Consider the following 72,089-nt stretch of genomic DNA (forward strand, 5'->3'; position numbering starts at 1 on the left):
TTTGCTAGAGCTTTTCCAAATGTCAAGTATCATTTCCTTAGACCATGAGATTGTGCAACTCCCGAATACCATAGGAGTGCTTTGGGTGTGCCAAACGTCACAACGTAACTGGGTGGCTATAAAGGTGCACTACGGGTATCTCCGAAAGTGTCTACTGGGTTGGCACGAATCGAGACTGGGATTTGTCACTCCGTATGACGGAGAGGTATCTCTGGGCCCACTCAGTAATGCTTCATCATAATGAGCTCAATGTGACCAAGTGTTTGGTCACGGGATCATGCATTACGGTACGAGTAAAGTGACTTGCCGGTAACGAGATTGAACAAGGTATTGGGATACCGACGATCGAATCTCGGGCAAGTAACGTATCGATTGACAAAGGGAATTGTATATGGGATTTATTGAATCCTCGACATCGTGGTTCATCCGATGAGATCATCGTGGAACATGTGGGAGCCAACATGGGTATCCAGATCCCGCTGTTGGTTATTGACCGCTCGGTCATGTCTGCATGTCTCCCGAACCCGTAGGGTCTACACACTTAAGGTTCGGTGACGCTAGAGTTGTAGAGATATTAGTATGCGGTTAACCGAAAGTTGTTCGGAGTCCCGGGTGAGATCCCGGACGTCACGAGGAGTTCCGGAATGGTCCGGAGGTAAAGATTTATATATGGGAAGTCCTATTTTGGCCACCGGAAAATGTTCGGGATTTTTCGGTATTGTACCGGGATGGTTCTAGAAGGTTCTGAAGTGGGGCCCACCTGCATGGGGGGACCCACATGAACGTGGGTAGTGGGGGCAAGGCCCCACACCCCTGGTCAAGGTGCACCGAGATCCCACCTTAGAAGGAATAAGATCATATCCCGAAGGGATAAGATCAAGATCCCTAAAAAAGGGGGATAACAATCGGTGGGGAAGGGAAATGATGGGATTTCTTTTCCCCACCTTTGCCAACGCCCCAATGGACTTGGAGGGCAAGAAACCCGACCCCTCCACCCCTATATATAGTGGGGAGGCGCATGGGAGCAGCACCCCATGCCCCTGGCGCCTCCCTCTCCCTCCCGTGACACCTCTCCCTCTCGCTGAGCTTGGCGAAGCCCTGCCGAGATCCCCGCTGCTTCCACCACCACGCCGTCGTGCTGCTGGATCTCCATCAACCTCTCCCTCCCCATCAACCCCGTTCACTTGAACGCTTCCGCTCGCGATCTACAAGGGTATGTAGATGCACTCTTTTCCCTCTCGTTGCTAGAAGACTCCATAGATTGTTCTTGGTGATGCGTAGAATTTTTTTAATTTCTGCAACGATCTCCAACAGTGGCATCATGAGCCAGGTTTATGCGTAGATTCTATGCACGAGTAGAACACAAAGTAGTTGTGGGCGACGATTTGTTCAATTTGCTTACCGTTACTAGTCTTATCTTGATTCGACGGTATTGTGGGATGAAGCGGCCCAGACCGACCTTACACGTACTCTTACGTGAGACAGGTTCCACAGACTGACATGCACTTGATGCATAAGGTGGCTAGCGGGTGTCTGTCTCTCCCACTTTAGTCGGATCGAATTCCATGAAAAGGGTCCTTATGAAGGGTAAATAGAAATTGGCATATCACGTTGTGGTTTTATGTAGGTAAGAAACGTTCTTGCTAGAAACCTATAGAAGCCACGTAAAAACATGCAACAACAATTAGAGGACGTCTAACTTGTTTTTGCAGCATATGCCTTGTGATGTGATATGGCCAAAAGGATGTGATGAACGAAATATATGTGGTGTATGAGATTGATCATGTTCTTGTAATAGGAATCACGACTTGCATGTCGATGAGTATGACAACCGGCAGGAGCCATAGGAGTTGTCTTTATTTTTGTATGACCCGCGTGTCATTGAATAACGCCATGTAAATTACTTTACTTTATTGCTAAACATGTTAGCCATAGAAGTAGAAGTAATCGTTGGCGTGACAACTTCATGAAGACACGATGATGGAGATCATGATGATGGAGATCATGTTGTCATGCCGGTGACGAAGATGATCATGGCGCCCCGAAGATGGAGATCAAAGGAGCAATATGATACTGGCCATATCATGTCACTATTTGATTGCATGTGATGTTTATCATATTTTGCTTCTTATTTGCTTAGTACGATGGTAGTAAGTAAGATGATCCCTTATAATAATTTCAAGAAAGTGTTCCCCCTAACTGTGCGCCGTTGCGAAAGTCCGTTGTTTCGAAGCACCACGTGATGATCGGGTGTGATAGATTCTAACGTTCACATACAACGGGTGTAAGACAGATTTACACATGCAAAACACTTAGGTTGACTTGACGAGCCTAGCATGTACAGACATGGCGTCGGAACACAAGAGACCGAAAGGTCGAACATGAGTCGTATAGAAGATACGATCAACATGAAGATGTTCACCGATGTTGACTAGTCCGTCTCACGTGATGATCGGACACGGCCTAGTTGACTCGGATCATGTTTCACTTAGATGACTAGAGGGATGTCTATCTGAGTGGGAGTTCATTGAATAATTTGATTAGATGAACTTAATTATCATGAACTTAGTCTAAAATCTTTACAATATGTCTTGTAGATCAAATGGCCCACGCTAATGTTGCCCTCAACTTCAACGCGTTCCTAGAGAAAACCAAACTGAAAGATGATGGCAGCAACTATACGGACTGGGTCCGGAACCTGAGGATCATCCTCATTGCTGCCAAGAAAGATTATGTCCTAGAAGCACCGCTAGGTGACGCACCCATCCCAGAGAACCAAGACGTTATGAACGCTTGGCAGCAACGTGCTGATGATTACTCCCTCGTTCAGTGCGGCATGCTTTACAGCTTAGAACCGGGGCTCCAAAAGCGTTTTGAGCAACACGGAGCATATGAGATGTTCGAAGAGCTGAAAATGGTTTTCCAAGCTCATGCCCGGGTCGAGAGATATGAAGTCTCCGACAAGTTCTTCAGTTGTAAGATGGAGGAAAATAGTTCTGTCAGTGAGCACATACTCAAAATGTCTGGGTTACACAACCGCTTGACTCAGCTAGGAGTTAATATCCCGGATGACGCGGTCATTGACAGAATCCTTCAGTCACTTCCACCGAGCTACAAGAGCTTTGTGATGAACTTCAATATGCAGGGGATGGAAAAGACCATTCCTGAGGTATATTCAATGCTGCAATCAGCGTAGGTGGAGATCAAAAAGGAACATCAAGTGTTGATGGTGAATAAAACCACTAAGTTCAAGAAAGGCAAGGGTAAGAAGAACTTCAAGAAGGACGACAAGGGAGTTGCCGCACCCGGTAAGCCAGTTGCCGGGAAGAAGCCAAAGAATGGACCCAAGCCTGAGACTGAGTGCTTTTATTGCAAGGGAAGTGGTCACTGGAAGCGGAACTGCCCCAAGTACTTGGCGGACAAGAAGGCCGGCAACACCAAAGGTATATGTGATATACACGGTTGCTCATATTTGTAACTCAAAGCAGGAGCTGCGGAATAAACGGAGACTGGCAAAGGACGAGGTGACGATGCGCGTCGGGAATGGTTCCAAGGTCGATGTGATCGCCGTCGGCACGCTACCTCTACATTTACATACGGGATTAGTTTTAAACCTCAATAATTGTTATTTAGTGCCAGCTTTGAGCATGAACATTGTATCAGGATCTCGTTTAATTCGAGATGGCTACTCATTTAAATCCGAGAATAATGGTTGTTCTATTTATATGAGAGATATGTTTTATGGTAATGCCCCGCTGGTTAATGGTTTATTCTTAATGAATCTCGAACATAGTGTTACACATATTCATAGTGTGAATACCAAAAGATGTAAGGTTGATAATGATAGTCCCACATACTTGTGGCACTGCCGTCTTGGTCACATTGGTGTCAAACGCATGAAGAAGCTCCATGCAGATGGACTTTTGGAGTCTCTTGATTACGAATCATTTGACACGTGCGAACCATGCCTCATGGGTAACATGACCAAGACTCCGTTCTCCGGAACAATGGAGCGAGCAACCAACTTATTGGAAATCATACATACTGATGTGTGCGGTCCAATGAGTGTTGAGGCTCGCGGTGGCTATCGTTATGTTCTCACTCTCACTGATGACTTGAGTAGATATGGGTATGTCTACCTAATGAAACACAAGTCTGAGACCTTTGAAAAGTTCAAGGAATTTCAGAGTGAGGTTGAGAATCAACGTGACTGAAAAATAAAGTTCTTACGATCAGATCGTGGAGGGGAATATTTGAGTCACGAATTTGGCACACACTTAAGGAAATGTGGAATAGTTTCACAACTCACGCCGCCTGGAACACCTCAGCGAAATGGTGTGTCCGAACGTCGTAATCGCACTCTATTGGATATGGTGCGATCTATGATGTCTCTTACCGATCTACCGCTCCCATTTTGGGGCTATGCTTTAGAGACTACCGCATTCACTTTAAATAGGGCTCCGTCGAAATCCGTTGAGACGACACCGTATGAATTATGGTTTGGGAAGAAACCTAAGCTGTCGTTTCTAAAAGTTTGGGGATGTGATGCTTATGTCAAGAAACTTCAACCTGAAAAGCTCGAACCCAAGTCGGAAAAATGCGTCTTCATAGGATACCCTAAGGAAACCATTGGGTATACCTTCTACCTCAGATCCGAAGGCAAGATCTTTGTTGCCAAGAACGGGTCCTTTCTGGAGAAAGAGTTTCTCTCGAAAGAAGTAAGTGGGAGGAAAGTGGAACTTGATGAAGTACTACCTCTTGAACCGGAAAGTAGCGCAGCTCAGGAAGATGTTCCTGTGGTGCCTGCACCGACTAGAGAGGAAGTTAATGATGATGATGATCAAGGTACTTCGGATCAAGCTCCTACTGAACTTTGTAGGTCCACAAGGACACGTTCCGCGCCAGAGTGGTACGGCAACCCTGTCTTGGAAATCATGTTGTTAGACAACGGTGAACCTTCGAACTATGAAGAAGCAATGGCGGGCCTAGATTCCGACAAATGGCTTGAAGCCATGCAATCCGAGATAGGATCCATGTATGAAAACAAAGTGTTGACTTTGACAGACTTGCCCGATGATCGGCGAGCGATAGAAAACAAATGGATCTTTAAGAAGAAGATAGACACGGATGGTAATGTTACCATCTATAAAGCTCGACTTGTCGCTAAGGGTTATCGACAAGTTCAAGGGGTTGACTACGATGAGACTTTCTCACCCGTAGCGAAGCTGAAGTCCGTCCGAATCATGTTAGCAATTGCCGCATACTATGATTATGAGATATGGCAAATGGACGTCAAAACGGCATTCCTTAACGGCTTTCTTAAGGAAGAATTGTATATGATGCAACCAGAAAGTTTTGTCGATCCTAAGGATGCTAAAAGGTATGCAAGCTCCAGCTATCCCTCTATGGACTGGAGCAAGCATCTCGGAGTTGGAACATACGCTTTGATGAGGTGATCAAAGTTTTTGGGTTTATACAAAGTTTGCAAGAAACTTGTATTTACAAGAAAGTGAGTGGGAGCACTACAACATTTCTGATAAGTATATGTGGATGTCATATTGTTGATCGGAAATGATGTAGAATTTCTGGAAAACAAAAGGGGTTGTTTGAATGGAGTTTTTCAAAGGAAGATCTTGGTAAAACTGCTTACATATTGGCTATCAAGATCTATAGAGATAGATCAAGACGCCTGATAAGACTTTCACAGAACACATACCTTGACATGATCTTGAAGGAGTTCAAGATGGATCAGTCAAACAAGGAGTTCTTGCCTGAGTTGTAAGGTGTGAAGTTAAGACTTAAAGCTCGACCACGGCAGAAGAAAGAGAAAGGACGAAGGTCGTCCCCTATGCCTTAGCCATAGGCTCTATACGATATGCCATGCTGTGTACCGTGATGTGCCTTGCCACGTGTCTGGCAAGGGGGTATAAGAATGATCTAGGAGTGGATCATTGGACAGCGGTCAAAATTGTCCTTGGGAATAAGGAAATGTTTTCTCGATTGTGGAGGTGATGAAGAATTCGGCGTAAAGGGTTACGTCGATGCAAGCTTTAACACCAAGCCGGATGACTCTGAGTAGCAAACCGGATACGTATAATGGAGCAACCATTTGGAATAGCTCCAAGTGGAGCATAGTAGCAACATCTACAATAAGAAATAGAGATTTGCGAAGTACACACGGATCTGAATGTTGCAGACCCGTTGACTAAAACCTCTCCCTAGAGAAAAACATGATCAACACCAGAACTCTATGGGTGTTCGATTCATCACAATGTAACTAGATTATTGACTCTAGTGCAAGTGGGAGACTGTTGGAATTATGCCCTAGAGGCAATAATAAAATGGTTATTATTATATTTCCTTGTTCATGATAATTGTCTATTGTTCATGCTATAATTGTGTTATCCGGAAATCGTAATACATGTGTGAATACATAGACCACAACATGTCCCTAGTGAGCCTCTAGTTGACTAGCTCGTTGGTCAACAGATAGTCATGGTTTCCTAACTATGGACATTGGATGTCATTGATAACGGGATCACATCATTAGGAGAATGATGTGATGGACAAGACCCAATCCGAAGCATAGCACAAGATCGTGTAGTTCGTTTGCTAGAGCTTTTCCAAATGTCAAGTATGATTTCCTTAGACCATGAGATTGTGTAACTCCCGGATACCATATGTAACACCCACGATGCGGCTATATCTCCCACGTGTCGAGGCTCGACTTAGAGGCATAACCGCATAGTGGTTTTGTCGCAAGAAGGGTCATCTTCACACAATCCCATGTAATGAACAAGAATGGGATAAAGAGTTGGCTTACAATCGCCACTTCACACAATACATGAATATAATTCAAACAGCATCCAGAATACAAACATATAGACCGACTACGGTCAAAATCCAGATGAAAATAAGATAACCCCAAATGCTAGATCCCCGATCGTCCCAACTGGGCTCCACTACTGATCATCAGGAAAAGACACATCGTAACGACCACGTTCCTCGTCGAACTCCCACTTGAGATCGACCCCATCATCTGCACTGGCATCGTCGGCACCTGCAACTGTTTTGGTAGAATCTGTGAGTCAAGAGGACTCAGCAATCTCACACCCGCGAGATCAAGACTATTTAAGCTTATAGGAAAGGAAGGTGTAATGAGGTGGAGCTGCAGCGGCAATAAGCATATATGGTGGCTAACTTGCGCAAATGAGAGCGAGAAGAGAAGCAACGGAACGGTCGTCATCTAGCAATGACCAAGAAGTGATCCTGAACTCCTACTTACGTCATACATAACACAGACTGTTGAGGATATGGACCTTAGAGTCACCCGCCAGGAGGGGCCGGGTTACTCATATGGTCATTGCCAGAAGCCCGGTGCCAAGCTTGAAGACGGTGGGCCAAGGATGGGCTTAAGACCCGGATATGGCTTAAGGCCCGTAGTCACAATCATCATTATGGTAGAACTTGTAGTGCAAGGCAAGAATAGTTGAGAGTCCGAGCCGGACACTCTTATGAGCCGGCCGGGACTCTGAGAGCCGCTGGGCATTAGCCTCTCTATATAAAGGGACGACCCGACGGCGGTTCAGGACAAGTAAGATCTCATCGAGAGCCAGGCATAGCAGTTAAGCTCCCTGGTCATCGAAACCCTAATCAATACCACCTCAAGCTGGACGTAGGATTTTACCTTCACCGTAAGGGGCCGAACCAGTATAAACCCTCGTGTTCCTTGTCCCACTCAACCCCTTCAAGCTTCCTAGCTGCGATGGCTCCGCGACTAAGTCCTAGCTCGAGGACATCTGCCGTGACAATTCCACGACACAGACCGTGTTCACTTCCCGGACTCCGCCGAGAAGAGACCATCACGGCTACACACGCAATTGATGTATTTTAACTGGGTCAAGTGACAAGTTCTCTACAACCGGATATTAACAAATTCTCATCTGCCTCATAACCGCGGGCACGGCTTTCGAAATATAATACCTTGCAGGGGTGTCCCAACTTAGCCCATCATAAGCTCTCACGGTCAACGAAGGATAAACCTTCTCCCGGAAAAATCCGATCAGTCTCGGAATCCCGGTTTACAAGACATTTCGACAATGGTAAAACAAGACCAGCAAAGCCACCCGAATGTGCCGACAAATCCCGATAGAAGCTGCACATATCTCGTTCTCAGGGCACACCGGATAAGTCAAGCTACGAGTAAAACCAGACCTCGAGTTTCCCCGAGGTGGCCCCGCAGGCTGCTCGGTTCGGACCAACACTCGAAGGAGCACTGGCCCGGGGGGTTAAAATAAGATGAACCTCAGGCTCACGAAAACCTGGGGGAAAAGGCTTAGGTAGCAAATGGTAAAACCAAGGTTGGGCCTTGCTGGAGGAGTTTTATTCAAGGCGAACTGTCAAGGGGGTCCCATAAATCACCCGACCGCGTAAGGAACGCAAACTCAAGGAACATAATACCGGTATAACAGTAACTAGGGCGGCAAGAGTGGAACAAAACACCAGGCATAAGGCCGAGCCATCCACCCTTTACCAAGTATATATAGATGCATTAATTAAATAAGAGATATTGTGATATCCCAAATATCCATGTTCCAACATGGAACAAACTTCAACTTCACCTGCATCTAGCAACGCTATAAGAAGGGCTGAGCAAAAGCGGTAACTTAGCCAAACAACGGTTTGCTAGAAAAGGATGGTTAGGGGCTGACATGGCAAAATGGGAGACATGATATAGCAAGTGATAGGTAGCGCAGCATGGCAATAGAGCGAACAACTAGCAAAGCAAAGATAGAAGTGATTTCGAGGGGTGGTCATCTTGCCTGCAAGGTTCTCAGAGTTGTCGAAAAATTGATCCTCATAAGCGTACTCAACAGGTTCCTCATTCACGAACTCGTCTCCCAGCTCTACCCAAGACAAGAACACAAGCGACGGAACCACAATCAATCACGAGAAATGCACAAGCAACATGATGCAAAACATGTATGATATGCGAGCTCCGGAAGGAAAATGATGAACAAGGCAGTAACTTGGCAAACCAAGCATGCCACTGGAAAGATGAGATGATTTCGTTCAAAATCGATATAAAGATCACCGGAAATGGATGCACGGTTTGCAAAAGGCAAGCAAAACAAGAATGACACGAATCTGCGATTAACAGCATGATAGCACTTAAAATGCAACAAGTAACAATGCTACAGCACTCCAACATAGAAACAAAGCATATGGCAGTAATCTACAGGAGATTTTTGACAAAAGATGAACACTGAGCTACTGCTAGTTCACAACATATCAAGCTCAAACAAGCATGGCAAAAGTGCAAAAGATAACAGGTTCACAGACTTGGTGAAAAACTGGACATGGCAGAATACAGCATCAGGTAGCAATGTTCAGAGCACGAAATCAACATGGTACAGGAACTTAACATAGCAACACAAGACATGGAAGTGTTCTACTAAATGCATATGACAAAAGTTCCTTACTGACCATAAGCCAAAAAAGACCAGAAGATATGATGGCAAGCATGTAAACATAGAACGTTTCGTTATCAGGTTTCAGACAGCAGAAAACAGAGCATGGCAGAAACAATAATATGTAGGCCTCTTTGTGAGCTTGATGCACTCACTACACAGAAATGCATGACAAAACAAGCATACCTACAGCAAGATGGCATGTTTATGAAGCTAGCCAAGGCAAGAACAAAAGCATAGAATGTATGGATCAACTACAATAAGCTTGGCAAAAATGAATATCATGTTAAGAATCTGCCAGAAATATTTTATAGCAAAAGTAGAGCAAGATTGAGTCATGCTATGGTACTCCATAATTGCAAACAAGGGCAGGAATGGATCAATTACAACCATATCTACAAAACATCCTTACTGAACATATCCAAAATATGCATGATCTCTCTGTAGCATCATGTTTACATGGCAACAAAATAAAAGCAGGCAAGGACTTGGAGAAATCACTAAGTTCCTGAAATCAGAAACATTATGGAGCCTACTTTGCATGCTTGTGCTAGTCACCACAGAGATCACAAAAATACATGGCATACACCCTTGGGTGGCATGGCATACAACAAAACACATGTAGAGCTCATGCCCATAAGATGCACAGATTAATTGATACAAACATGACAAATCTCCAAGTTCTGCTAAGAACCAGAAGATAACAGCAACTAGCCCTCTTGCAACAGAGATTTGGGCATCAAGATGCCCTCTAATGAACATGGTGCAACTGAACAAAATGTATAGCATCACGAGATGAACAATTTGACATATTACACGCGCGAATCGGAGCTATGCACAGTGAGTTATGCAATGTTGAACAGGGCAATATGCTGGAAAAATGCAAGGACTTGGAAAAAAACGGGGGAAGGAAAGTCAACGCGAGCTACAGTACCAGATCGAGATCTGGCCCGATGGAGCTCGGGCTCAGCTCGTCGCCGGCGATGGAGGGAAGAGAGGAGGCCGGAGGGCGTTGGGGAGGCGGAGGACGGGGGGACCGGCGCCGGAGGAGGAGGCCGGAGGGGGCGGCGGCGCCAGCGCGGGTGGTGGCGCGCGGCGGCGGCGGTTGCAGCCGCGACGGCGGCGGCGGGCGGCCACGCCGGCGAGCAGGCCGCGGCGGCGCGGGCGCGGAGGCGGACGACGGCTCGGGCCCGGGAGGGCACCGAACGGGCCGGCGGGCCGCGGCGTACGGGCGCGGGGACGGCGACACGCGGCGGCGCGGGAATGGCTGCGGTGGGCGGCGCGGTTGTGTCCGGCCGGCGGCGGACGTGTCCGGCGCGGCGCGAGGAGCTGGTTAGGGTTCGTCTGCGTTTCGTTCCGGGAGGAGATGCTCTTTTATAGCTAGAGGGAGCTAGGAGGCTCCAAATGAGGTGCGGTTTTCGCCCACACGATCGTGATCGAACTACCTAGGACATGGAAGAGGGTTTGGTGGGTTTTGGGCTGGGTTTTGAGGGGATTTTTGCTGGACACTCAAATGGACTTTACGGATGCCCGGTTAACCGTTGGAGTACCAAACGACCTCCAAATGGAACGAAACTTGACCGGTGGTCTCCGGGTGTTATACTAAGGCCACTTGACAAGCCTCGGTCCATTCCGAGAATGTTTGACACGCGCACACGAAAGAAAACAAGAGGGGTGCACCGGAGGAGATAGGAGCGCCGGATTGCAAAACGGACAACGGGGAAAATGCTCGGATGCATGAGACGAACACGTATGCAAATGCAATGCACATGATGACATGATATGAAATGCATGACATGAACAAAATACAAAACGAAAAACAAAACCTGACCACGGAGGGAATAACATAACACAAAGCCGAAAATGGCAAGAGTCGGAGTTACAAATATGGAATGTTACATCCGGGGTGTTACAACACTCGACCACTACGAGAGGATCTCGTCCCGAGATCTAGGACTGAAAGAACTCCGGATATTCGGAACGGAGATGGTCCTCGCGTTCCCAGGTGGCTTCCCGGTCGGAATGGTGCGACCACTTCACTTTCAGGAATTTGATTGACTTGTTGCGAGTCTTGCGCTCAGTTTCTTCAAGAATAGCCACGGGGTGCTCATGATAAGACAAATCTTCTTGGAGGTCAATCTCGTTGAAGTCGATAGTGCGCTCAGGCGTCTTGAAGCACTTGCGGAGCTGAGACATGTGGAACACATCGTGCACGTTCGCGAAGTTGGAAGGAAGCTCAAGTTGATAGGCGAGGTCGCCTCTTTTGCCAATGATCTTGAAAGGACCCACGTATCTAGGGGCAAGCTTCCCTTTGATACCAAAGCGACGAATGCCTTTCATTGGAGAGACGCGGAGGTAGACATGGTCTCCGATCTCGAAAGCCAAAACACGATGCTTACTATCATAGTAACTCTTCTGGCGCGATTGCGCGGCTTTGAGATTATCACGGATGACTTTACACATTTCTTTGGCTTCTGTGATTAAGTCATTGCCAAGAAGTTGGCGTTCCCCAGTCTCTGACCAATTGAGAGGAGTACGGCACTTTCTGCCATAGAGAATCTCGAATGGGGTCTTGCCCGAACTTGCTTGGAAGCTGTTGTTGCAGGAGAATTCAGCATATGGAAGACAATCTTCCCATTTCATGCCAGAGGAAATGACACAAGCCTTGAGCATATCTTCAAGAATTTGATTGACTCGCTCGACTTGGCCACTAGTTTGAGGATGGAAAGCTGTGCTGAAGCGAATGTTTGTGCCCATGGCCTTCTGGATGGAGTCCCAGAACTTAGAGGTGAAGATGCTTCCACGATCTGAAGAAATCAATTGTGGAATTCCGTGCAAGGAGACAATTCTGGAGGTGTAAAGCTCTGCCAGCTGAGTTGTTGTGATGGATTCTTTGATTGGAAGGAAATGAGCCACTTTAGAAAGCTTGTTGATGACAACGAAGATAGCATCATTTCCGCGCTTGGACTTTGGAAAACCATTCACGAAGTCCATTTCGATATGATCAAACTTCCACTCTGGGATAGCAAGAGGTTGGAGGAGACCAGCTGGTCGTTGGTGTTCTGCTTTCACTCTTCGACAGACATCACATTCATTCACGAACTGAGCAATTTCTCGCTTCATTCGAGTCCACCAATACGACTGCTTGAGGTCATGATACATCTTCGTACTTCCAGGGTGAATGGAAAGGAGAGAATTGTGCGCCTCGTTCATAATGACTTTCCTTAGATCACCTTTAGGAACCACAATCCGGTCCTCGAAAAATAAAGTGTCTCTGTCATCAATGCGATAGCACTTGTATTTGGAAAGACCCTTGTCGATACCACGTTTCACCTTCTTCACCATGGCATCAAGGAGTTGTGCCTCACGAATTTGATCTTCCAAAGTAGGAGAGACTATGAGGTTGGCAAGAAAGCCTTGAGGAACAACTTGGAGATTCAGCTTGCGGAAAGCTTCACAAAGATCCGGTTGAAAAGGCTTGAGAATTAAGCTGTTGCATTAAGCCTTCCTGCTCAAAGCATCTGCAATGACATTTGCTTTGCCTGGAGTATATTCGATACTCGGATTGTACTCTTGAATCATTTCGACCCATCGAGTCTGCCTGAGGTTGAGGTTGGGTTGAGTGAAGATATACTTGAGACTCTTGTGATCGGTGAAAATGTCCACTTGTCTTCCCAACAAGAGATGTCTCCACGTTATTAATGCATGGACAACTGCCGCCAACTCAAGATCGTGAGTGGGGTAGTTCTTCTCATTAGGCTTCAACTGACGAGAGGTATAGGCCACAACTTTCTTCTCTTGCATTAACACAGCACCGAGACCTTGGAGAGAAGCATCACAGAAAACTTCAAACGGCTTGGATTCACCAGGAGGAGTCAAGACAGGAGCTGTGACTAGTTTCTCTTTGAGAGTGTTGAAAGCAACGTCACACTCAGGAGACCAGACATACTTCACATGCTTCTGGAGGAGGTTGGAAAGAGGCTTTGCGATCTTGGAGAAATTTTCAACGAATCTTCGGCAATAGCTTGCAAGAACAAGAAAACTACGGAGCTGCTTGACATTCTGAGGAGGTTCCCAATTCACAATTGCGGACACCTTCTCGGGGTTAACAGCGATGCCCTTGGCAGAGATGATGTGACCAAGGAAAAGAACTTCATCGAGCCAAAACTCACATTTTGAGAACTTCGCATAGAATTGATACTCTCTGAGCTTGTCGAGCACCAATCGCAAATGTTTGGCATGATCCTGCTTATTCATGGAGAAGACCAAGATATCATCGAGATACACGAGAACGAATTCATTGGTATAGGGGTTGAAGATGAAATTCATCATCCGAGAGAAAACTGGAGGAGCATTGACAAGACCGAAAGACACGACAGTATATTCATAAGAACCAAAGATTGTTCTGAATGCTGTCTTGGGAATATCTTCTTCACGAATGCGAATCTGATGATAACCCATACGGAGGTCAAGCTTCGAGAAAACTTTAGCCCCTTTGAGTTGCTCAAATAGCTCATTGATGTTGGGAAGTGGATACTTGTTCTTGATTGTCTTCTTGTTCAATGGACGGTAGTCGACACAAAGTCGGTCCGTGCCATCCTTCTTCTTGACAAAAAGAACACCACAACCCCATGGAGAAGAACTCGGTCTGATCAAACCCAGACGCTCTTGTTCATCAAGCTGTTTCTTCAATACCTTCAGCTCGCTAGGTCCAAGCTTGTATGGACGCTTGCAAACGGGTTCAGTGCCAGGCTCTAGTTCGATAACGAACACAACTAGCCGATGAGGAGGCATACCCGGAAACTCTTCTGGAAAGACATCTTGATACTCACAAACGACTGGAATCTGAGAGATGGCATTCAATTCGCCCTTCTCATTGAGAGAAAAGAACCGAATGGTTTCATCACGAGCGCCATAAATAATCACATCCTCAGAAGAGTGTGTCAATTGAATTTCCCTGGCAGCACAATCAAGTTGAGCCTTGTGCTTAGAAAGCTAGTCCATCCCGAGAATAAGATCAATATCCGAGTCACCAAGAAAACAATTGGAGAAGACTGAAAATCATAGTCGCCCATCTTGATGGAAACATCCGGAACCATCATACTAGAACTCAAACGTTTACCCGGAGAAACGACATCCATGGGTTTACCCAGATGTGAACAAGTGAATTCATGCTTGGCAAAAAACGGTCTTGACATGAAACAAAGCGATGCACCAGTATCAAAAAGAACTTTTGCAGGAATATCTTTAACAGGAAGATTACCCATTATCACATCAGTAGATTCCTCCGCTTGAGCTGCATTCATCATGTTCACCTTTGCAGACTTTGGATTATGCTTGACCACTGTATTGCTGGAAGATCTGACAGGAGGAGGAGGAGGAGGCAGACGCCTTTGGTTGAAGCACTTGTTAGCATAGTGACCTTTCTGCTGACACTTGTTGCAAGTCACCTCTGAGAGTGCACGGTGATAAGGAGCATTGGACTTTGGAGCTTGATTCTGGGACTTGTTCTGATAGCCAGAATTGGAAGAGTTGGAAGAACCATGGCCACCTTTGTTCTTCTGCTGGTAAGGCTGACGAAACGGAGGAGGAGGCAACCAGAACTTTTTTTGCTTAGCAATCACAAGTGAGGAAGAAGAAGACTGAACTGCGTCTCTGACCCTCTTCTTAGAAGCCTCACACTTGAGCTGAGCAGCCTCTTGCTTCAGTGCCATGTTATAGAATTTATCAAACTGAGTAGGCTCAACAAGAACGAGAGCTAACTGCAGATCCTCTTTAAGGCCACCTCTGAAGTGATAGATCATGCTCTTTTCATCAGGAACGTCTTGTTTAGTGAAGCGAGCAAGTTTCTGAAACTGGATGTTGTATTGATACACGGACATGCTGCCTTGCTTGAGATTGCGGAACTCCTCACGCTTGCTCTCAACAACACTTTGTGGAATGTGGTGCGCTTTGAAGTCCCGACAGAAGTCAGTCCAAGTGATCACACGACCTCCTCTGGAATCTTTGTATTGCTGAAACCAATCAGCAGCTTGGTCCTTGAGCTGGAAAGAAGCGAACTTGACATAGTCCTCAGGCCTGACATTGCTACATTCGAAATGCTTGTTGATGTCCACGAGCCAATCATCGGCATCCGTGGCCTCGGCACAGTAGCTGAAAGACTTGGGCTGATTTGCGAGAAACTGGTTGAGAGTGGCAAAGTTAGGCTGATTGTTGCCTTGACCTTGATTGCCTTGCCCTTGAGTACGTTCTTGCAAGAGTTGCAGAATCATCTGAGCATTGGCGTTGGTGGCTGCCATGATAGCTTGCCATGCCTCCGGAGGTGGAGGTGGTGGCGGAGGGTTCGCTTGACTCCCTTCATTGCGATCCGGATTCTGACGCGTTGGCGGAGCCATCCTGAAGAGGGTGACATCCGTTAGCATCTTGATAGATAAGTAGACAAGTAAAATCAACGGATAGAAATTGCAACATATAGTCTTCACAATAAACATTCGAACGAAGATGAACGAATGAATTCCGTAGTAATTCATCACACTTCCATAAGTTGAGAAGCCACTTAGAAAAAGATATGGAATCAACATATGACTTCGAAGCAACTCGCATACCACAATTCAAAACAAAACAATGTATTGGCTTGCAGAATAAGCCGGAACAAATATATGATAGAGATTTCGTCCGAAGTTTTCGTGGTGGGGCCCACACGGGCTCAATCGTACAGCACCATCATGTACAAGGCTGTGCACATGACATACGAAGCGTCCCCGAGTCGGCATAGCCAAGGACTCTTTAAGACACTACGAGACCACTGTAAAATCAACCGTGTATAGGCGGACCACTAGACGTCGAACCCCAATCTCATATCATGCGTCTGTCGGAAAGATATCCTAAGGCTACTTGACTTCCCGCTTATAAACTCCCGAAACTTTCTGGTTATGCAATCTGGTGTTGGGGATACGGGGGACACAAAATATATCACCCAAACTAGCAATCCCTAGATCCAGCTGTATCCATCCGTCAACACATAACCAAGAAACCTTCAGAAATCGTTTACCTCAACCTTCGAAAAACATCCGTTATACAAGTTATGGAAATACTCCCGAACTCCCGCCCCAGTACTGGGTGGCGTCGAGGTGATCTCACCAACAACTGCATAAAAGAGATTTCGATGTCGACGAAACTCAGGTATTCCAGAACTGCAACGATAAAATTGTGACGACAACACCTCGGAGCTCAACTCCCCGGGACACTGCCACAATCCCTAAATGTTAGGAGGCACCAAGAACAATGTTCTCGTCACAAAACCATCGGAACGATTCCAAGATACCCGCGTGATCCTAAAATTTTTTTTTGTGAAATTTGAGGAGAGAAAAGTCAAAACTTCTACGTCAGGAGACCTCACCAGAGCGACGAAGGGACTGAGGAGTAAAAAGAATCCTACTCTCCGATATATATAATCCTAAGACTCAAAACATTTTTGTTCTAGACTCAACAACGCCAGCGATTCGATCAAGCAGGGGGCTCCTAAGTCGGGGAAGGCTCTGATTACCAACTTGTAACACCCACGATGCGGCTATATCTCCCACGTGTCGAGGCACGACTTAGAGGCATAACCGCATAGTGGTTTTGTCGCAAGAAGGGTCATCTTCACACAATCCCATGTAATGAACAAGAATGGGATAAAGAGTTGGCTTACAATCGCCACTTCACACAATACATGAATATAATTCAAACAACATCCAGAATACAAACATATAGACCGACTACGGTCAAAATCCAGATGAAAATAAGATAACCCCAAATGCTAGATCCCCGATCGTCCCAACTGGGCTCCACTACTGATCATCAGGAAAAGACACATAGTAACGACCACGTTCCTCGTCGAACTCCCACTTGAGATCGACCCCATCATCTGCACTGGCATCGTCGGCACCTGCAACTGTTTTGGTAGAATCTGTGAGTCACGAGGACTCAGCAATCTCACACCCACGAGATCAAGACTATTTAAGCTTATAGGAAAGGAAGGTGTAATGAGGTGGAGCTGCAGCGGCAATAAGCATATATGGTGGCTAACTTGCGCAAATGAGAGCGAGAAGAGAAGCAACGGAACGGTCGTCATCTAGCAATGACCAAGAAGTGATCCTGAACTCCTACTTACGTCATACATAACACAGACCGTGTTCACTTCCCGGACTCCGCCGAGAAGAGACCATCACGGCTACACACGCAATTGATGTATTTTAACTGGGTCAAGTGACAAGTTCTCTACAACCGGACATTAACAAATTCCCATCTGCCTCATAACCGCGGGCACGGCTTTCGAAAGATAATACCCTGCAGGGGTGTCCCAACTTAGCCCATCATAAGCTCTCACGGTCAACGAAGGATAAACCTTCTCCCGGAAAAACCCGATCAGTCTCGGAATCCCGGTTTACAAGACATTTCGCCAATGGTAAAACAAGACCAACAAAGCCACCTGAATGTGCCGACAAATCCCGATAGGAGCTGCACATATCTCGTTCTCAGGGCACACCGGATAAGTCAAGCTACGAGTAAAACCAGACCTCGAGTTTCCCCGAGGTGGCCCCGCAGGCTGCTCGATTCGGACCAACACTCGAAGGAGCACTGGCCCGGGGGGTTAAAATAAGATGACCCTCGGGCTCGCAAAAACCCGGGGGAAAAGGCTTAGGTAGCAAATGGTAAAACCAAGGTTGGGCCTTGCTGGAGGAGTTTTATTCAAGGCGAACTGTTAAGGGGGTCCCATAAATCACCCGACCGCGTAAGGAACGCAAACTCAAGGAACATAATACCGGTATAACAGTAACTAGGGCGCCAAGAGTGGAACAAAACACCAGGCATAAGGCCGAGCCTTCCACCCTTTACCAAGTATATATAGATGCATTAATTAAATAAGAGATATTGTGATATCCCAAATATCCATGTTGCAACATGGAACAAACTTCAACTTCACCTGCATCTAGCAACGCTATAAGAAGGGCTGAGCAAAAGCGGTAACTTAGCCAAACAACGGTTTGCCAGGAAAGGATGATTAGGGGCTGACATGGCAAAATGGGAGACATGATATAGCAAGTGATAGGTAGCGCAGCATGGCAATAGAGTGAACAACTAGCAAAGCAAAGATAGAAGTGATTTCGAGGGGTGGTCATCTTGCCTGCAAGGTTCTCAGAGTTGTCGAAAGCTTGATCCTCGTAAGCGTACTCAACATGTTCCTCGTTCACGAACTCGGCTCCTGGCTCTACCCAAGACAAGAACACAAGCAACGGAACCACAATCAATCACGAGAAATGCACAAGCAACATGATGCAAAACATGTATGATATGCGAGATATCATATGCGATGCATATGCGTGCTCCGGAAGGAAAATGATGAACAAGGCAGTAACTTGGCAAACCAAGCATGCCACTGGAAAGATGAGATGATTTCGGTCGAAATCGATATAAAGATCACCGGAAACGGATGCACGGTTTGCAAAAGGCAGGCAAAACAAGAATACACGAATCTGCGATTAACAGCATCATAGCACTTAAAATGCAACAAGTAACAACGCTACAGAACTCCAACATAGCAACAAAGCATATGGCAGTAATCTACAGGAGATGCTTGACAAAAGATGAACACTGTGCTACTGCTAATTCACAAAATATCAAGCTCAAACAAGCATGGCAAAAGTGCAAAAGATAACAGGTTCACAGACATGGACATGGCAGAAAAGAGCATCAGGTAGCAATATTCAGAGCACGAAATCAACATGCTACAGGAATTTAACATAGCAAAACAAGACATGGCAGTGTTCTACTAAATGCATATGACAGAAGTCCCTTACCGACCATAAACCAAAAAAGAGCAGAAGATATGCTGGCAAGCATGTAAACATAGCAAGTTTCGTTATCTGGTTTCAGACTTAGCAGAAAACAGAGCATGGCAGAAACAATAATATGTAGGCCTCTTTGTGAGCTTGATGCACTCACTACAGAGCAATGCATGACAAAACAAGCATACCTACAGAAATATGGCATGTTTATGAAGCTAAACAAGGCAAGAACAAAAGCATAGCATGTATGGATCAACTACAATAAGCTTGGCAAAAATGAATATCATGTTAAGAATCTGCCAGAAATATTTTATAGCAAAAGTAGAGCAAGATTGAGTCATGCTATGGTACTCCATAATTGCAAACAAGGGCAGGAATGGCTCAATTACAACTATATCTACAAAACATCCTTACTGAATATCTCCAAAATATGCATGGATCTCTCTGTAGCATCAAGTTTACATGGCAACAAAATAACAGCAGGCAAGGACTTAGAGAAATCAGTCCCTGAAATCACAAACATTACGGAGCCTACTTTGCATGCTTGTGCTAGTCACCACAGAGATCACAAAAATACATGGCATACACCCTTAGAAAGATGGCATGGCATACAACAAAACACATGTAGAGCTCATGCCCATAAGATGCACAGATTAAATGATACGAAAATGACAAATCTCCAAGTTCTGCTAGGAACCAGAAGATAACAGCAACTAGCCCTCTTGCAACAAAGATTTGGGCATCAAGATGCCCTCTAATGAACATGGTGCAATTTAACAAAATGTATAGCATCACGAGACGAACAATTTGACATATTACACGCGCGAATCGGAGCTATGCACAGTGAGTTATGCAATGTTGAACAGGGCAATATGCTGGAAAAATGCAAGGACTTGGAAAAAAACGGGGGAAGGAAAGTCAACGCGAGCTACAGTACCAGATCGAGATCTGGCCCGATGGAGCTCGGGCTCAGCTCGTCGCCGGCGATGGAGGGAAGAGAGGAGGCCGGAGGGCGTTGGGGAGGCGGAGGACGGCGGGACCGGCGCCGGAGGAGGAGGCCGGAGGGGGCGGCGGCGGCGGCGCGGGTGGTGGCGCGCGGCGGCGGCGGTTGGAGCCGCGACGGCGGCGGCGCGGGCGCGGGCGCGGAGGCGGGCGGCGGCTCGGGCCCGGGAGGGCCCCGAACGGGCCGGCGGGCCGCGGCGTACGGCGTACGGGCGCGGGGACAGCGACACGTGGCGGCGCGGGAATGGCTGCAGTGGGCGGCGCGGTTGTGTCCGGCCGGCGGCGGACGTGTCCGGCGCGGCGCGAGGAGCGGGTTAGGGTTCGTCTGCGTTTCGTTCCGGGAGGAGATGCTTTTTTATAGCTAGAGGGAGCTAGGAGGCTCCAAATGAGGTGCGGTTTTCGCCCACACGATCGTGATCGAACGACCTAGGACATGAAAGAGGGTTTGGTGGGTTTTGGGCTGGGTTTTGAGGGGATTTTTGCTGGACACTCAAATGGACTTTACGGATGCCCGGTTAACCGTTGGAGTACCAAACGACCTCCAAATGGAACGAAACTTGACCGGTGGTCTCCGGGTGGTATACTAAGGCCACTTCACAAGCCTTGGTCCATTCCGAGAATGTTTGACACCTGCACACGAAAGAAAACAAGAGGGGTGCACCGGAGGAGATAGGAGCGCCGGATTGCAAAACGGACAACGGGGGAAATGCTCGGATGCATGAGACGAACACGTATGCAAATGCAATGCACATGATGACATGATATGAAATGCATGACATGAACAAAATACAAAACAAAAAACAAAACCCGACCACGGAGGGAATAACATAACACAGAGCCGAAAATGGCAAGAGTCGGAGTTACAAATATGGAAAGTTACATCCGGGGTGTTACACCATAGGAGTGCTTTGGGTGTGCCAAACGTCACAACGTAACTGGGTGGCTATAAAGGTGCACTACGGGTATCTCCGAAAGTGTCTGTTGGGTTGGCACGAATCGAGACTGGGATTTGTCACTCCGTATGACGGAGAGGTATCTCTGGGCCCACTCGGTAATGCATCATCATAATGAGCTCAATGTGACCAAGTGTTTGGTCACGGGATCATGCATTACGGTACGAGTAAAGTGACTTGCCGGTAATGAGATTGAACAAGGTATTGGGACACCGACGATCGAATCTCGGGCAAGTAACGTACCGATTGGCAAAGGGAATTGTATACGGGATTGATTGAATCCTCGACATCGTGGTTCATCCGATGAGATCATTGTGGAACATGTGGGAGACAACATGGGTATCCAGATCCCCCTGTTGGTTATTGACCGGAGAGTCGTCTCGGTCATGTCTGCATGTCTCCCGAACCCGTAGGGTCTACACACTTAAGGTTCGGTGACGCTAGAGTTGTAGAGATATTAGTATGCGGTTAACCGAAAGTTGTTCGGAGTCCCGGATGAGATCCCGGACGTCACGAGGAGTTCCGGAATGGTCCGGAGGTAAAGATTTATATATGGGAAGTCCTATTTTGGCCACCGGAAAAGGTTCGGGATTTTTCGGTATTGTACCGGGAAGGTTCTAGAAGGTTCCGAAGTGGGGCCCACCTGCATGGGGGGACCCACATGAACGTGGGTAGTGGGGGCAAGGCCCCACACCCCTGGTCAAGGCGCACCAAGATCCCACCTTAGAAGGAATAAGATCATATCCCGAAGGGATAAGATCAAGATCCCTAAAAAAGGGGGATAACAATCAGTGGGGAAGGGAAATGATGGGATTTCTTTTCGCCGCCTTTGCCAACGCCCCAATGGACTTGGAGGGCAAGAAACCAGCCCCCTCCACCCCTATATATAGTGGGGAGGCGCATGGGAGCAGCACCCCAAGCCCCTGGCGCCTCCCTCTCCCTCCCGTGACACCTCTCCCTCTCGCTGAGCTTGGCGAAGCCCTGCCGAGATCCCCGCTGCTTCCACCACCACGCCGTCGTGCTGCTGGATCTCCATCAACCTCTCCCTCCCCGTCAACCCCGTTCACTTGAACGCTTCCGCTCGCGATCTACAAGGGTATGTAGATGCACTCTTTTCCCTCTCGTTGCTAGAAGACTCCATAGATATGCCAGCAATCCCGCGCGAGTTGCCCGAGCACAGCCTCAACATACTGAAGGGGTACAAACCGGTCAAACAAACACTGCTGCGCTTTTCCGAACCCAAATGACAAGCTATGGGGGAAGAGCTGGCCAAACTCATCGAGACCTGATTCATTAGAGATATTAAACATCCGGACTGGCTGGCAAACTTTGTAATGGTACCAAACAAGGATAAATCCTGGCGCCTATGCGTCGATTTCAAAGACCTTAATAAGGCTTGCCCGAAGGATCCCTTCCCCCTCCCACGCATTGATCAAATCATTGACGCCACCGCAGGACACGACTCGCTGTGCTTCCTTGATGCATATTCCGGATACCACCAAATCAAAATGAAGGAGTCAGATCAAGCCGCAATAGCATTCATTACACCATACGGGCCGTTTTGCTTAAACACCATGCCTTTCGGGCTCTAGAACGCTGGCGCCACGTACCAGCGCATGATCCAAACGTGCCTCGAGAAACAGATCGGCAAGACAGTGGAGGCCTATGTGGACAACGTCGTCATCAAAACTAGACACGTCGAAACACTAATAGACGATTTGCATCTCACATCGACAACCTCCGCACATATGACATCAAGCTTAACCCGGAAAAGTGCGTCTTCGGCGTCCCCGCCGGAAAACTACTGGGCTTGATCGTTTCCAACAGAGGAATTGAAGCAAATCCAGCCAAATTCCGAGCTCTGTCACAATTGGCCACGCCAACCAAACTCAAACAGGTCCAAAAACTCGCTGGGTGCGTGGCAGCTTTAAGCCGCTTTATCTCCAGCTAGGGGGAAAAGGCGCTGCCACTTTATCACCTTCTATGGCGCAGCGATAATTTCGAGTGGACAGATGCGGCGACGGCCGGACTGGAAGAAACAAAAGCCCTTCTGGCGAGCAAACCAATCCTGGCCACGCCAAACGTCGGCGAACCAATGCTCCTATATATATCGGCAACACACCAGGTGGCGAGCGTCGTACTTGTCGTCGAGCGAGAACAGGACGGACACAAATTTCCGCTCCAAAAGCCGGTATACTACGTATCCACCGTCCTCACACCATGCAAATCTCGGTACCCTCACTATCAAAAGATAGCATATGTAGTCTTCATGGCATCTCGAAAATTATGACACTACTTTCAGGAGTGTTCGATCACGGTGGCTTCTGAAGTGCCCCTCAATGATATAATAAACAACCGGGACGCCACGGGCCGGATTGCCAAATGGGCCATTGAGCTCCTCCCATTCGACATCACGTACAAACCACGTCGAGCCATTAAATCCCAAGTACTGGCTGACTTCGTCACCGAACGGACAGAGGCCAAACTCCCTAAAGAGTACGGCGCATATTCTAACTGGGTTATGCATTTTGGTGGCTCCAAAATGTTGGCGGGGCTAGGAGCGGGCGTCGTATTAACGTCCCCCACGGGAGATATCGTCCATTACGTACTCCAAATATTATACACAGACTCCAACAACGCAGTCGAATACGAGGCTTTGCTACATGGCCTTCGGATGGCCGTATCAATGAGCATACATTGACTGGAGGTGCGCGGGGACTCAAACCTCGCAATATCCCAAATTAATGGAGACTTTGATGCCAAAGATCCTAAGATGGCAGCTTATCGCAACGCCCGCAAACAAACGGTCAAGTCGAACGAGCCAATTGTCTTATTATGAGCAGCATCAAACCCAGGCTAGTGCGGTCTTTGAAAGAATCAGACAAGCACTCGGTCGAGGAGCTTGACTCCATACTCTGGGGGCTGCGGACCACGCCCAACCGTACTACCTTATACACACCTTTCTTCATGGTGTATGGCACAGAGGCTGTATTGCCCTGCGATATTATACATGACTCACCTCGAGTGCGTATGTACAAAGAGAAAGAGGCCGAGTTGGATCGGCAAGATAGCCTAGATGCCCTGGAGGAGGAGCGCGACGTCGCCAAAGCCCGTTCAGCATTTTATCAATAGCAGGCTCGAAGATATCAAAGCAGAGAAGTACGGGCCAAGACTTACAATGTTGGCGAACTCGTTCTACGCTTGCCGGAGAAGAAAAAGGACAAACTCAAGCCCAAATGGGAGGGTACCTTCATAATTGACAGAGTTCTTACCGGAGGAGCGTATTGTCTTCGTGATGCATCAGACAATCGCCTAGAGCCGAACCCCTGGAACACGGCCAGACTCTGGAGGTTCTATGCCTAGCGCCAAATTCTTTGTTCGTCTCCTTCTCCCTGTAGTTTCCATTACTTTTTCTCTCTTTTACACCTTTTTTCACTTTAAAGCTCTCATACGGCTTGACCGAACACTGCTGACGTACACATCTTTACATATGTACGCCCATTATGCCTGAGGGCTTCTTGAACAGAAGCTTTTCATTACTCACTAAGCATCAAGCTCTTCACATATGAGTCTTTCCATATGTACCTTTTCTTCGCCACTATATGCATCGATATGACTGAAGTTTTGGCCAAGCTGGGTTGCCTGGCTCCTGTGCTTATGCACTACGTTCCCGTTAGTTCGGCTAGGGCATAAAGGGAGCACCTCTGCGATTGTTACTGCCGGGTCATCCAGATGTGTACCTCGGACTGGGTGAAGCCAAAAGCTAGCATTCTTAAGGGAATATTCGGTCGGCGAATTAAAGATGTTTTTGTAGTCACTCCATTGTGAACCCCCAGAAGTTATACACACTGTGATTTTCACATCACAATTCGGACATGTATACTAATGCATGCACACCCAGGGAAAGGAATCCTTAACAGAACTATTCTCTCTGAAAGATGTTTCTTACTATTTCAATGTAATATAACATAACTAGCAGAATACAACTTGTCTGTTCAAGCAACTATGACCCCTACGCCTAGTTTTCCGTGCATACCCCGGTCTATTCGGCCGCGAGGGTATTCAGAAACACTCCGCACCATCGAGTCCGGAGGTTGAAGTGAAAAGGTCTGCCATGACAAACGCTATACAATTCAGCTAGAATTACATAGGGTAAGAAAGTACATAGTCCCTTGGACTCAAACACTTCCTCCTCTATACCGTCCAACATGCGGTCTAACTTACAATCCTGTTGGGTATATTTGGCGGCCACCTCTACTTGGTCATATACTCAACTAACGGGAATTTCTTCCCCATCCGACCCTAGAGGTCCGACCCGAGCCATGTGATTAGGATCAAGATTGGTATACCGAGTTTTCACCATGGCCCAAGCCTCTCGCGCACCCTCTCGGCAGGCCGATATCTTCCATAGACGGATACGCCGCCGTGCTCCTTTGAACAGCTCTACAAGCTCCTCCATACTTCCTGGAGGGGAGGCGGATGGCCATAGAGCCTTGGCAACAGTCCGCATCGCCAGCCGAGCCTGTTCATGCACTCGCGATAGCCCTTGCAGTAGATCACCTTATGATCTGGACACCTCCTCTTCAGGATGGCCCGTCAGTATAGCTGCAATCATAACTATATCAGTTCCATCTATCTCGGTACTACTTTAAAAATAGTTCAGCCACATACTGAATAAGCCGCCCTGCAGCTTCTTGTTCACCTTCACGGAATCAGCTAGCTGGGCTCGCACATCCTTCAGCTCCTTGCCTAGCTGGGTCTTGCAATCCTGGAGCTGGTTTATCTCAATAATGGCCTACTTCAGCACACGATCGCCCGTAGCTTGTAGCCTTTTGGCTTCTTGCTCATTCTCTTGCGTGACTTCCGACGCCTCTTTGAGCTCTTCCGACAATTATGTCATGATATAGGCAAGACTATTAGCATTAATGGCATATAATTATATTTTCTCGATAGAGGGTAATATTACCAGGTGACGCCTTCTTGGACTTTTTCAGTTCGGCGGTCGCAACATTTAGCTACGCCCGACATTGCTCCAGCTCTTGGGTTAGCAGATTGTTCTTCTCTGTAAGAACCTGGTCATATAATGGTCCTTAAATCAGTTGTACCAACTGCTTTCAGTCCCGGGGCCTACTGGCATATGGCTATCCTATTCGGACAAAGAAAACTTACCCGCACATCTGTTAAATGCTGCTTTGTGGCTCTACTAAGCCCGTTTCGAGCAGCTCGGATGTATGCATTAGCCGAGCTGAAGGCATTGAATGCCTCTTCCGAGAACTCAGGGTCTCGTAAAATAGCCCTACAGCACCGATGATTCCTGGTGCTCTCCACTTCCGAGTTGGTAACAGACATATTCTCCGAACCCTCGACCGAAGGACAGTCCGGCATTGTTCCTATATCGGCTCCCGCCTCTCCAACGGGGTCTAAATCCCGGGCGCTGGGAGTACGGCTGGCCGGACCCTCGGACATAGTCCAGTGAACCTTTTTCCTGGTACCAGCCAAACGTACAAGTTACAGTTGGATGTAACTACTAAAGTATACCTTCAAATCCTTACCTCTTTAGCGAGGGACCTGTCGTTTCTTCGACCTTCCTTTTAGAGGCCTTGCTCGACGCTTGAGCCTCTCTCTTTGGAGCCGCCCCCGGAGTAGCGTGACGCACCGAACGCCTCCCCTGCGGGGCACGAGACAGTGCGAGGAAGCTCTTTCGAGTGAGATTTTTTCTTGATGACTTACGTGGGAAGCAGGAAGAAGACGAGGGTAATCGGCGATAATGGCCACTTCCGTGCCATCTTAGCTCGCCTGGTAAAACACCCCTTCCGCAAGTACCACGAATATATGCGGGTCATCTTCAAACCCAGGATCCAGCTCCCGGTTGTGGTTCTCAGGCTGTGGGGCGGGGCTGTAAAACCCCTCGGTGATTTTTCGCCAATGTTGTTATAAGCGGATTAGAAATTTATCAAAGGTAATACGGGAAGTGGAATGAGTAAAGCAGAACGATTGGGGCTTACCCAACTGGGAGGATCATACATAGAATATCCATTTCTACGATTAATGCGAAGAAATTCCTCTACCTCCCCTTTGAACAGCTCGGCCAGTATCTTGGCTAGAGCGGCGGGGGTGTCCGGACCTTTCCGGCCGCAGCAGGAGGCATCGTCCTCCCCGTTGTAGTGCCTATATATTGAAGCGGCTGAACCCCTCACACTATGGAGGTCGCCATTACCTCAACCATTGTTAATCCGGACTGGGCGCGCGTCTTTATCTTGCCCATGAGCTGGCGAACCTCCGCACTGTCGTCCTCCTCAAGGCTCTGGGGATGCCAACTATGGCGTTTCTTTAGCGGAACGCTTGCAAATTCAGGGAGACCCTTTCGAACTGGGTCCGGAAGTGCGACGTCCTCGATGTAGAACCATTCTGAAGTCCATTCTTTAGACGCCCTCCTTGGCGTGCCGGACAGGTATCCGGTATCGGCGATGCGCCACGCTTCGGCTCCGCCAACTTCAAATATTGACCCCTCATGGTTACGCGGGGCAAGATATAACAATGTTCTCCATAGTTCAAAATGGGCTTCAACACCAAGAAATAATTCGCATAAAGCGACATAACCTGCGATGTGCAGGATAGAGGCAGGAGTGAAGTTGTGCAGCTGGAGACCATAATATTCCAGAAGCCCTCGGAGGAACGGATGGATTGGAAACCCGACGCCTCTTAGTAGATAGGGGACGAAGCACACTCGCTCCCGCCCAGATGGATAGGGGAAGTCCTCCGCCTGAGTCACGCTATTGAAGGAGGCCAACCCTGCTCGAACAGGGACCAGATCCGCGGGAGGAAGAAATCCCCGTGTTTGCAACTTTGCTAACTGACTGTGAGACACAGAGCACTTCTCCCACTCGCTTTTCTTTGGGCTGGAACGGGAGGAGGAGCTGGCAACGCTAGCCATGTTGGAATGGTTTCTCCTAGCAGTCTCCGGGGATCTTCTCGGCATAGTGTCGCATGGATCTAAGATCCAATATCTTTAAATAGGCGCTCTCCCTTGGATGGACGGGGTGTTATTCGCAAAAATACACTGACTTTCCGCATTGACACATGGAAGACGAAGTTATTAGCGCGCAGAAGCCGAGGGGAATAATATTGAATCAACGGCCGAACACATTACTTGGAGAAAGGAACCCGCCTTGCAATGCCGAAGACAATTCGAACACCGAACACCTCGTCATTGAAGCCTGGTTCGGGGGCTACTGATGGAGTCCTAGACTAAGGTGTCCTCGGGCGTCCGGCCTGTTAGCCATGGGCCGGTCTGATGGGTTGTGAAGATACGAAGACCGAAGACTGCACCCGTGTCCGGATAGGTCTCTCGTTGGTGTGGAAAGCAAGCTTGGCGATCAATCATGTAGATTCCCTTTTATGTAACCGACTCCATGTAACCCTAGATCTCTCCGTTGTCTATATAAACCGGAGAGCGTAGTCCGGATGGATATATACACATTACCATAGTCATACAGGCTAGACTTCTAGGGTTTAGCCATTACGATCTCGTGGTAGATCAACTCTTGTAACACTCATATTCATCAAGATCAATCAAGCAGGAAGTAGGGTATTACCTCCATAGAGAGGGCCCGAACCTGGGTAAACATCATGTCCCCCGTCTCCTATTACCATTGATCCTAGACACATAGTTCGGGACACCCTACCTGAGATCCACCGGTTTTTGACACCGACAACAGGTCCATTGCAGCCTTCATCCAGGATTTAAACCAGCACATTCATCGACAGGAGAACCAGATGTGTGCAAGCATGATAGACCTGAAGAAGGTGATGACCAGGAACATGGAGCTAGAAGAGGAACTCAAGTCTACACGCGACAAATACGAGGAGGAAATCACAATACTAGTGGAGAAGAAGGATTACCTGACAAGGAAGCTAAGAGTATTCATGGGAGACCCCGTGCTAGGAGGAGATGACGACCATCCCGAGGACTACATCATCATCGACGACACCGACTCTGACCTCGACGATAGTGATGATGATTATGAAGACGAAGCTGGAGCGGATATCATGGAGTCTTCCACCGATCAAAATTTCTAGATCACCACCATACGATTAGTAGTATTTCCCCATGTATATAGTAGTAGTCCGAGCACTTTTATAACGATAGTTCTAGGCCGATTGTATGCCCTTGCTTGAATTGATTTGGTGTGATATGAATGTGTTTGTCTCATGTGCTTATGGGTAGTGCTTTTTCATTAGACCTCACTCTATTCTAATCTCTCCCCTCTAAACCCATCACATGCCTCCGAGACGTGACACCGGATTTGTTTTCCCACCGGAGATCACCCAGTTGATCCAATAGCAGAATGCCCTGATACAACAACTAGTCCAGAAGCAAGGCAACAACAACAACAACCCACCGCCACCACCTCCAGTTGACAACTTAGCCCGTTTTCTGAGGTTGTAGCCGCCGGTGTTTTCCAGTAGCACCGAGCCAATAGTTGCTGATGACTGGCTACGCAGGATTGGAAGGGAGTTGACCACCGTAGGTTGCACAGATGCTGAGAAGGTGTGTTTTGCCGCACATCAATTGGATGGACCCGCAGCGTCATGGTGGGAGAATTACACTGCCACTCTCCCTATAGCAAATGTCACTTGGGAGCAGTTTCAGCAAGCATTCCGCACTGCTCATGTCTCAACTGGAGCTATGAACATGAAGAAGCGTGAGTTTCGCAACTTGCGCCAGGGAAACTGTACTGTGGGGCAGTACGTAGATGAGTCTAGTAAGTTAGCTTGCTATGCGCCGGATGATGTGGCCACAGATGCCGCGAAGGAGGAGGAGTTTATGCAAGGGTTGAATGATGAGATGAGCATGCAGTTGATGGTAGCGACATTCGCTAACTCCCAGGAGTTGGTAGACCGGGCTCTTATGATTGAAGGGAAGCAGCAGGAGATTGAGAGTCGCAAAAGGAAGTATGGACAAGGGAAGTACAATTCAGGAGCTCAGCAGAAGCCTCGTCTAACCCCGAACTCGGGAGGTTATACCCATAACCCTGGAGGCCATACCCACAATGGAGGAAGCTCGCATAACCACAGTAGCCCCAAGAATGGAAATGGGAATGGAGCAGGCAGTAATCAGAACCGCTCTAACCCAGCCACACCTGCCAAGAAGGACCAAAGTCACATTACTTGTTTCAAGTGCGGGAAGACTGGACACTATGCCTATGAGTGCTCCGACCCAAAGAATGGTAATGGCAATGGAAGCTCTGGGAAGAAGCCCAACCCTTTCAACAGGGGACAAGTGAACCACGTGAACGTGGAGGAGGTTGAAGAGCAGCCAGATGTAGTTATAGGTATGTTTTTGTTTAAGTCATTTACCGCTCTCGTTCTTTTTGATATTGGTGCATCACATTCATACATTTCAAGGGGATTTTTGGACAAGTTTAGGTTACCCACCTTAGCCCTTAGGTCCCCCATGCTAGTAAGCTCACCAGGAGCAGAGTATATGGCCCGCCGATGGTGCGACCGGATACCCTTAACCATTGGTAGCCATGTTTTCCCCTCAGACCTAATAATTTTGGATTCACAAGGATTGGATGTGATACTAGGTATTGATTGGCTATCGAAGTATGGAGGAAACATTGACTATGCTAGTAGGTCAGTTCTGCTCACGACACCAGAGGGAAAAAAGATCAAGTATGTATCCAGGCATGCGCCGAGGAGGACCCAAGTAAATTCCCTCTCAGGAGTTGTTCAGGAGGAAGTGCCTGTAGTGAAGGATTACTCGGATGTATTTCCAAAGAGTTACTAGGCATGCCGCCGGATCGAGACATTGAGTTTTTGATAGAGCTGTTGCCTGGCACAGGACCAATATCCAAGAGGCCATACCGGATGCCTGCAAATGATCCGGTGGAGATTAAGAAGCAGATTAAGGAGTTATTGGAGAAAGGTTACATTCGACGAAGTTCGTCACCATGGGGAGCCCCAGTGCTATTAGTTGAGAAGAAGGATGGATCCTTGAGAATAGTTGTTGATTACCGGGCATTGAATGAAGTGACGATCAAGAACACGTACCCACTGTCGGTGTCAAAACCGGCGGATCTCGGGTAGGGGTTCCCGAACTGTGCGTCTAGGATCGATGGTAATAGGAGACGGGGGACACGATGTTTACCCAAGTTCCGGCCCTCTCTATGGAGGTCATACCCTACTTCCTGCTTGATTGATCTTGATGAATATGAGTATTACAAGAGTTGATCTACCACGAGATCTTAATGGCTAAACCATAGAAGTCTAGCCTATGTGAATATGGTAATGTCTATTCGCCTATCCGGACTACGCTCTCCGGTTTATATAGACATCGGAGAGATCTATGGTTACATGGGTCGGTTACATAAGAGGGAATCATCATAGTTAGTCGCCAAGCTTGCCTTCCACGCCAAGGAGGGCCCAATCCGGACACGGGTATAGTCTTCGGCCTTCATATCTTCACAGCCCAACAGTCCGGCCCAGTGGATAACAGGACGGACGCCCGAGGACCCCTTAGTCCAGGACTCCCTCAGTAGCCCCTGAACCTGGCTTCAATGACGAGGAGTCCGGCGCGCAGATTATCTTCGGCATTGCAAGGCGGGTTCCCTTTTTCCGAACTCCAAGATAGTCTTCAGATGCGATGATTGTATCCGGACCTGTCACACACCATGTACAACCACAGAGAGAATATATATATATATATATATATATATATTACACGAGTTCCATCTGTCGACAACTTTTTGCAACACGATATTGCATCTGATCGGTCATAATTCCAAACCCTTTTTGTGTTCGACGCCCCACGCCTCAAGACGCGGTTGCCATTGGCACGTCTTGTCAAAGCAGAGATCGTGTCCCCTTACTGCGGGATTCTCATCAATGTGGGTATGGGTAACCTAACTGTGCCGTTTATACGGTACTTGGGAATAGGCGAATCTTAAGGCGAATGAAGAGGCGCTCAATATTTACTGCCTTTATAAATAAGGACTCCACCTTCCTTTCCCACGCCTTCTCTATCTCCGCCTTTCCAATCTCGAGCTCCAGCGCCCAAGTTTCCATCTCCTTTCCATTCGATCTAGCACTCAACGATGTCCGGCGGTCAGGGTAAGTGGATGGTCTCCTCCGTCGAGGAAGAAGACATTACCGAGCTTCAGGCGGCTGGATATTTGGCGAAGGAGATCGCCCAGTGTCTGCCGACCGAGGGACAAGTCGTCCCCACGCCGAAGCCCACCGAGAGGGTAGTATTCATCCCCCATTTCTTCCGCGGGCTAGGGTTTCGACTCCACCCTTTCGTCCGCGGGCTGATGTATTATTACGGGATAGATTTGCATGATGTGTCCCCAAATTCCTTCCTCAGCATCTCGGCATTTATCGTCGTGCGCGAGGCCTTCCTCCGCATCCATCCCCACTTCGGGTTGTGGCTCAAAGTCTTCAACGTGAAGCCGAAGGTGGTGGACGGCCAGCACGCGGAATGCGGAGGAGCCATGGTGAGTAAGCTGCCCAACGTCTCCTGGCCAAAAGGCACTTTTGTGGAGACAGTGAAGGAGTGGCAGCATCAGTGGTTCTACATCACAGAACCCCGCGACACCACCTGGGCCGCCGTTGACGGGTTCCGCTCCGGTCCTCCCATGTGACCCACCTCCTGGGCCGAGAAGAGTCCGGACTGGTGTTCGCCTGATGAGCTGATAGCGCTGCAGACACGTGTTCAAAGCATGGCAACCAAGAACGTCAGTCTCGTTGATGTAATCCAGGTGATGTTAGTGCGCCCGATTCTCCCGTGCCAGCACCGAAGCCGCCCCCTGTGGGAGTACAATCCGAAGAAGCATCAGACCTTGGTGAGGCTCTTCGAGACTACTCACGAAGGCGCAAGGAAGTTGCTCTTTAAGGGTGATGAGAAACCGCCGGCCGCGGATTCAGATCACAGGCACGACGCTAAGCATCTCGCCAGCGAGGTATGTCTTTTTGAATGTATTCCCTGCTTGTTTGTTTCAGGGACGATGCCTGAGCTTTTATTATTGCTTTTTCAGGGCTTGATGGAGAGGGCGAAGCGGATCCAGTGTCCGGCTCTGCTGCCTGAAGAACCAGTCATCCCGCGTCTAGCGAAGATGCTGGTGCCGGCGCCATACAAGGTGCTGGAGAAGAAGGCCAAGAAGAAGACCAAGGGGGCCAAGAGTGGCCCCCGCCGCAAGGGTACTTCGTACGTGACGTCCGAAGACGACGAAGCTCATTCCTTTGTCCCGGAGGACTAGGACAGGGAAGAGGAGGAGGAGGAGGAAAACAACCCTCCTCCTGAGGATAAGAAGAAGAGGAAGAAGAGGGCGGCTCTGGGGCATCTGGAGGCGGAAACGCCCAAGAAGGGGAAAGGCGTCCCAGCGGTCAACACTGCATGGGATGTCGACAATAGTCCGGAGCGACGCCCCCGCACTAAGCCCCAGGCCGCGTCGTAAGTGACATCGCTTGCTCATGCGCACATCCGGCCCCTTCTCTCCATTATCTTGACATAGTTAACTGTACTATTGCAGTCCGGCCCGCGACCTTATCCAACGATCCTCGTCTGGAAGTTCGTTGGCTTCGTCGGAGATGGCGAGCATGTCGGCACCGCCTACTTATTCCCCCGGGGCCAGGGATGACACCGAAGTGTTGACCCGGAGGGCCGCTCCGAACCGGGGAGGAGCCCAGGACGCTGTCTGGGAGGCGCCACGAGGCGAGACCTCCACTGCCGGACACATGGGGGAGCCGATCCCCATGGAAACTGGCGAAGAGGGCCGCATCCAGTTCGGCCCTCAGCCGAATACAATTCCGGAGACCCATATGGCTTCGGAGTCAGGCGATCAGCCCCCTTTGAAGGAGGGGGTGCGCCGCTTCCACCGGTGGCCCCTGTCCATCCAGGGGCGCCGGATAACCTGATGGAGGCGCTACGAAGCGCCTCCATCATGGAAGAGCACCATATCCTTATGGGCATAGTGATCGAAAAGGTTTAGTCCGCGAAGAGTGGACTGAATGAAGCCTGCAGCAACCTTTTAACAGGTTTTGAGGTAAGTGACATAGAAAGAGAAAAACCCCATGTAGTCAGTAGCCCCTGAGACACTATCCATTACTCGGCGAGAAGACCCGACAGAGGATCAATCATTCATTATAAGAGGCTTACTTAATATGTATCAATAAGCAGGCGTCACTGTTGGCCGCAACCTCGCATGCTACTGAGGTCTCTGAACTGAAGCAGAGGCTGGAGCGGACCGAGAACGAGCTCAGCGAGCTTAAGATGCGGCTCCAGGAGAAGCAAGGTGAATGACGACTTGCTGTGTGTTTCGGAAAGAACAAGCGCTGTATATTGACTGTAGTGTCGTAATATGTGCAGGAGCCGCGACCGAGGTCAAGGCCCTTGAAAAGGCCCTAGGTGAAGCCGAGGAGAAGGCTGTCTAGCAGCAAGCCGCCCGAAAAAATCTCGAGGCCCGGGTCAAGGAGGTCCAGCAGGAGCTCCAGGATGCGGTGAAAAAGTGCGAGACCTTGGAGCATGACGCGTTGACTCAAGGGGTCAAACTCCCCAAGGCTCGTCAGAGCGCGGAGGCTGCCTGGAATGAGGCCCAGGCTGCCCTCTAGGAGATCCGGGAGGCCAAGAAGGTCACGGCGGGTAAGGCATTTAAGCTGCAAAGCAAGTATGCGGAGAAGCAGTACCTTTTACTAACCCAGGTTCGGAGTTCCCCAGGGGCATTTGCGGATTTACCATGCAGCGTATCAGACGCTGCGGAATTCTTCCGAGCCGAAGGAGGGGGTTCTACGGTCTAGGTGTTGTAGCACTACCAAGTTTTCTCTGTCAAAGTTGTTGCGTCGATCTGAGTATGCCACGTGCAGTTCCCTGTGACCATTGGAGTGACCTTCTCCTTCGAGCCTCCCATCGTGCTTGTTAACGGGCAAACCAACACCAACACCAGGCGACTGGTCTACTCCATATAGAAGATTCTTGCAGAAAGAGATGCATTCTTGTGTCAGAAAGCCCTGGACGATGCTTCCATTCGGACGGGACATGTTACGAACGAATCCTTTGATGATCCCATTCATCCTCTCAAACGACATCATGTTCTGTAGGAATGACGGCCCCATGTCTATTATGTCGTCCACAATATGGACACATAGATGCACCATGACGTCAAAGAACACGGGTGAGAAGTACATCTCAAGCTCATTTAGTATCACAACGATCTCTTCCTGTAGCCTCCGGAGCTGCTTCACACTGATCGACTTTCGAGAGATGACGTCGAGAAAGTTGCGGAGACCAATAAGCGTGTCACGGACGTGCTTGTCCATTATCCCTCTAAGGGTAATAGGTAGTATCTGCGTCATCATCACATGACAGTCATGGGACTTCATCTCGCTGAACCTTTTCTTGTCCGTATCTAGATATCTGCTTATCTTGCCACAGTAACCGGAACTAACTTTGACTCCGTTAAGGCACGTAAAGAATTGATCGATCTCAGCCTGACTTAAGGTGAAGCAAGAAGGGGGGCAACAATCATGTTCCTTTACTTTCTTGCCCTTCTTCTCCCGCGCCTCTGTCTCCATCTCTATCTCGTCTGACGTTTTACTGGGCAGCATGTGCAGTTCTTCCTTGATATTCAAATCTTGCAAGTCTTTTCTTGCCTTCGGCCCATCCTTGGTCTTACCCGGCATGTTCATCGGTGTCGCGAGCAATCTCTCAAGGACATTCTTATAGATATGCATTTGATCAAGGCAATGAGGTGTATCGAGTTTGTGCCAGTACTCCAAGTCCCGGAACACAGACCTCGTCTTCCATACCTTGAGCAGTGGCTCCGCCGCCTTTTTCATCGTCTTTCCCGGCGCGGGGCACTATTCCCAGTTTTTCAACAGCTCATCGATATTGGCGCTGCTCCGCTTACGTGGCGGTCCTTGATGCTCATCGTGACCATTGAATAGATCTCCACGGTTTCTTCATAGGTCGTCCAGTTCGAGCCATCTTCGATACCCCATGTACATGATTTTCCCAGACCCGCCATCTTTCCTTGACGTTAGCTGCTGAAACGTCGTATCATCCATGCACCCCATGCATCCGCAATATCCATGGCACACCTGGCCTATGACATATCCATAACCGAGATAGTCGTGCACCGTCGTGATCAGCACAGCTCTCATGTAGAAATACTCGCCTTTGCTGGCGTCCCATGTCTTGGCCGGTGTTTTCCATAACATGTCTAACTCCTCTTGAAGTAGCCCCAGATACAGATTAATATAATTTCCTGGTTGTTTCGGCCCTTGAATCAACGTGCTCATGTGAATGTACTTCGACTTCATGCGCAACCAGGGGGAGGTTGTACATCCATACAAACACGGGCCATGTGCTATGGTTGGTGTTCTGGTTGCCAAACGGATTCATGCCATCACTACACGCGCCGAGCACGATGTTCCTTGCATCACAATCGAAATACCGATAGAAGTCGTTCAAGGCTCTCCACTGGCTTCCATCCTTGACGTGGCTCAGCTTTGGATCATCTCCATCGTCGGGCTTCTTCCTCTCCACGTGCCAGCGCATGAGCTTTGCTTCCTTGGGATCTACGAAGTACCGCTGGAGACGAGGAGTGATCGGTAAGTACCATACAACATTATGGGGACATTTCTTCCCGACCTTCTTGTATCGAGAAGCATTGCACACCGGACAGCTTGTTTTTTATGCGTGCTCCTTCCCACAAATTATGCAATCGTTGATGCATGCATGGTATCTAATGTGCGGCAGATCAAGAGGGCACACGATCTTCTTGGCCTCATCCACACTAGTAGGACATAGATTCCCTGCGGGAAGAACATCCTTTAGGTACTTGAGATGCTCATCGAGGCTAGTGTTGGTCCATTTGTTTTTAGCCTTCGTCTTCAGGAGTTGGAGCATGAAACTCAAGCGGGTCACCTCAGGATTGCAACCATCATACAATGGAGTGTTCGAGTCTACCACCAGCTGCTGCAACTTAGCCTCCTCTCTAGAAGCAGCTCTCTCAGTACTTGTCTCCTTGCGAAGCAGTGCTTGAACACGAGGGTCCCGCACGATTGAACTTAGTACCGACGAACTCTGCAGCGTGGAGTCCATGTTCTCTCTGCCGCCATGTCCGGCCCCTTCTCCGCCGCCATGTCCTGCCCCTTCTCCGCCGCCATGTCCGGCCTCTTCCCCGCCGCCATTATCGATCATCTCTTCGTCCCTCCCCGTGTCATCATTGCCTACCCTGATGGCGTCCTCAACATCATCATCATCCTCATCTTCAATTATCCATCGAGTATAGCCATCCATGAAACCAGTCATGAGCAGGTGTGCTTCGACACGACCATCGTCATAGGGGTCGAGCTAAACTATTCCTTTGCATTTTCGACACGGACATAAAACCTCTGTCAGGTTACTTTCTTTCATGTCCTGCGCCGCCGACCGCAACCACTTGTCCACCATCATTCCACTGACCATCGTGAACGTCTGCACGGGAATAATAAACAAGTTGATTATAAAAATGCATGCGTGCATCAAAGTCATACAAAATTTCGGCATGACCTTCCCTAAAAATAGGACATATAGATCTAGAGTTTGCCCGGAATTCGCCGAAACGGAAATAAATCGACATTTCGGCAAAACATAAGCAACTCAAAAGCATAGTTCAGCGTCAACTCATGCCACACAAACAATTTCCATCATATCGCCCAATTATCATGTCGCACACACATACACATATTTCCATACTTGCAAAAGCCTGAATTTTTAATCAACTATAGTCTCGAGATGGAGCACATGGTTGAGATGATGATGTAGGGAGATCAAAAGTGGACAAATCTCGTCTTGACAAAGCTAGATCTAGTTAGGGGCACATAGGTCACCTCACTAAATGCTACATCTACCTAGCTAGCTAATTTGGGAGGAGACAACTTCAACTAGTGGAGGGCGAAGGAAAAAGAGAAAGGAGATGCATTAATGGAGGTGGTGGAGTTAGCTAGGAGTAATAAAGAGATAGAAAGGTAGGTAGAAGAGGGAGAGTAATGGAGGGAGAAGTATTGAGGAAGAAGCAAAGTGATGGAGAGAGGAGGTGGGAGGTAGATGGGGGAGGGGAGGAGGGGGAGGGGGAAAAGGTGGTATTATCTTGCGTCTTAGCAGTAGCGCGGGGTGTAAAGCACGCTACTGCTAAGGGAATAGCAGCAGCGAGCTTTCTGAATGCGCGCTACTGCTAAGCGGGGCCCGCCATGTGGCCAGTTTCAAAATTAGCAGCAGCGACCAGAGAAAAAAGCGCGCTACTACTATTACATTAATTAGCAGTAGGGCGGGTCGCGGCAGCGCGCTGGTGCTAAACCGAGGTTGGTGGGTACTGTCGGTCGATTTTACTAGTAGCGCGGTTCCACTAGGCCGCGCTACTGCTAACGCGGTAGCAATAGCGCCTGTTTTGAACCCGCGCTACTGAAAATTAGCAGTAGCGCCTCTTTTTGTACCGCGCTGCTGCTAAGATTCTGTGTATAAGGTTTTCCCTAGTAGTGTTCTTGGCCTTCTTCTTCGGCGCCTGGTACAGCACCGGAACCATCATCATCGTTAGAAGAGGATCAGCTAGGTTCTCGGGCAGCGGGGCCGAACACTTGATCCGCTCTGCTTTCTTTATCCAGCCCTGATTACAGGATGAAAGTTTCAAGCATACCCCTTTTGATTCGTGAACTGAGTTATGTTTGAAAATGGAATACTTACCTGGGTGGCTTGATGATCGCAGTCGAGGCCGATGTCGTCGGTCATCTCCGGCCACGACTTCTGGACCTTGAAAAGCAGCTTCTAGATTGCTTCGTGCGTCGTGCCAAAGAATCGATGCACGGTCCGCAGCCCTTTCGGATTGAACTCCCACATGGGGAGAGGCCGGCGTTGGTAGGGAGGGTCCGACGAAATAGCATCACCTGGATCACGTCAGGGAGGCTGGTGTTCTTTTCTATCATGTTTTTGATGCGCTTCTGCAGCATCAACACCTCGTCAGTCGACCCCCAGTCCAGGCCCTTGTTGATCCACATCGCGAGCCGCATCGAGGGTCTGGATCTAAATTCAAAAGTGGCCGCCCAGTTGGCGCCGTGCGGTTCCGTGATGTAGAACCACTCCTGTTGCCATATCTTGACGGTTTCCACAAAGGCCCCCTTGGGCCAGGTGACGTTGGGGAGCTTGCTCACCATGGCGCATCCGCAGTCTGTGTGATGCCCATCAACCACCTTTGGCTTCATGTTGAAGATTTTGAGCCATAAGCCGAAGTGGGGGGCAATGCGGAGGAGCGCCTCGCACACGATGATAAACGCTGATATATGAAGGAAGGAGTTTGGGGCTAGATCATGGAAATCTAGCCCGTAGTAGAACATAAGGCCGCGGACAACAGGGCGAAGAGAAACCCTAGTCCACGGAGGAAGTGGGGGATAAAAACAACCCTTTCGCCGGGCTCTGGGATGGGGATGACCTGCTTCTTGGCAGGGATCCTGTACGTGACGTCCGCACTCAGATACCCCGCCTCACGGAGCTCTTTGACGTCCTTCTCCGTCATGGAGGAGGCCACCCATTTGCCTTGAGAGCCGGATCCGGACATGGATGAGTGTTTGGTGGCGATGGAAAAGATTGAAACTTGGGGGCTGGAGCTCGAGGATGGGAGGGCTAAGGAAGAAGAAGGCGTGAGGTAAAATGATGGGTCCTTGTCCTCTTGTAAAGCTTCTCAATATTAAACGCCTCCTCACAAGCATTAAAACTCGCCTATTCCCAAGGGGTCGTGCGAACGGCACGGTTGGATTACCCAAACCCGTATTGATGAGAATCCCGTAATAAGGGGACACGATCTCTGCTTTGACAAGACATGTCAATGGAAGCTGCGCCTCGAAACGCAGAGCAGGAGGCCAAAAAACGGTTCGAAATAATGATAAGGCCAGGCGCAATGTCTCGCTGAAAAAGCTGTCAGTGGATATGAATTATTTTGTTTAAGTATTCTGCCCTTGTGTTTGGGGGTTATAACCATTATACAGAGCCGGAGACAGTTCTCGTGATTCGAAGACTGCTTTGGTGTATTCAGACGAGGAACCCTCCTTGCAATGCCGAAGACAATCTGCGTGTTGGACACATCATCATTGAAGCCAGGTTCAGGTGCTACTGAGGGAGTCCTCGATTATGGGGTCCTCGGACATCCGGCCTATGTGACATGGGCCGGACTGATGGTCCGTGAAGATACAAGGTGGATGGCCTTCCCCCACTAGTAGAAAACAGGGCTTTGGTTGGGGCCTGGCCAGCCCATTAGTCCCGTTTCTTACACGAACCGGGACCCATGGAGGCATACGGCCCGGTTCGTGCGCCCAGGGGGCCGGCCGGGCGTCGGGAGGCATTTGTCCTGGTTCGTGTGGACCCATTTGTCCTGGTTCTAGGTATGAACCAGGACCAATGGTCCTCGCTCCTGGCCCACAGCCATTGGTCCCGGTTCGTTCCTAGAACCGGGACAGAAGGGTCGCCTTTAGACCTGGTTCGAGCCACGAACCGGGACCAATGAGGTGGCTACATATACCCCCTCGTCGGCGAGCAGAACACTCCACACTGCTCTGTTTTTTGGGGCCGCGAGGGGAGAGCTTTGTGGTGCTCTAGCTCAACTCCTATGCACATGAGGTGTTCGATGAAATGCCTGAGCCACTAGTTAAGATCTCTCCTCTCAAAACTCGACCTCCGAGCTCCATTTTCCCCTTGATTTGTCTAGGTTTAGCGGTCCGTCACGTCCCGTCCCCGTCTTCACCGCCGTCGATCGCCCGCGCCGATCTCGTCGCCGGCACCACCGTGGTGAGCCTCTTGTTCTTATCTTCTTTCTGAAAGAAAAAATATTCTTACTTTAGATAGATACTTGTCTAATTTTCTACCGTGGTGGGGCCCAGTTTCCGGATGGGACTCTCTTTTGCATGGATGGCAAGCTTGGCGCCCGTGTAGTTTCCTTTCTCTGTAAATTGACTCTGTACAACCCTAGGCCCCTCCGGTGTCTATATAAACCAGAGGGTTTAGTCTGTAGAGGCTAACACAAGTCACATAGGCTAGATAGCTATGGTTTAGCCATTACGATCTTGAGGTAGATCAACTCTTGTAACCCCTATACTCATCAAAGTCAATCAAGCAGGAAGTAGGGTATTACCACCATTAAGAGGGCCCGAACCTGGCTAAATATCGTGTCCCTTGTCTCCTGTTACCTTCGATCCTCAGACGCACAGTTCGGGACCCCCTACTCGAGATCGGCCGGTTTTGAGACCGATAGTGGGGGCGGCCGGAGGGCGATGGTTCACCCTGGACCGAGCGCCGTTGCTGCGGATGTGCCCGTCAGTGGGAGGAGAGGGTGTGGATGGAGTGACCCCCTTGCCCGCACCTTCCGGAGCATGACCACCAGGGCATTGCTGATGCTGTTCTCCTCCAACATCTCCAGCCCTGTGTCTACCGCGGGGGGAGTGGCGATGGCGCCACCTGCTCTAGTCACGCCCCCAGCAGCTTTCATGTCCTCGCTTGCCCCCATCCTCCGAGGCACTAGAGGCCGTGGGCGGCGGAGCCTTCGAGGTGGACGGATAGGCTGAAGGGCCAGACTTCTTCTTCTTAGGCACCATGGTCGATGGCATTGTCGAAGAAGAAGATGGCGATGAAGATGATGCGCTGCGCATGCTTTAAGGTTCAAGCAAGCGAGCCCCCTACCTGGCGCACCAAGGATGTCGCGGGATATCCGCGGCCACCTATGGGAGCGGGTGGCCCCTTGCTGGTTCGGCGGGGGGACATCGCGTTGCGCAAAGAGCAGACCAGCGTGCGGCAGCACGACAGGGAGCACACAAGCAATTTACCCAGGTTCCGGCCACCGCGAGGCGTATGACCCTACTTCTGCTTTTGTGGATTGATGGTGCAATGAGCGTGGTGACGCCTAGTACACTTTCCCGGCAGGGTTTGCCTCGGGACCGCAGCGACTACGCGCGTATGGTGGCTTGGGTTCATCAACTTTCCAACCTCTCCTACGAGTGCCATGGGCCTCCTTTTATAAAGGGGTCACCATAGTGGAAAAGTGGTCATTATCCACCAATATGACAGCGAACAGTGCCATCATACCTAACTCTACGGGCTGACAGGGTGCATTAAATGCGCCGCTTAGAGTCACATCAATGGTCTCCCGGCAAGGCCTGCCGGGCTATCTTGCCAGCTCCGCACCTGTTCTCTTGACACGTCGCAGGACGGGTGTCATCTGCGGGTTTCTTCTGTAGGAAATGGCTGCCACTTAATCATCTTGCGGCTTGACACCACACTGATTGACGACTTGAGTCCTGTTTGAGTGGTTGGTGCCGTAGTTCTGCCCCCGCGAGCCCCGGCAGGCTCTGCTGGGGAGCCTTGATTGCTTGCTTCTAGTGGTGGCCTTGCCCCTTGCCGGGCTCGCCTGTCCGGCAAGGGAGGCCATTCTCTTGCAGATATCTTGCTCCTCAGGCTCGATCTTGGTTCCACAAATCTCTTGATTCTTCAATCTCTGACTTAAGCTGGTGCTTCAACCTTCATCTTGTGCCTGTGCACAGTTGGGCAACCGACCCAGGGTTTGTTGCACCGACAGAAGGTGCCCCTCCTTGTGGTCGCTGTCGATGAGGTCTAACTTGGAAGCTGTGGATCCCAAGCCAGCATCGAAGAACGTTTCCTTCAGAAATGACAAAATGGGCTCGATGGCGACGTAGGATGGCAAATTGTTGACAGCGAGCCAGAGGAGATCAGCGGTGAGGCCATGGATGAGATCGACGGCGGTTGAACCCGAGGGGTTGGGGTGGGCCACTTAACCTGTGACATAGCCCGCCTCAGGCCGTCGCTGTTGATGACCTCGATGTCGTAGCCGACGGCCGAGACATTCCCGCATACTCTAGCCCGCTGCTTGAGTGCCTGCCGCTAGTAATGGTCGTCAGCTTCCTCGGCGACGTCTAGCGAAGAGACCACGATACACTTCTTTTGGGCTAGTCGCTCCTCGAGCTCCGCGGGAAGCGTAGCCAGGCTTATAATGCGACGCTCTAGAGTGGGGGATGGGGATCTATGGGAAAGGGGGCATTTGGCAGGCACCATCTAAGAAACTAAGGGCGGCTTGGGTATGGAGATCGGTGGGTAAGCTGCACGGGCAAACCGGCAGATGTTGGCAATGGAGGCCTTGCGGCGGGGCGGGGGGGACCTTGCTAGGGTTTCGAGCGAGGGAGGGGGTGTGTGTGTGCGCGCACACCCGAGGAGGTTTTGGTGTGTGTGTGTGTGGAGGGGGGCGGGGTGTGTTTGAGGAAATGACGCGGTGCTAGCTCTTGAGCACTGCGTTGGATTTCGCCGAAGAGGAGAGGATGATGCAGCAAAGTAGCGTAAGCATTTCCCTCAGTTTTTGAGAACCAAGGTATCAATCCAGTAGGAGGCTACACGCAAGTCCCTTGTACCTACACAAAACAATAGCTCAACGCAACCAACGCGATTACGGGTTGTCAATCCCTTCATGGCCACTTACGGTAGTGAGATCTGATAGAGATGATAGATAATATTTTTGGTATTTTTGGTATAGAGATGCAAAGTGAAAAGTAAAAGGCAAAGTAAAATGCAAAGCAATAATAAAGTGATGGAGATTGATATGATGAGAATAGACCCGGGGGCCATAGGTTTCACTAGTGGCTTCTCTCAAGAGCATAAGTATTCTACGGTGGGTGAACAAATTACTGTTGAGCAATTGACAGAATTGGGCATAGTTATGACAATATCTAGGTATGATCATGTATATAGGCATCACGTCCGAGACAAGTAGACCGACTCCTGCCTGCATCTACTACTATTACTCCACTCATCGACCGCTATCCAGCATGCATCTAGAGTATTAAGTTAAAAACAGAGTAACGCTTTAAGCAAGATGACATGATGTAGAGGCATAGTTTCTTGCAATATGATAAAAACCCCATCATGTTATCCTCGATAGCGACAATACAATATGTGCCTTGCTGCCCCTTCTATCACTGGGAAAGGACACCGCAAGATTGAACCCAAAGCTAAGCACTTCTCCCATGGCAAGAAAAATCAATCTAGTAGGCCAAACCAAACTGATAATTCAAAGAGACTTGCAAAGATAACCAATCATACATAAAAGAATTCAGAGAAGATTCAAATATTATTCATAGATAGACTTGATCATAAACCCACAATTCTTCGGTCTCAACAAACACACCGCAAAAAGAAGATTACATCGAATAGATCTCCACGAGAGAGGGGGAGAACGTTGTATTGAGATCCAAAAAGAGAGAAGAAGCCATCTAGCTAATAACTATGGACCCGAAGGTCTGAGGTAAACTACTCACACATCATCGGAGAGGCTATGATGATGTAGAAGCCCTCCGTGATGATGGCCCTCTCCGGCGGAGCTCCGGAACAGGCCCCAAGATGGGATCTCGTGGGTACAGAAGGTTGCGGCGGTGGAATTAGGTTTTTAGCTCCGTTTCTGATCGTTTGGGGGTACGTAGGTATATATACGAGGAAGGAGTACATCGGTGGAGCTCCGAGGGGCCCACGAGGTAGGGGGCGCGCCCCCCACCCTCGTGACCGCCTCTTTTGTTCCTTGGAGTAGGGTCCAAGTCTCCTGGATCACGTTTGGTGAGAAAATCACGTTCCCGAAGGTTTCATTCGGTTTGGACTTGATATTCTGTTTCTTCGAAACACTGAAATAGGCCAAAAACAACAATTCTTGGTCGGGCCTCTGGTTAATAGGTTAGTCCCAAAAATAATATAAAAGTGGAAAATAAAGCCCAATATAGTCCAAAACAGTAGATAATATAGCATGGAGCAATCAAAAATTATAGATACGTTGGAGACGTATCAGGCATCCCCAAGCTTAATTCCTGCTCGTCCTCGAGTAGGTAAATGATAAAAAGAGAATTTTTGATGCGGAGTGCTACTTGGCATAATTTCAATGTAAATCTTCTTAATTGTGGTATGAATATTCAGATTCGAAAGATTCAAGACAAAAGTTCGTATTGACATAAAAATAATAATACTTCAAGCATACTAACAAAGCAATTATGTCTTCTCAGAATAACATGGCCAAAGAAAGTTATCCCCACAAAATCATATAGTCTGGCTATGCTCTATCTTCACCACACAAAGTATTTAAATCATGCACAACCCCGATGACAAGCCAAGCTATTGTTTCATACTTTAACATTTTCAAAACTTCTTCGATCTTCACGCAATACATGAGAGTGAGCCATGGATATAGCACTATATGTGGAATAGAATGGTGGTCGTGGAGAAGACAAAAGAGGGGAAGATAGTCTCACATCAACTAGGCGTATCAACGGGCTATGGAGATGCCCATCAATAGATATCAATGTGAGTGAGTAGGGATTGCCATCCAACGGATGCACTAGAGCTATAAGTACATGAAAGCTCAACAAAAGAAACTAAGTGTGGTAAAAGGATAGTAACATTGTCCCTTCTCTCTTTTTCTCTCATTTTTTTATTTGGGCCTTTTTTCTTTTTTTATTTGGCCTCTTTTTTTCGTCCCAACTTGTGGGGGAATCATAGTCTCCATCATCCTTTCCTCACTTGGGACAATGCTCTAAAAATGATGATCATCACACTTTTATTTTTCTTACAACTCAACAATTACAACTCAATACTTAGAAAAAAATATGACTCTATATGAATGCCTCCGGCGGTGTACCGGGATATGCAATGAATCAAGAGTGACATGTATGAAAGAATTATGAACGGTGGCTTTGCCACAAATACGATGTCAACTACATGATCATGCTAGCAATATGACAATGATGGAGCGTGTCATAATAAACGGAATGGTGGAAAGTTGCATGGCAATATATCTCGGAATGGCTATGGAAATGCCATGATAGGTAGGTATGGTGGATGTTTTGAGGAAGGTATATGGTGGGTGTATGATACCGGCGAAAGGTGCGCGGTATTAGAGAGGCTAGCAATGGTGGAAGGATGGGAAAAGTGCGTATAGTCCATGGACTCAACATTAGTCATAAAGAACTCATATACTTATTGCAAAAATCTATAAGTTATCAAAGCAAAGTATTACGCGCATGCTCCTAGGGGGGTAGATTGGTAGGAAAAGACCATCGCTCGTCCCCGACCACCACTCATCATGAAGACAATCAATAAATAAATCATGCTCCCACTTCATCACATAACGGTTCACCATACGTGCATGCTACGGGAATCACAAACTTTAACACAAGTATTTCTCAAATTCACAACTACTCAACTAGCATGACTCTAATATCACCATCTTCATATCTCAAAACAATTATCAAGTATCAATCTTTTCTTAGTATTCAACACACTCAAAAGAAAGTCTTACAAATCTTGAATACCAAGCATATTATTATTAAGCAAATTAACATGCTATTAGAGACTCTCAAAATAATCTAAGTGAAGCATGAGAGATCAATAGTTTATATAAAACAAATCCACCACCGTGCTCTAAAAGATATAAGTGAAGCACTAGAGCAAAACTATAAAGCTCAAAAATATATAAGTGAAGCACATAGAGCATTCTATAAAGCTCAAAAGATATAAATGAAGCACATAGAGTATTCTATCAAATTCCAATTCATGTATGGCTCTCTCAAAAGGTGTGTACAGCAAGGATGATTGTGGCACACTAATAAACAAAGACACAAATAATACAAGACGCTCCAAGCAAAACAAATATCATGTGGTGAATAAAAATATAGCCCCAAGTAAAATTACCGATGGAAGTAGACGAAAGAGGGGATGCCTTCCGGGGCATCCCCAAGCTTTGACTTTTTGGTGTCCTTAGATTATCTTGGGGGTGCCATGGGCATCCCCAAGCTTAGGCTCTTGCCACTCCTTGTTCCATAATCCATCAAAAGATTTCACCCAAAACTTGAAAACTTCACAACACAAAACTCAATAGAAATCCCGTGAGCTCCGTTAGAGAAAGAAAACAAAAGACCACTTCAAGGTACTATAATGAACTCATTATTTATTTATATTGGTGTTAAACCTACTGTATTCCAACTTCTCTATGGATTATAAACTATTTTACTAGCCATAGATTCATCAAAATAAGCAAACAACACACGAAAAACAGAATCTGTCAAAAACAGAACAGTCTGTAGTAATCTGTAACTAACGCAAACTTCTGGAACTCCAAAAAATCTAAAAAAATAGGACGACCTAGAAAATTTGCTTATTGATCAGCAGCAATTGGAATCAGTATTTTATCACGTTCTGGTGATTGTTAACAATTGTTTTCGTGAACAGAAAGTTTCTGGAAATTACAGCAAGATCAAATAACTATCATCCAAGAAGATCCTATAGGTATAACTTGGCACAAACACTAATTAAAACACAAAACCACATCTAAACAGAAGGTAGACGGATTATTTATTCCTAAACAGAAGAAAAAACAAAAAACTAAAAATAAAATTGGGTTGCCTCCCAACAAGCGCTAGCATCTACCCTATAATGCGCAAAGATTTCTTTGGCCTCTTTTATTATAAATCTAAACTCATGAGGCAAAAAGATAGTGGCGGCACGCTTAACAGAAGAATGCTCAATATTAAAGAATTCTAAGAAAATTCTTTGTATGCAAGGATGCATGTGCATAAATTGCTTTTCAAGTTCAACTATAAGCATGGCAATAGCGTCCGCAAGACTACTAGTTCTATGAAGAATAGAACCGCCCATAGAAGGCAAAGCACCGGCACAAGTAAAGAAATCTTGAATAACTCCTTTTCCAATAATATTACCACTACCAACTAGAAATTTCTTTGTATGCAAGGTAGGGGGTTCTTCAGCAGGAGCATCAGAATTTTCCATGATATTATTATTGCCCATATCAGCAATAATTTCCCCAAATTCAGACATAACACAAGCAAGCGAGAAAAATGCAAACGGAACAGAGAGGGCGAATAAAACGGCAAGGGTGAAGTGGGGGAGAGGAAAATGAGAGGCAAATGGCAACTAATGTAATGCGAGAGATAGGGATTGTGATGGGTACTTGGTATGTTGACTTTTGCGTAGACTCCCTGGCAACGGCGCTAGAAATTCTTCTTGCTACCTCTTGAGCACTGCATTGGATTTCCCCGAAGAGGAGAGGATGATGCAGCAAACTAGCGTAAGTATTTCCCTCAGTTTTTGAGAACCAAGGTATCAATCCAGTAGGAGACTACACGCAAATCCCTTCAAGGTCACTTACGTGAGTGAGATCTGATAGAGATGATAGATAATATTTTTGTTATTTTTGGTATAGAGATGCAAAGTGAAAAGTAAAAGGCAAAGTAAAAAAGCAAAGCAATAATAAAGTGATGGAGATTGATATGATGAGAATAGACCCGGGGGCCATAGGTTTCACTAGTGGCTTCTCTCAAGAGCATAAGTATTCTACGGTGGGTGAACAAATTACTGTTGAGCAATTGACAGAATTGAGCATAGTTATGAGAATATCTAGGTATGATCATGTATATAGGCATCACGTCCGAGACAAGTAGACTGACTCCTGCCTGCATCTACTACTATTACTCCACTCATCGACCGCTATCCAGCATGCATCTAGAGTATTAAGTTAAAAACAGAGTAACGCTTTAAGCAAGATGACATGATGTAGAGGGATAGTTTCATGCAATATGATAAAAAACCCCATCTTGTTATCCTCGATGGCAACAATACAATACGTGCCTTGCTGCCCCTTCTGTCACTGGGAAAGCTAAGCACTTCTCCCATGGCAAGAAAAACCAATCTAGTAGGCCAAACCAAACTGATAATTCGAAGATACTTGCAAAGATAACCAATCATACATAAAAGAATTCATAGAAGATTCAAATATTATTCATCGATAGACTTGATCATAAACCCACAATTCATCAATCTCAACAAACACACCGCAATAAGAAGATTACATCAAATAGATCTCCACGAGAGAGGGGGAGAACATTGTATTGAGATCCAAAAAGAGAGAAGAAGCCATCTAGCTAATAACTATGGACCCGAAGGTCTGAGGTAAACTACTCACACTTCATCGGAGAGGCTATGATGATGTAGAAGCCCTCCGTGATGATGGCCCTCTCCGGCGGAGCTCCGAAACAGGCCCCAAGATGGGATCTCATGGGTACAGAAGGTTGCGGCGGTGGAATTAGCTTTTTGGCTCCGTTTCTGATCGTTTGGGGGTACGTAGGTATATATAGGAGGAAGGAGTACATCGGTGGAGCTCTGAGGGGCCCACGAGGCAGGGGCGCGCCCCCCACCCTTGTGACCACCTCTTTTGTTCCTTGGAGTAGGGTCCAAGTCTCCTGGATCACGTTTGGTGAGAAAATCACGTTCCCGAAAGTTTCATTCCGTTTGGACTCCGTTTGATATTATGTTTCTTCGAAACACTGAAATAGGCAAAAAACAGCAATTCTGGGCTGGGCCTCCGGTTAATAGGTTAGTCCCAAAAATAATATAAAAGTGGAAAATAAAGCCCAATATAGTCCAAAACAGTAGATAATATAGCATGGAGCAATCAAAAATTATAGATACGTTGGACACGTATCACGCGGGTACTGAAAAGTTTACTACGCGGGAGTGAAATGCCGGGGCTATTGAAAATTTTGATGATTGTGCATCGCACATGGTCTAGAGATAACAACCATGTGTTATGAAACAGAAAAACCCTCGAGGCGGGAAGATAATTTCGAGGGATGCAGGCGGGATTGGGAACAAGAAACATCAAACTGGGTCGAAACACAATAACCGTGTGTTATCAAACAGAAAAAAAGCTGCAGGCAGGTAGATATTTCTGAGAGGGGAAGCCTCGTGGAGCCCAATGCACATGGTTAGTTTGAGTGAACCGTGTCCGTTAAATCATCCGACTTGTCTAATGTTCATAAATTTGGCGAAACATGACGCGGGAGAGGGTCAGAACACGAACACACACTTGTACGCGTCGGTGCTATACAAATGGTTTTTAGCCCCTTTCCACGACGGCATTTGGAACCGTCGCCTAGTGAGTGATGGTGATATGGGGGTGTCCTTCCCACACGACCGAGAAACCATCGGGGATATGCCCTCCTGGCACACACGCTCGGCAAAATGAGGTCGTGTGCGACCAACGAGCGCTCAAATACGGTAATACGTACAGTAGAGCTAAAAAAATACAATTATATAGGCGAAATTGTTTCCGGTCGCAAGTACATCCCACACAGTCAGTCCCCGGTAAACGTTTCCGTTCGTATGTACATCCCACACAGTTGCTCCAAGGAAAACGTTTCCGTTCACAGGTACATCACACACAATTTTCCCTGTTAAATCATTTGTGATAGCGTTGCCATTGCACATGATATTAACAATTTTATCGTTTGCGTTATTGAATGCATCACACACGGTGCATAGAAGAAACTGTGTGGCAAAGGATGTCCATCACACACAATGTTTATATGTGGTAAACGTTTGCACAAGGTGGCCTAACGCAAACAGTTTTCAAGTGAAGGTCGTGTGTGATTGTTCATTGATCCAACACGGTTTATTCCTAGAAACTGTGTGCGTTGCCTGAGGTCATCGCCGACAGTATTTTCTCAATAACCGTTTGCAATAGCAAAACCTAAGCAGGCCAATTGCCCTATTACTAATAATCCATTTATTAATCTAATTGACAATCATATTAATCACATAATATATTTCATTTCCATATTAAGGAAGCAGGATTTCATAATTGAAATACATCAGAGTACAACATGATATAGCTTCAGCACTCAGCTACCCCATTACACAACTGCACCAGCACCAAGTTTCACATGCAACATGTAGAACCTTTCGAAATTAGCATTATAGATGGTATATAGACAGATGCATCTCATCTGGAAAACTGCTGAAGCGCAAGGCGAATATTGAGCCTTCATTCATGTCGAAGGTGTTTGCAACTTTAGGCCAGTGTCTGTGGATGACTGACTATCCATCCTTCGTCCTCTTCAGGAAGACTACAATATTGAACCGTGGGTGTTGTATGAAAACCTTCCTCGCCTCCTGATCATAGAGGTGGTTTGAGAGGTAATCATCAGTGAACTGCTTTGGAAAGGCCTGAAAACAAGGATGTGCATAAATATCTTGTCTATATTGGAAATGGGGCAAAGGAATAAAAAAGGCAAGGTATAATAGTTAGTACCATCTTGAAGTGAACTGATGTCTTCTTCATTGTGCAGACAAAGATCTTGTTGTTTTTTGTCGCTAATTTCTTTATCCTAACAATCTTTCTGAGTTTCTTGACTTGATTGATATTCATGGACAACTCATTTCCCCATATGCAAAAAGGGTCAAAAAGTGGGTCAAAACCTCTGACAACAGGACCTACATGTGCAAGACCAAATTGTTAAAAACATAAATATTAGAATGGTTCCTACAACTACACAATAATGTGCTATTAGACAACGGACCATGCACGTGCTAACCTCGATTGTAAACCTCGGTGCTTCCCATTGCTTCCCTGCAACACATATAAGGTAGTTAGTCATCCGATTAAGTAAGGGTTCACATGCTACCAGTAAAATATGTTGATGAAAATAAGCACATTGCAGATTCATCAGATTAATTCAAGCCACGTGGAAAACCAATTTATCCAAACCAAGCATGATTAAGAACTAGGAAATATAGCACTTGTATATGTTTCTCATGTATTAAGTGCAGCCAAATTCGATTTATTCCTCACATGCACAATAATACAAAATTCTACCCACGACAATTGGACATCGCATTGCAGAATTGAACCAAGCACTTAACTAAACACCACAACAAATGAACCAAACATTAACTGAGCACCACATTGCACAATATAACATATCCCTAATAGAAGATCAGAAAGTTAACCAAACCAAGCATGCTTAACAAATTGGAAATATAGCAATTGTATTTGTTTCTCATGTATTTACTACAACCAAATTCAATTTATTCCTCACAAGGTATACTATAACAGAATGCACCCACAACTATTGAACATCGCATTGCAGAATTGAACCAAACAGTTACTAAACGCCACAACACAAATGAACCAAATGTTAACTGAGCACCACATTGCACAATGTATAACCAAACCAAGCATGCTTGACAACTTGCAAATATAGCAATTGTATTCATTTCTCATGTATTTTGTAAAGATAAATTCGATTTTTTTTCACATGGAAGAAAATAAAAAATTGCAGCGTAAAGAATTGAACATCACATTTGCAGAATTGAACCAAACAGTTAACTGAAGACGACAACAAATTAACCAAACAGTTAATAAGTGAGCACCACACTTCACGACATATAGAACATATACACTAGAGCAACAGATTGCATGGTAAAATTAGATGGCACAATTCACTAGAATCTGTGAAGGAAAGGCAGGAGCAGCACACGCAATGGGTAAACCGAGCATGCTTAACCGGTGTAGCTAGCAAATGGCAAGGTGCTCCTCCAAGATCTGGGGGTCGGCACGAATGGCAGCCATCGCGACCTCATCCGCGCGTGCGGTCATGATTTGTTTCTCCGCTGCCAAATGCTCCTTGAGCTCCTGCCTATACTGCGTGCACCATGGCTTAGAGCGGCACTTATTTGGTGGAGGGGTCGGTGATTTGGGTGGAAGATTTCGCGCTGGCGGTCGGGGCATGTGGGATGTGGAAGGAGGAGGAGGATGGGGGTCGGTGTGGAACACCTGCCTGGATAGACGAGGCCGAGCAGCATGAAGTCGGGTCGCCGGCGAGGTGGCGGCGCTGCAAGCAAGGAGTGAAGGTTTCAACTTGGAAAGGAAGGCGGAAATAGGGGAAATGTGGCTTTTGGTAAGGGGGCGGGGGCGGGGAGGTACATATTTCCGCGGAAGCCAAAAATTTGGAATGACTTCAGTGAAAAAACTAGCACACAAAGTGTCATCAGACACGGTCCCTTATTCAGAACTGTGTACGATATGTGAATATCACAAAGGATTCAGATAGCTTAACCCTTGTGTGATGAGTTTGAACGTCAAAAATTTTGGTTCGAATTTCCCTGGTTACAGTGGTCATCTTGGTCATTGCATAATTTGGGTACACAAAGGAGACTACACCACACCCACACTTCTTAACAAGTTCAACAATTAAACAGAGCTAGCTGACCTAAACATTACTCTAACAAATTAAATATCGGCGCTCTTAATTAAACAAAACAAAGAGTACTACTATGGCTGGTGCTCGTCAATCTCCACCGCCGCCTCCATGTCCAGCTCGCGCCCGCCGGTCTCCTGTGGAAGGGGCTCCATCGCATCCATCGCACCATACTCTACAAGCATCTCGCCATCCGCGTTCGCCATCTCTTTGGAAAAGGTCGCCATGAGCTGGGCGTGGGCAGCCGCGATCTAGGCTTGGATGGGCTCCGTCATCGCAAGGTATGCGGCGGAGGAACGGACGGCTTCTTGAACGCTCTCGGCGATTGCCAACTCTTCGGCCATGGGTTGCCGACCGTTGTCTGAGAAGCTTCGTTCGATTTGTGTGGTGACCGCCATGAGCTAGGCGTGGGCGGCCTCGACATGGTCGGGGGGGCCTCCATCAGGGCAAAGGTCGCGGCTGTGGAACAGACAACTGTTGTGCCGCTCTCGCCAGTTGCTATCCCCGAGGCAGATGTTGATGCCGCCACCTGAGAAGCAACACAGCCGTTTGGGCTACCTTGGCCACCCGGTTGCAGATTGTGGCCGCGCTCATGCGCCTTATTAGCATGCGCATGGCGGTTGCGGCCGCGCTCTTGTTGGAGTGGGCCACCGAAGTTGCGCTCACGATGCGGGTCCACATGGCCATCTTTCACCGGCGATGATTGAATAGTGAAATGATATTTGGGGAGCGGGCTAGTGTGCTTGACACGCCGGCTGTGGACTATAGCCGATGACCTTCTCGCCTAAGCCATAAGCGTACTATACACCGACGGTGCTCCAGGATATTTTGTGCTGCATCTCACATGGTTGGTGATAATAAACTGTGTGGGATCTACTTGATTTTTCATCTTGATTTGAATTACATAATGGGGTCACAGCGGCAATGGACGGTGTTTGAATTGCTAGACCTTTTATCTATAGAGAACATGCAACTATATGTGCGTCGTAAAAGAATTGGAATTATTCAGGGTTCGTTTGAGCATTTTATACATTAATTTGATTTACTAGCCATTTTAGGTGCACAATTCAAAATTAAACTACATGCACATGCTCCGGTGCACCAACATGGGTTGTAAAATCATATATGTGTCCATGGGTTTATGCTTATGTCCCATGCAAGAAATGGGGATGAATTTCCAAAACCACGGCACCGTGGCCCTCTGGCAAACGTCGACGTACTTGCTTTTGTAATTCTAGTAAATCCAAATTTGACCGAAATTCATGAAACTTGGCATGCTATCATGGAGCGGCATCAACATGCCGTGGTAAATTTTTTTGTCCCATTTGGGGCAGCCATGGGTATAAGCTTCTCATAAACCAGATCTTCTCACAACAAGTGTGATGGTTTCGGTAGGGAACGTTTCACCTTTCTGGACGAAATGATATCCGTTGCCTCTTCTCGATTTCAATTTTTTTTCCTAGTGTCAACATAGAACAACAGGAGTGTCCATAATTCAAATTTGCGTTTTCTATGCATTAACTGAGTTTTCAAACGATATTCGTTGCCTCTTCTCATTAACTGAGTTTTCTATGCATTCATGTGGATAATTCAAATTTGAACTACACGCACATGCTCTAATGCATATAAATTAGTTGAAAATTCAAATATGTGTCTTCGGTTGCATGCTTAGGTCCCATGCAAGAAATGGGAATGAATGCCAAACATGCTGCCACCGTCACTCGGCCGCAAACATTGAGATACATGGTTTTGAAATTCTAGTAAATCCAACGCTCATCTGAAATTCATGAAACTTGGCATGCTGTCATGGAGCGGCATCAACATGAAGTGGTAAACTTTTTTTCCCATTTGGGGCAGGTTTGAGGATATGCTTCTCACAAAACAGAGCATCTCACAACAAGCCTGATGGTTTCGGTAGGGAACGTTTCACCTTTCTAGATGAACCTCTATCCATTGCCTCTTCTCTATTTCAATTTTTTTCTAGTGTCAACATAGAACAACAAGAGTGTTGTGTCAATTTTTGGGATTTTTCGGGGTTCATTTGACAATTTTTATGCATTAATTGAGTTTTCAATGCATTTATGTGCATAATTAAATTTGTACTACATGCACATGCTCTAATGCATATAAATTGGTTGAAAATTCAAATTTGTGTCCTTGGTTGCATGCTTAGGTCCCATGCAAGAAATGGGAATGAATGTCAAAAACCCTGCCACCATCACTCGGCCGCAAACAATGATATACCTAGTTTTTAAATTCTAGTAAATCCAAAAGTCGTATGAAATTCATGAAACATGGCATGCTATCGTGCAGCGGCATCAACATCCCGTGGTAAAAAAATCCAATTTTGGCAGGTCTGGGTATATGCTTCTCACAAACCAGAGCTTCTCACAACAAGCATGATGGTTTTGGTAGGGAACGTCCCACCTTGGGGGACGAAACGATATCCATTGCCTCTTATTGCTTTCAAAACTTTTCTCGTGTCAACATAGAACAACAGGAGTGTTGTGTCAATTTTTGTGATTTTTCGGGGTTCGTTTGGACATTTTAGGCATTAACTGAGTTTTCAATGCATTCATGAGCATAATTCCAATTTGAACAACATGCACATGCTCTAATGCATATAAATTGGATGAAAATTCAAATATCTGTCCTTCGTTGCATGCTTAGGTCCCATGCAAGAAATGGGAATGAATGTCAAACACCTTGCCACCATCACTCGGCCGCAAACATTAAGATACCTTGTTTTTAAATTCTAGTAAATCCAAAGCTCGTCTGAACTTCATGAAACTTGGCGTGCTGTCATGGAGCGGCATCAACATGCTCAAATCTGTGTCCTTGGTTGCATGCTTATGTCCCATGCAAGAAATGGGAATGAATGTCAAACACCCTTCCACTGTCACTCGGGCGCAAACATTGAGAAACCTGGTTTTTAAATTCTAGTAAATCCAAAACTTGTCTGAAATTCATGAAACTTGGCATGCTATCATGGAGCGGCATCAACATGTCGTTGTAACAATTTTCTCCCATTTGGGGCAGGTTTGGGTATATGCTTCTCAGAAACCAGAGCTTCTCACAACAAGCATGATGGTTTCGGTAGGGAACGTCCCACCTTTGGGGATGAAATGATATCCATTGCCTCTCATTGCTTTCAAAAAATTTCTCATGTCAACATAGAACAACAGGAGTGTTGTGTCAATTTTCTTTATTTTTCGGGGTTCGTTTGGACATTTTTATGCATTAACTGAGTTTTCGATGCATTTATGTGCATAATGCAAATTTGAACTACATGCACATGCTCCAGTGCATATAAATTGGTTGAAAAATCAAATTTGTGTCCTGGGGTGCATGCTTAGGTCCCATGCAAGAAATGGGAATGAATTTCAAACACTAGGGCATTGTTGATTGCTGGCAAACCGTTGAGATACTTTGTTTTTAAATTCTAGTAAATCCATAACTTGTCTGAAATTCATGAACTTGGCATGCTATCATGGAATGGCACCCGACATGCTGTGTTATTTTTTGTGTCCATTTTGAGAGAAGGCGCACTCAAATAACTGCCAACAAAGGCATTTTGAAAAAATAGCTGCCACTTTAATATCTCAAATGTTTGTATAATTCAAAACCTGTGTGTTCTGTTAACCATTCACATGATGCCACATGTCCTGGTTTTAATGGCTATAGGAGGTGCCGTGCGGACAGCTGCTGGACTGAACGGGAGGCGTCTGAGCGCAGTCCGGTGCGCAGGCTGACCGAGAGGCGTGCAAGCTGTCCTCCAATGCGCAGGCTCACCGGGAAGCGTGTGAGCTGTACACTACGCAGGATCACTAGGAAGTGAGCCCTTTGACTTCCATGGACGCCCGCCTTCATCTCCATTAATGGCGCCCGAGCCGCTACTTAATATGGGCGGCCTTACTGTTCGCCTCCCATTCCCCTCCCTCCCGCAGACCTCAACCAACGCCATGGCACAAAAGGATCATCTGCCACTAGTCTTCAAGATTTGTGAAGTCGACTCCGAGCCGGATTAGATAGAAAATAAGGAGGATTGGGGCCTCATGGACATGGCCCAGAACGAGCTGGCCGCAGCTGTTGCTGCCCCCGCTACCGTCCCAGCTCCCATCCCCGCGCCCGCGCCAGCGACCATCCCCGTAGCATTGACAGCCTTACTGGTAGCATTGAAAAGACGTCAATGGTTTTTAAATATGAAACACTCATCACATTTTAGTTATAGCACTCGTATGCAAACTGACAGCTTCCCAGGGAGCCAAGGGAAAATGTGCCGAGCAGGATCTTTGCGGCTCTTGATCACAAACGTTTTAGATAGAACACCCGTATGCAAAGTGAGAGTAGGATTGGTGCATCTCTTCAACGCAAACTGTTCTTTTGGATGACCCTTGTGCAACCACTTACAAACAATTTGGTAATATTTGCATCTGTCATATTGGGTATGTTGCCATTTGTCAAACTAGAAAGATTGACATTTGTTGATCTAGTAACATTGCCATTTTTCAACCTTGTAACACTGTGATTTGTCAAAATATGAAGCTAAAAATCACTAGCAGTATCTAATTTTTGCAACTAAAATTCAGTAATTAAGCATAGATTTCATTCATAGATTAAGCAGTCGTTCTTAATTTATACAAATAGTTCAACTCGACAGCTGAACCGACCAAACTTTTCCCCAATTGTTGCCAACCACGTACTGAAATAGCTAGTTCAACTATATATACTAGCTAATTTTAAGTATGTTGTACAGTTCCACCACATCTATAGTCAGATGAACTAGCAAAATAGCCCCTAAATACTACGGAGGAGGAGGGGCTTTGTACTACTTCCAGCTACGCCTCCTCTATCGAGCGCGCTCAATAAGAGGCAGAGGAGGAGGAGCCTACCGACGAGCTGGAAAACTACAATATGGTGCCTGCTGCTATTGCAGCTTCAGCGACGCTCACCTCGAACACCCTCTGCTGCCCCAGACGACCCCTCTTGAAGCAGTGGTTCTCATCGTAGATCTCTTGATTCCTCGCCTCTGAGGGGGCGTGTGCCACAGCCACGGCAGCGGTAAGGCTCTTTGCGTGCTCGACGAGGTGCTCCTCCTCATCCCGCAGGAACTCGGTGTAGCGTGCAAGCTCGCTGACGCACGTGCGGGCATCCACCTCAGCCTCCCGCCTTCGGTGGCAAAACCGGCCGATCTCGGTAGGGGGTCCTGAACTATGCGTCTGAGGATCGAAGGTAATAGGAGACGAAAGGGACATGATGTTTACCCAGTTTCGGGCCCTCTTGATGGAGGTAAAACCCTACTTCCTGCTTGATTGACTTTGATGAGTATAGGGGTTACAAGAGTTGATCTACCTCGAGATCGTGATGACTAAACCCTAGCCGTCTAGCCTATATGAATTCTGATAGCCTCTACGGACTAAACCCTCCGGTTTATATAGACACCGGAGGGCCCGGGGTTGTACAGAGTTGGTTTACAGAAGAAGGAAACTATTCATCCGGACACCAATCTTGCAATCCACGAAAAGGAGAGTCCCATCCGGACATGGGGGAAGGCCTTCTACTCTTTATCTTCACGGCCCATCAGTCCAGCCCATAATACATGGGTCAGATACTTGAGGAACCCTTAATCCAGGACTCCCTCAGTAGCCCCCGAACTAGCCTTCAATGACGACGTAGTATCTGGATTATGTCTTCGGCTTTGCAAGGCGGGTTCTCCATTATACTTTAGATCAATGACAGTCTGGCCATGGCCTTCATGTTCCTGCCTCTTATGCTTCCTCCCTGTTGTCGCTTTCATTTCCGCGCGCCGAGTGAATACAAACGGTCCATGCTTTTTTTGCAAACTGGCCCCTTAGCACGCCTGGATGGCATCTATATAAGGGGATGTAGATCCCCTAATGCCATTCCACATCACGCAAAAGGGAAAACTTCCAAGTTTAGCCACGAACAAAGCCTTCCATCATGGCCAGTGCCCTAGGCTCCTCTTCGCGCCCCCATGGCCCTCAAGAGGGTGATTGGCAGAGTTGCTCCGTGCCTCATCATCAGCTGAGCCGATTCCAGACGCAGGGTTACCTTCCCCTCGCAGATCTAGTGTCTGTTCGAGCGGGATTGGCCTCAATCGGCAACGATGTGATGGCTGAGAACTTTCCCAACCCCAATAAGGAGGAGAGGGTGTGCTTCATCCCATTCTTGTTGCAGGGCCTAGAATTTCCGATCCATCCCTTTCTCAGGGGTTTGTTGGAATTTTATGGAATCCAACTACACAACCTCACCCCAAGTTCGATTCTGCACATCTCAGGTTTCGTTGCCCTTTGCGAGCTATTCTTAGGCATCGAGGCGCATTTTGAATTATGGAGGAAGTCCTTTTGCCTCGTTCCCCGCCATCGACGAGGTTCTGTATTTGAAGTGGGAGGTGCCGAAGTATGGCGTATAGCCAGATCCGGATACCTCATAGGAACTCCCAAAGAGGTATACCTGCAATGGTGTTCGGAATGGTTCTACATGGACGATGTCCCACTGCCGGACCCAGTTCGTGCGGTCTCCCTTAATTTTCCAGTGCTCCTTTAAAGAAGCGCCTCAACTAGCGTCCCCGAAGTCCCAAGGAAGAGGATAGTGTGGAGATAAAGAGGTTGGTTAGCAAGGTCTGGTTGCTAGCCCATACCGATCTTTCGATTGTTGAGGTCATGGCCATTGCAATAAATCGGTGTGTCCAGCCTCTTCAATCCAGAGTAGCTCCCTTGTGGTGCTACAACGGAGAAGACGACGCGTCCCGCTACAGACGGAAGGGTCCAGATACCCCAGCCGAATTGGCCTCAATTTTGTCCGATCTGTATAAGGGCGAGAAAGAAGATTTTCGTCGGTTAAACTGCCGGGAGGGCTATTCCATGTACACCCCAATTGAATGGGTCAGATGATGATTGTTTGTGTTTACTTTATTGCATTACAAACACTAATCAAATTGGCCGCTTGTTGCCCCCAACAGTCATGGAGGAAGATGACCGAGGACGTCCATTGTCCCGCTCCCCAGCCAGAGGATCATAACTATGACAAAGATCCTGGCTTTTGCAAGGATCCGGACATATATAGAGAGTTCGACGATGGGGTATTTTATCAAGCTAGCATTGAAGGTTCGGAAGTGGCCATCACCGCCGACTACCCCCACCTATGTCCCTTCTGCATTGTAAGTATTCGGAGGGTTCTTTAAAAAGAAATCCTTATCTGCATTTTTACCTGGTTTACTGATCTGGATTTTAATAGGATCGGAGCTCTAGAGACCATATCTCCTCAAGGGCGGCCCCTACACAAGGCCGTCGTTCAAAACAAAAAGAGACCGGGAGTGCAGCGGAGACCTTACAGTCTTCCAAGAGGTACGTGTGCTTTAATACATGCCTAGGCATGAGTCCGGATTGTTAAAAAGTCTCCTTTTATCCATGACATCAGGAGGAGTACACGGCAGACGGTGGGAAATGCCCGATTAGCCGAATGTCTACTGATCCAGTGCAGGACTTGCCAACTAGGACGCGAGCTGATGCAATGCCAGTTCCGCCTCCTCAAGAGGATTCGGATGACGTATCCGTCATGAATTCCGAAGTGGAGAGCATGATGAATCACCGTCGATTAAAAGTGGCTATGCGGGCTCCGGCTTTTTACGAACAAGAGTTTACCACACTCAGTTTGCTGGATGCATATCTCCGAGCCACTCGATATGGACTTGCCGGCGTCATTCAGCTGTTCTCGATGGATATACACATAAAAGTTTACGCAGTTTTTGATATTCATGTGCTAGTATGCCCCGAGACTGGAAGCGGTTAGTTAAACCGATTTAAGGATCGCTATGACCCGCAGGTTCTCAGAGAGAAATATACTGCGCTATCCGAGGATCTAGAAGAGAATCAGAGACAGTTAAATGCTGTCACCGCCGAGTTGGCGGAAATGAAAAAGGTCACAACGAGTGCATCCGGGAAGAATAAACATGACGGGGAAAAAGACAAACTATCCAAGGAGATAGAGAGCTTAAAGGCTCAATTATCGGTCGCTCAGAAGGAAAATGAGAAACTGAAAGGCGGCATGTTCGGTATGTCTTCCTCTCTTGTTTATAATCATCCTAGGTACTCATGTGTAATTCCTTGAGTCGGAATGTCATGACTCTACTACCGCAGGCCTGTTAACTGGTCAACCGGAGGAAGAAGTATCCGGCTTTCAAGGCGACGTGTTGAAGGAACTATTTGTGGTACATGCTCAGGCCCGGAAAGCCATGAAAATTATGGTGAATGCTTTATGGCCATCTGATACCCCTCCAAAAAGTATGGAGGGCCTGGTAGACCTGTTCAAAGGTGCCCGGCGCCGGTTCGAGCTACGGAAGACATCCGCCTGCCGTGAAGGAGCACGAGAAGCCTGGGCCATGGTGAAGACACGCTTCACCAAACTGAATCCTAATCATATGGCCCGAGTGGGACCACAAGGATCAGACGAGAAAGAAATTCCCGTGAATTTTATGTATGACCAAGTAATGGTAGCTGCGAGGTACTCGCAGGAAGACTGTAAATTAGACAGTCTAATAGATGGAATAGATAAGGAATAGGTTTATGATTGAGTGTATTAATCAACCTGTACCTTTATCCGAACATGTAAAGAGTTTGTCATCGCAGGCTTTTGGCTATAACCTCCGAACCCAAAAAATGGTGGAGTGTTTCCGGATACTTTTCGAAAAGAAGCATTCATTATGTCCGTAAACTAGGCAACCAAGTCATTGTGCTCAAACAGACAAAAAGTTTTAGTTCGGGATGTATGTTATATTACATATGTAAGAAACATCTTCCAAGGAGAATAGTTCCGTTAAGGGTTCCTTTCCTTGGGCTGGCATACTGTGATTAGGCGTGCCGTGGTGTTGGAGTGGTTACAATAATGTAACAATCTGTTGTTTGATGGCCGACCACTTATTCTCTTAAGAACGCTAGCTTTCGGCTTCACCCGTCTGAGGTACATGTCCGGTGACCCGGTTGTAACAATCGCAGAGGTGGTCCCTTTACGCCCTAGCCGAACAATCAGGAACGTAGGGCATAAACACAGGAGCCAGGAAACCCAGCTTGGCAAAAACTGAAGTCACAAAGGTGCATATAATGGCAAAAAAGGATATATATCTGCAAACGACACTTATATTGTGAGCTCCAAGCTCGGAACAATAGTAAGCTTCGGTTAAAGAATCCACCAGTCATGGTGGGATATATACATTTAAGGATGTGTATCCCTCAGGTGTTCTGCTTGTCCGAACACATCATGGAAATCGTACAAAAACGAGAAAACAACAAAAAATAAAGAGAAAAAGAGAAAAAGGGAACGAAAAAAGAAGTATGGCCGAACATATGCGTAGAATCTTCGGAGCCGAGTAGGATTCCATGGATTCGGCTCGAGGCGATTATGCGATGCATTACGAAGGCGGTAGGCTCCTCCTATGAGAACTTCATCGATAATTAAGGGACCCTCCCATTTTGGTTTGTTTGTCCTTTTTCTTCTCCGGGAGACGTAAGACGAGTTCACTGACATTACAAGTCTTGTCCTGCACTTCTCTGCTTTGGTATCTCCGAGCCTATTGTTGATAGAATGCGGAATGGGCTTTTGCAACATCTCGCTCCTCCTCTAGGCCATCTAGGTCATCCTGCCGATCAAGCTCAGCTTCTCTCTCTTCATACATACGCACTCGAGTTGAGTCATGAATAATGTCATAGGGCAAAACGGTCTCAGTGCCGTACACCATGAAGAAGCGTGTGTATCCGCTCGTTCGATTGGGCCTTGTCCGCAATCCCCAGAGTACGGAATCATGTTCCTCAACCCAGTGTTTATCCGACTCCCGTAGGGATCGCATTATTCTGGGTTTAATGCCGCTCATTGTTAGGCCATTAGCCCATTTGACCTAACCATTTGTTTGAGGATGATATACAGAGGAATAACTGAGCATAATGCCCAGATTAGCACACCAGTTTTTCACCTCATCGGCTGTAAAGTTAGAGCCGTTGTCAGTGATGATGCTGTGTGGGACACCATAACGGTGTACAACGCTGGATATAAAGTCGATCACCGGCCCAGCTTCAGCCGTTTTTATTGGTTTGTCCTCTATCCACTTAGTGAATTTATCCACCATAATCGGCAAATATTTCTTTTTGTGGCTTCCCCCTTTAAGGAGTCCGACCATGTCTAGCCCCCAGACCACAAAAGGCCAAGTAATGGGGATTGTTTTTAGGGCGGTGGGTGCCATATGTCTTTGATTGGCGAACAGCTGGCATCCGACACATCGCTGTACAAGGGCCTGTGCGTCTTCTCGGGCCGTGGGCCAATAGAAACCTATACGGAAGGCCTTGCTTACAAGGGCTCGAGCTGCAGCGTGATGGCCACCGAGACCAGCTATTTCGGCCAAGAGTTGTCGTCCTTCATCTTCGGAGATACATCTTTGAAGGACTCCAGTAATACTTTTCTTGTAGAGTTCTCCTTCATCAACTTTGTAGGCTTTCGAGCGTCGGACTATGCAACGGGCCTCATTCTGGTCATCCAGCAGCTCCCACCTATTAAGGTAGGCTAGGAAGGGTTCGGTCCATGGAGCAATGACGGCCATGATTTCTTGGGCGGAAGGTGTCTTTTCGGTGTCTGAGCCCCCGATGATATCAGAACTGTGTTCGGCATCGGGGGGTATGATCGGCTCCGGACTGGTATTGCTGCTCTCGTCCTGCCATACCACGGATGTCTTGAAGAGCCTTCCCACAAAGGTGTTAGGTGGGACGGGGTCGCGTTTGGCGCCCATTCGAGGAAGGATGTCCGCTGCCTAATTACTTTCTTCAGAAACATGATGAAACTCGAGCCCCTCGAACCCGAGCTGATATTTTGAGTACGGCGTTGCGGTATAATGCCATCTTGGGAACTTTTGCATCGAAATCTCCATTTATTTGGGATATTGCAAGGTTCGAGTCCCCATGCACCTCAAGCCATTGTATACCCATGGAAACAGCCATTCGGAGACCATGCGATAATGCCTCATATTCGGACGCATTGTTGGAGTCCGTATACATGATTTGCAACGTGTAACAGACCGTGTCCCCTGTATGGGATGTTAGGATGACACCAGCCCCCAATCCGGCTAACAATTTAGAGCCGTCGAAGTACATTACCCAGTTAGAGTATGTGTTGTACTCTTTAGGGAGCTCGGCCTCTGTCCATTCGGCGACAAAGTCAGCCAACACCTGAGATTTAATAGCTCGGTGTGGATTGTATGTTATTTCAAATGGTAAGACTTCGATGGCCCATTTGGCAATGCGGCCTGTGGCATCCCGATTGATTATGATTTCATTGAGTGGAACTTTGAAAGCCACCGTGATTGAACACTCTTGAAAGTAGTGCTGCAGCTTCCGGGATGCCATGAAGACCGCATACGCTATCTTTTGATAGTTTGTGTATCGGGATTTGCATGTTGTTAGAACCGTCGATACATAGTACACTGGTTTCTGGAGAGGGAATTTATGCCCGTCCTCCTGTCGTTCAACAATGAGTACCGCACTCACTACCTCGTGAGTCGCGGATATGTAGAACAACATGGGTTCGCCAACACTTGGTGCGGCAAGGATTGGTGTGCTCACTAACAAAGTTTTTATTTCTTCCAATCCAATTGCGGCCGCGTCCGTCCACTCGAAGTGGTCGGTGTGTCGGAGTAGTCGATAAAGCTAGCGCCTTTTCTTCTAAACTGAAGATAAAGCGGCTCAGGGCTTCCACACACCCCGCTAATTTTTGGACTTGCTTTAAGTCTGTTGGCGTTGCCAATTGTGACAAGGCTCTGATTTTTGTTGGGTTTGCTTCAATTCCTCTATTGGAGACGATGAACCTGAGTAGCTTTCCGGCTGGGACGCTGAAGACACATTTTTCCGGATTGAGCCATATGTCATATGTTCGGAGGTTGTCAAATGTGAGTCGTATATCATCCACCAATGATTCGACATGTTTAGTCTTGATGATGACATCATGTACATATGTGTTGGATCGAAAGTATGTCTAGAGGGGGGTGATTAGACTACTTGACCAAATAAAAATCTAGCCTTTTCCCAATTTTAGTTCTTGGCAGATTTTAGAAACTTAGCACAAGTCAAGCAATCAACCTACACATGCAATTCTAAGTGTATATCAGCGGAATGTAAAACAATTGCAGATGAAGGTAAAGGGAGGAGTTTGAGGGAGCAAACGCAATGTTGACATGGAGATTTTTTATCCGTGGTTCCGATAGGTGGTGCTATCGTACATCCACGTTGATGGAGACTTCAACCCACGAAGGGTAACGGTTGCGCGAGTGCACGGAGGGCTCCACCCACGAAGGGTCCACGAAGAAGCGACCTTGTCTATCCCACCATGGCCATCGCCCACGAAGGACTTGCCTCACTCGGGTAGATCTTTACGATGTAGGCGATCTCCTTGCCCTTACAAACTCCTTGGTTCAACTCCACAATCTTGACGGAGGCTCCCAAGTGACACCTAGCAAATCTAGGAGACACCACTCTATGAGAGGTAAAAAATGGTGTGTTGATGATGAACTCCTTGCTCTTGTGCTTCAAATGATAGTCTCCCCAACACTCAACTCTCTCTCACAGAATTTGGATTTGGTGGAAAGAAGATTTGAGTGGAAAGCAACTTGGGGAAGGCTAGAGATCAAGATTTATGTGGTTGGAATGGATATCTTGACCTCAACACAAGTGTAGGTGGTTCTCTCTCAAAAAATATGTGTTGGAAGTGTAGGCATGTTTTGATGGCTCTCTCCAGGAATGAAGAATGGGTGGAGGGGTATATATAGCCTCCACACAAAATCTAACAGTTACACACAAATCACCAAACTCGGTGGGACCGAATCATGAAACTCGGTCGGACTGATTTAGTTCAAAATGTGAATGTTAGGGTTTTCGGTGGGACCGATTTCGTTAGGGTTAGGGCATATCGTAATCTCGGTGAGACCGATTACACAAACTCGATGAGACCGATTTTGGTAATAGACTAACAGAGAGTTGGTCAGGCAAACTCGATGGGACCGATTCGCTCATCTCGGTTGGACCGAAACGTTACGAAAGGGAAACAGAGAGTTTGCATTGCAATCTCGGTGGGACCGATCGCTCATCTTGGTTTGACCGAAACGTTACGAAGGGAAACAGAGTGATTACAATCCCATCTCGGTGAGACCGAGATCCCTATCGGTGAGACCGAAAAGACTAGGGTTTCTGGCAGTGGCTATGTCAACTGAACTCGGTGGCTCCGGATATGAAATTTCGGTGGGGCCGAGTTGGACTTTTTGATTTGGGACATATGTGGATATGAGAAAGTAGTGGAGGGTTTTTGGAGCATATCACTAAGCATTTTGAGCAAGAACCTCATTAAGCAACACCTCATCCCCTCTTAATAGTATTGGATTTTCCTATAGACTCAATGTGATCTTGGATCACTAAAATAGAAAATGTAGAGTCTTGTGCTTTGAGCTTGAGCCAATCTTTTGTCCTTAGCATTTGGAAGGGTCCACTTTCTAATCCATGCCATGCCAATCATTGAGCTTTCCTGAAATATTTATCTTGAAATAGCATTAGCTCAATGAGCTATATGTTGTTAGGAATTACCAAAACCACCCAGGGATAGTTGCACTTTCAATATGCCTCCACTGTCTTGCCAATTTACTTTTCTAGACATGTTTGAATCATGCGTTGGGACGGCGCCAGCGTTTTTTCGCCCAAAGGGCATAGTGTTGAAGCAGAAAGGCCCATAAGGGGTAATGAATGCTGTTGCAGCCTGGTCGGACTCCTTCATCTTGATTTGATGGTTTCCAGAGTATTCATCGAGGAAATACAGTCAGTCGTGTCATGTGGTTGCGTCGATGATTTGGTCAATGCAGGGCAATGGGAAGGGGTCCTTAGGGAAAGCCTTATTGAGGTTCTTGAAATCGACACAAAGGCGCCAGGATTTATCCTTCTTTGGCACCATGGCCAGGTTTGCCAGCCAGTCCGGGTGTTTGATCTCTCTAATGAACCCGGCTTCAAGTAGCTTGGCTAGCTCCTCTCCCATAGCATGTCGTTTGGGTTCGGAAAATCGTCGTAGCGTTTGATTGACTGGTTTGAACCCCTTTACTATGTTGAGGCTATGTTCGGCCAGTCTACGTGGGATTCCTAGCATATCTGAAGGATGCGAAGCAAAGATGTCCCAATTTTCGCGCAAGAATGCTCGTAAGGCGACGTCGATCGTCGGATCCAGATGTGCTCCGATGGAGGCTGTCTTGTTAGGATTCGTCGAGTGCACATGAAATTTAACTATTTCGTCTGCTGGTTTGAAAGAAGTGCACTTGGGCCTCTTATCGAGGATTACATCGTCCTTGTCCACTGTGGAGCGCAGAGTGGTTAACTCCTCAACCGCGAGGGCCTCAGATAGTGCCTCGAGGGTGAAGGATGCAGTTTTGTTTTTGGCGCAGAGTGCTATATCCGGATCGCTGCTGATGGTGATAACTCCGTTGGGCCCTGGCATTTTGAGCTTCATGTACCCGTAATGGGATTATTGCTTGGAAGCGTGAGAAGGCGTCTCGCCCCAACAGGGCGTGATATCCGTTGTTAAAAGGTGTCACGTGGAAGAGTAACTCTTCGGACCTATAGTTCTCCGGTATGCCGAATACTACATCAAGTTTAATTTTCCCCGAGCATCATGCTTCACGACTAGGATAATACCTCGAAAGGTGGTGCTGCTTTGCTCGATGCGACTCTTGCTCGTTTGCATCTTATTGAGCGTGTCCTCGTAGATGAGGTTCCATCCGCTGCCGCCATCCATGAGCACCTTAGTAAGCCTGAAGCCGTCCACAATTGGGTTTAAGACTAAGGAGGCAGGTGCTCGGACTGATCTGGCCCTTGATTCGTCATCGGCAGTAAAAGCTATTGCCATATCATTCCAAGGATTTATTGCGGCTACATGGTTGACTTAGGCGAGGTCGCGGAGCGCCCTATTGCACTGATTATTTGAAGAAAGGGTCTCAAAGATTGTGAAGACATTGAGATCGTCGTCCTCTGAAGAGTGCGTCTCTAGGGTGATGTTGGTGAGGATGGCCTCGCTGCTCTTAGCTACTTGCCGGAGCACCCAATATGCCCGAACACTATGTGCTGGTTCGGTATTCGGCGTAGTGTGTATTTGATAGGGCTTGTCGAGCAATTCGTCAGGGCCAGTTATATGTCCTGTGAAGGATTTGATTCTCTTGTCAATGAGATGATGATCGGGTGGCCCGTAAAGGTGCATCCTTTTTTACCGTCCGGCGGGCTGCTTGAAGGCAGGAGGATCCCATCAGGCTGTCTGGTCTTTCCAAATGCTTTCCATTGCGCAGTACTTCTGTACTATGTGTGCCAAATCTGCAAAGTGCAGTATGCGGCGGCAGATGAGGGCATTGAGGATTCCCACGTCCGTACAGTTGCGGCAAAAAACTGAAACTGCATCGTCATCGCAACAATCTTTAATCTTGTTTACAACAAGGAGGGACTTGGCCCAGAAGTGATGGACCGTTTCCTGAGGTTGCTGTCGTACGTACATTAGGTCGCATATGTCTGCTGGACCTGAATTTCTTTGGGAATATTTCTTGTGGTGGGTGGGCGGGTTAAAATCCAAACCCTAACCCGCCATTGGATCTGGAGCTTGAAGAATCTCCTAGGTCACTAGTCCAGGATCCGGAGGGTCCTGGAGACTTTCGGGCTTGACGCCTGATTCTATGTTCGGAGGACATATGGTCTCTTCCCGAGGATAGGCATGCAGGGCTCGGAAATCCGAACATAGGTTGTTCTTAACTTGAGAGAAGTATGCTCGGCTTGCTCCTCCACGACCGCTACCAGATGGGTGATTGGCGGGGACTTGATTTCCCTCTTATCGGGTTTAAGCCCAATCTGATCATAGTCTGATGGGACTCCCAGGGCGACAATGCGATCTAGCAGTTCGTTCAAGGACGAAACATCTTCCTAATCCATCTTCTCGGATTGTTCGGGGCTGATGCGGAGGTGATGCTTGGCAATCGCGGGGGATGCTTTTGGCTTAACGGCCAAGCTGGCACCCATGGTGAATCCGCCAAGCTGGTGGACCTGTTCAGGAGTCAGGGCCCTTCCAGAAGTGATACTGTTATTAATGACAAGGCGATCCATCGATCCTTCTATCAACGACACGGAGGAACTCTCAATGAAAGCACCAATGTCGGTGTCAAAACCGGCCGGTCTCGGGTAGGGGGTCCCGAACTGTGCGTCTAAGGATCTAAGGTAACAGGAGACGAAGGGGACATGATGTTTACCCAGGTTTGGGCCCTCTTGATGGAGGTAAAACCCTACTTCCTGCTTGATTGACTTTGATGAGTATAGGGGTTACAAGAGTTGATCTACCTCGAGATCGTGATGACTAAACCCTAGCCATCTAGCCTATATGAATTATGATAGCCTCTATGGACTAAACCCTCCGGTTTATATAGGCACTGCAGGAGCCCAGGGTTGTACAGAGTCGGTTTACAGAAGAAGGAAACAATTCATCCGGACGCCAATCTTGCTATCCACGAAAAGGAGAGCCCCATCTGGACACGGGGGAAGGCCTTCTACTCTTTATCTTCATGGCCCATTAGTCTGACCCATAATACACGGGTCAGATACTTGAGGAGCCCTTAATCCAGGACTCCCTCAATGACCCCGGCGGTCAACGATGGGCTAGCGGCCACGGCGGCCGACGATGGGGTGGCGGCCATGACCACCACCTCCTGCCTTCGGGCCGCGATGGCGGAGCGGGTGATGCCCACGGTGGCCGGTAGTGGGGTGGTGGCCATGACCACCACCTCCCGCCTTCGGGCCGCGGCGGCGAATTGGGCGATGGACCTGGCTTTCGATGGTGGTGTGGCGGCAACGGCTGCCGGCAACAGCTGCCAACGGGCAGCGGCGGTGTAGCGTGTGGTGGGTGTTCCGTGCACACCCAACAGGGACGCCCCACGCACTACACTACGCCAGGGACTGCGCCGCCGCCGCGGTGTAGCCTCCCAGCTGGAGCTGTCCTCTAATGATGGCGGAGTGGCTGAGCGATGACGACGGACCAGTGCCATTGGCGATTGAGGGAGAAGCAGACGAGATAAGCTACAGGTAGGGAGGGGAAAATGCGACGCAGGACTCGCCGGCCGTGAGGGTTTATATAGCAGGCCGGTAAGCATTGGGATTTTGGGGGATTTCACCGTGTTGGGCGGGAAGCTTGCGCGGGAATCTGCGAGTTTACGCGGGAACGGGCTCACCGACGATTCATTAGTGCCACCGTTTGCCAAAAGAACGCCCCCGCGTGCTGCGCAAGCTTGCACTGTAAGCCGTCTGCGGCAGCGGGGTGACAAGACGTGCGAGAGGAGGACGAAAAGCCATGTACACATAGGGTTAATAAAAAAAGTTTGCGATTTAATTACCTACTATACCCCCATCCTGGTTTATAAGTACGATTTAACTCATAAAATACGAATGCATGTCGCCAAACATTATAGAGTTGGATTCGTATTTGAACATAGTTTCCAATTATATAATTTTTATAACATGCATTATCATTTTGTTGGTTAAATTTGAGGGGAAAGTATGGCATAGAATATAAAGGGGACTATAGACTAGACGGAGGTAGTAGGACACAACCGCTCTCTAGGCAGCGACGCAACTGTCGGTCGGATTGTAGGCGACCATTTCCTGCGTGTTCAACTGCTCTATGCGTGTGGTTGCTTGCGGTTCACGCGGCCGCAGCGCGCTCTGCTCTCACGTCCCACCACATGCACTCTGCTCCCGCATCCCTCCGGGTGCTCTGCCCTCGTCCCTCCACGCGCGCTGCCAGTGTTTGGGGCCGACGCATGATCACGCATGTTCGTGTGCATGCGGGTGCGCCGGGAGTGGCGCGACAATGCAGTTACCCGCTACAAAAACTGCCATGCGGACGCGTAGATAATCTAGGCCGCCCGGCCCCCATTTATTCCCGCGGCCATTTACATTCATCTCTCGCATCACACGACACAATAAGCACACCCACGACGACACATACAGAGAGGACATCCAGCGGTTCCAATGGCGATCCCCGTGGCTCCAATGGCGCTCCCAGCGGCCGACAATGACAATGGCGGGCAGTTCACCAAGCATCATGTAGTGGACACCCATGTGAGGGGTCAGTGGTGTACACGAACAATCCGGTCTCGGTGGAGAGTTCCTTCCAATCTATGGAGCAGTTCCTTGCCGAGGACAGCATCGGTCGTGCCGGGCACGATCAGAAGGTTGTCGTCGCCCAGTTGTGCGTGCGACATGACGTGCTCGTCTACCACTACCACCTTGCCACAAGGACTTGCGAGTGTTTCTCCAGGTTTATCAACAGCTCCGACTACAGTTTCGCTACGGTGGACACCACCAACAATCTAAAAGCGCTCAAGGTTTCGGGCTTGAAATGCCCAATCTTTTCAACATCCAGCACCACTACAAGGTCTGGGGCAGCGACAAAAACAAATTGAACTCCCTGGTTGACCTCGCCTCGACCATGATCGACCCCTACTACATGAAGATGAAGAATGAGAGCAAGAAGGACAAGAACGCCTCGCACAGTGTGTGGCATGAGAGACTGGATGAACAACATGTCAAGTACGTGGCCAAGGACACGTACACAAGCTACGTGATGTACAGGCGGATCGTTACATGAGGATGTGTCTTCTTCCTGCC

The sequence above is a fragment of the Aegilops tauschii genome, chromosome 6 (genome assembly GCF_002575655.3).
Source record: "Aegilops tauschii subsp. strangulata cultivar AL8/78 chromosome 6, Aet v6.0, whole genome shotgun sequence".
Taxonomy (NCBI): Eukaryota; Viridiplantae; Streptophyta; class Magnoliopsida; order Poales; family Poaceae; genus Aegilops; species Aegilops tauschii.